A 72,089-nucleotide genomic window follows, 5' to 3' on the forward strand; every position below is an offset into this window, starting at 1 on the left:
GGTCACTGAGCCAGTGTTCAGTGGTCTACATTTCTAACTTCAGTCAATTTTCGGATATTTCACGATTACCATTCAATGATATTTGTGGATTACTGTCTCATATTCAACATGATTAAACTATACTAGTCATAACTTCTTACTATAACTCCTGAAATCGTAACTCAGGAAATTTCTCCCTATTAATTGTGTGATTATTCATTAGTTGAATTCACGAGTCAATCAAAGCTAAACCACCATTGAAAACCTGAAAGCACTGGACGGTCGTTTCGTCCTAGTGTGAGACTTCAGCAATGTGCATCGACGATCCCGTCTCATAAGATTCGAACCCAGAACCTACCGGTCTCAAGCGTGAGCGCTTAACCTTTAGATCACCGAAACAGTATCCATGGTAATATCACTTCAATCGAATCATGAATTCAACTATTAAAAATTACTATAATATCCACAGAAACCCCTCTTTCATTATGCGGTTATCATTATTACTAAAGAGTAGGGATTAAAATGTAACTCCGCCTGGAGCCCCTCTGAGACTATTGGTGGTCCCAAGACCAGGTAACAGTTCCCTACGCAATATACTTCGGATCCGTTGACCAGACACTATCAATAATAACTTACTGTGCGAGAGAGGACAAACCAGATTCTAGCGGAGGAAGAAGCGCTGGAAGTGGATAGGACACACATTGAGGAAAGCACACAAGACAACCCCTCACTTGAAACCCTCAAGGCCAAATGAGAAGAGGAAAACCAAAGGACATATTACACCGAGAAACGGTGACAGACCTGAAAAGAATGAACAACAATTAAATAGAACTAGAAAGGAAGGCTTAGGACAGAATAGGTTGGAGAATGCTGATCGGCGGCCTATGCTCCATTGGGGGTAACAAGCGTAAGTAAATGATTAAAATGTCCTTATACATAAAATACATCTTGTACAATACCATTATACAGCAAAGATAATCATTACTCAAAACGTAATTTATTAACAAAAATAGATATATAGTTATCAGTATATAAGTAATATAGTAAACAATTTTGAAAAGAAAGAAGAAAATAAAAGGAGAAGAAAAGTTACACAATAAAAAACCGCTTTTTTAACTTTATTTCACTGACTACTAATTTAAATGTTTATCAGTAGTATTTTAATAAATTTGTATATTCATTAATTCATTAGAAATTTGTAAAAGATTATAAATTCGTTGAGTTAAACGATATGTCAATATCCAATGGTTTGTTGCTATGGTAACTTGTTTATTATGATGTAATTGTTGTTTTAATTTATGAATTATATGTTTGATTAACATCATATGTATTGTATATTTTAATAATTCAAATGATTTAGTATAAGAATCATTTAAGAGACCTGAAAGTTATGAGAGAAAAGAAAGTGAGATGAATGATTTATGTAATATATACAACATGAAACAAGAAGTACTAGTTTAAGTATTAGACTTTGCATCGACAATCTGTTAGGTTTGTTAAAGCTTGAATGCTACTACTGATTCGGCTTATTCGGAACGTAACGAAGGATCAGGATTCACAGACTCGATAGGCTACTCTGGTCCGTAGTCCCCGACTCAGCTAACTCGATCAAGAAGTCTTGATAAGACGTAGAAGTGTATTCTACAGGCAACCAGCAGATACCAGGTCAGGCACACAAGTCAAGCGTATTTATACAAATATTTATAATCGATATTGTCATGGTAAAATGTTTTTAAACATTATTCAATAAGTTGATCAATCGACAGTCATTCAAATATTTAATCGATAAGTTCGTCAGTTGACTGCCATTCAAATATTCAAACATTTAATCGATAAGATAAAATTACAAAATATGAGTTTTGGGGATCTATTATCCCCAACACAATCCTACAATGCATCGAAACTATGGTGTTAGGATCTTACAGTAAACGTATCTGATCTTTAAATCATTTAATCGTTATCTAATATTTGATAATTCTGGTTTCAGTCAACTCATGAATATTGTGAAGCTGTCGTTCAGTACTGTTGATAGGCAACTTCTTTACATCTGATATTGTTGAATTCTAATGATCATAACTGGGTGTAGAACCTAATGGTCTTAGGTTCGAATTCCTGTAGGCTTTTATTTTATCTAAACACAAATATTGGTACAAAGGGGCACCAAATACATATGCGCCACACAGATCTCATTTGATTTGTGTGAGGGTTGTGATACTGACCGGTTGCCCTAACCGAAGCAGGTGGTTTTCTTAGGGGGCCACACGCCGAGCCTTCGACCTACAGGTCTGATCCACAAGGCAGTGGAGCATCGTAAGGAGATGCAGTCCTATGGTAGCCGGTGACCAACGATTGATCCCTACGCCATTTATTCCTTCAGGATACTGGAGTCCATGTGCACCATTTGTTTGGAATGAGGGTTTTTCAACTCCTCTAGGTGGACTCTCTATATCCACCAACCCAGTTAGAGCGCCGGACATGCGCTTTTCGTCCTCTCAATTTCGTAAAAAACACCTCCGCCACGAGAAGGCAGTGAGTAGGACTTCCCTGGCAGAGGCTACATACGCGTGGTCATGTGAGAGTATTTCGAGAGGGTGAGCGGACTCTCCCCACTCTCGGCCATACAAGGTTATTTGCGGGCTTGTGAATGATCATTTCTGAATAACCTCAAAGTAGGATAAGATAGCTATATAGTAATTTATGTCTTTCAATCGTCTTCTAAGATTGTTTCGTGATGTAAACCATAAAATCGATAATAGTGTAATCAGGATTTGTATTTTTCTGAATTCTGATGAGTTATTGTTATTAAAAGTATATCTTGGATGAATGCCTCAATATTAAATATAATATTACAAGTCTTCGGATATTTTTACATCGTGGCAAGCCAAAGAATTCAAGATACGAACGTTTTCCGAGTTGAAACTTTACTGGGATATACATACCCCCTCCCCTGATCTCGATGTTCATACTTAGATTCTAGTCCAGTGTTCAGCTCTATAAACTCCAAAATGGAATCCACTAAACCATTGAGTTATTATAGATTATAATTTGTGTAACATTTATGATATTATATGCAAAAATGGATAGTGGCTAGTAGTGGAATCCAGGACGTGCGTTTCGTCCTATTTGGGACTCGTCAGCTGGATGTACCTACATCTCGGATTTGTGTTCACTCTGAGACTAGAATTCAGTACCGTTCGCTTCAAACGCTATCGCACTATCCACTTAGCAACTGAGTCCTAATAGCCACTTGCTTGTGTAATGTAGTGAAGTTTAGATTCACTTGGTAAAGAGACTGATCAATTGTAGTCCTAAACATTAGTGGGAAGGTTGAAATAAACAATACCAATTGAATGTATGATGTTAGTTTGTAAATACTGATTATAACGTGAACCAGAATGCAATGTGAGTGGATCAGACTGACGAAGATTTGATGTGATGAAACATGTGTTCTAACATAATTCAAAAGATACTTATGGTAATATTGATTCAAACAATCAAATGAAATGGTCTTATCAACTTGTAATTAGCTATGATATATATTATTTCCATGTTTAGCAATCATTCATGGATACCGTGCTTATTGAGGAATAAAATTATCCAAATGTATACACTATTTTGTTTAGTAACTAATCAATATTATACACTATCTCAAGGTAATGATTACTGTATCCAGATATTTCAAAACTTTTTTCAAATATAACATCCCCATTAAATTATGTATACAATTTGTGTAGTTAATAGTATTATCAAGTGTTATCTGTAGGCATATGTCGTCGTATTCGATCAAGTAAGATCAATGTTCACTTTCAACTTTGATCCATATATATAGTTGGATTCATGAGTCAAACGAAGTTAGACCACCATGGAAAACCTGAAAACATTGGACAGCCGTTTCGTCCTAGTATGAGGCTCTTCAGCAGTGCGCATCCATATATATAGAAAAAGTGAATAAACTTGAAGGTTCTCAGAAAGAATGTAATCAACATTAATTGGTAGTTTTCTATGAGATTTGATTTGGAAAGGACATTTGCTATATCCAGACGAAGAATAAGTGAATGGTAACTTTGTGATTGAGATCACGAACTGATTGATGTTAGACCACCATTGAAAACCTGGAAGCACTGGAGAGCCGTTTCGTTCTATTGTGGGACTCCACAGCACTGCTGATCTCAATCAAAAACTTAACAATCTCCACAACCCCTAAACTGAATGGTAACTGTTAGGATCTATTTATGGACTATTGTTACATACATTTCTATTGGCTAACTTTTAAGTAACTAGATTTTCTGTATATTCATATTCCTTTTATTATAAACTTCCGTTTGACCTATTAGCTACTGCATTATGATTTACTGTTCTTGAGTTATTCCCAATTTATTAGTTATAGTCTTTCAAAATGCTGATCGACGGCCTATGCTCCATTGGGTGTAACAGGTGCCAGTAAGTGAGTAAGTAAGTCTCACAATCACAGCCACTTTTTTGCTTGATCTTGTATAATTGTTATTTCCTATTTTATGGTATGATGCAGTCTGATTTGGTTTATATATAAACCAAGTATGTATGAAATATGTGATTCTTAAAGCGGAGGCTGATATTAGTGTTCTACTCTAAACTGGCTGGGTTAGACAGGGAGCTATTATCTCGGAGGACCAATAAGAACTCAAAGTTGATTCTAGGCTGTTCGTACTGGTTTATGAATCATTGGCCTGGTCAATAAGTCGGTGTTCTAATTGGAGGTTCAGTTACATGATATATTCTCAAGCTTTAAGGACATAACAACGATATTCCAGTAAAGTATTTTGTTAGCTTATTTCAACTCGCTTCTTTAACATCCCTTTTCTCATTCTTAAGACCTTCTATTCAGTGTTTCTGAATTATATTGTCTACTTAGTGTTTATCTCATGAAATGACTTTAGTTAGAGAAGAATTCTTCAATTTAAAAGATGAAAGTGGGATTATTAAAGGGTAACTAAATCTGATATTAGATTGTTTTCACCAGTGATAATTAGTTAGAATGCTTATAAGTGGCCTATGCTTTTCCATGAGGGGTAACAGGCGTAATCAGTCAATCAGTCAGCTATAACGTAGGACCAGGCACATATATGCATCGATTCAAGTTGTCACAACTCATTAACACAGCAAGATGAACAACGAATTCATAGAAGTAGTAACTTTAATGGTAGTAATATATAAAAGAAGGGTTGTGTATAAGGATATAATACAGGAAGAAAGAATTAGTTGATAGAAATAAAGATATAAAGCAGTTTTAATCTCATAGTTTAAGGGGAAACAGAGAGTATATACACCTATGCCATTATGATCGATTCTGAACCAGGTCATCCAAAGTTCCCAACCATTGGTTACGATAGTAACGTGGACCCCAACCAAGTAGTCTATATCTACCACATAGCTAAGAATAAAAGTTGATGGCTTCAAGCACTGATTATTGATCACAATTGATTGATCACTGGGTGGTGATCAATGTCATGTGTGTCAAGTCCTTATTTAGTGCAGATTATTATTATTATTATTATTAATGGCTTTATTCAATATTATATTTTGGTACAATATAGAATTCTCAGCACAGGGTATTTCAACAAGTTACTTACTGAACAACGAACAAAAAGGCAGTAGCAAATACAAAAAGAAATAAAAAAAACCAAAACTGCTATCGACCATGTTGCAATGTGGCCACCAGTCTAGATGACTCGACACTGCGTGCACTACATATTGAGATTAGATGGTGGTCGGAGGTAGTCGACAGGAAACCCTGGACCCATCTCAGTCCTACAGTAGGTTGGTCGCGGCCTGGATAGCTCAGTGGTAACGTCTCTGACTGTGAAGATGGTTGACATGGGATCGAATCCGCCAGAGATCACCAGTTCCCTCAAGATTACAGATACACTTTGCTGACGAGTGCCAAGCAGCACGAAACCCGGGTTCAGGGTTTCCTGTTGACTATCTCCAACCACCATCTAACTGATTATTGATCCACAATGTATAATTGATTACATAATTATCATCATCCTATCCTCTTGAAATCAATCTCCAGTTTCATAGTTGTCATGAGTATCTTTAAATATTGATTTATTCACAAAAATATTAAAACAAAATTATAAACAAACACTTATATAGTTAACTTACTTGAATTTAACAGAATGAAACATCGCATACATCCCCATTCAAATGAATCGATATTATGTCTTTTTATACTACTAATTAGTAGTAACAAATTACTATGATTATTATTTTTATTATGGATTATGTAATTATTATTATTCCAGTTTGAACTACCACTATGATTACTAATACTACTACTACTACTCCATAATTCATTTGTCTCAGTTGACTTCTGTTCTAAACCAGTTCCAACTTGGCTTATATCGAAATTTGTAATGGATCGGTTACTACTTAACTGACTTGATGTGATAGGTGATGGTTTGTAATATTTGGAAGTATCATGTTGTTGTTGTCGTCGTTGCCGTTGTTCTTGTTGTTGTTGAAGATGATGATGATGAGGAGGAGGTGGATGATGGTGATGATGATGAGAGGGAGGAGAAGGATGACGATGAATGGAGTAAATTAAAGATTTAATCTGTTGAATTATAATCTCTTCAGTTTGATAATTATGAATTGACTAGAATATAGAAGTAATTAGGAAAACAAAACAATTACAGATTAATTTGTATGAAGCAGTAATTATCAAAGTATTTATAGGTGAATCTGATATTCAGTTGTAAATAACATGAAGGACTTAAAATGTATGTGCATTAGTCCAAGTACCTACACCACATCAACAAATTAAACTACGAAATCATCAAGACAATATATCATAGTATTACTGGAAGTACTAACAGTATCAGCGGTATTGGTACTTGTAGAATAGCACGAGATAATTTTGAAACTCAAAATCTAATGTTAATTAATAACAATCGAATGAGGTGAGACTATCATTTATGGATGAACTGATCAGGTATAAGATAAAAAGGCGCGAAATCCATTCATCCATTTAGATAAATAAAGTTTTGGCATTATAGCTGAGAAAACAAACCCAATCTCAGAGGAGGAAGAAATCAGGAAGAAGCGCTGGAAGTGGATAGGACACACATTGAGGAAAGCACTTAAGGCAATCCCTCACTTGGAATCCTCAAGGCCAAAAGTGAAGAGGAAGACAAATGAATACGTTACGCTGAGAAATGAAGACAGACATGAGAAGAATGAACAACAATTGGATAGAACAAGAAAAGAAGGCTCAGGACAGAATAGGTTGGAGAATGCTGATCGGTGGCCTATACTCTATTGCAGGTGACAGGCTCAAGTAAATAAGTAAGTAAGTATTCGGCTAGATCTTGTACACTGGAAATTTCGGGCGGAGGATTGAAACAAGAAATGTATCAACCATTTTGATCTCATTACTCAATGAGATAGACAATTTTTCTATTCATATTCACTACAAAACTATAATCAACCTCAAACCCTTATAAAAGAGAAGTGTTGAGCTGCAAGATTAATAACCTTACTCATATATATATATATATATATATATATATATATAAAACTCCACCTGGATCTCCTCTGAGGCTACTGACAGTCTCAACCTCGGATAAAGGAGGAGGGTTGGAAATGGGATTATTGACTCCATCCCGTGGAAAACTAACCCATCAGAAAACGCTAACCAGATATATAAATTTTTTTTTAAAAAAAGAACGGTTTCATGGATAATTTATTGATTTATATCCCAAATCATAATAATAATAATCGATTGAATACATAGTTACTAAAAAAAATGAACCATAAATAAACAATACTTGAAAATCAATTAAATAAATCTTCATTTAATTTAATTAAACAATGAAACACATTTTTGTGTATCATAAAAATAAATTCATCCATAGTAAATAGATGATTTCAAAGTCAATGAATGAATCTAATACCAGATGGTTCCTTTTGGTTTATATATTAACCAATGATGTCATGGAAGTGAATATACATTGGTAACCACACACTGACACACTCACCCCCTACACACCCCACACACATACACGCACATATATATAGAAAGACAGAGATAAATACATTAAAAGATACATACATGTTTACATATTGAATATTCACGTGTATGACACATAATTTGTTTACTAATCAAAACTATAATTCCTAAGATGTTTTCCTAAGATATTTCTTTCCACCACCAACACCAACACCACCACCTACATCACCACCCCCTGTAATCATTATCACTTAATAACTACAATGTGTAGATATGATTCTTTATTTTTTCTTCTCTGTTTTACTACCAAAAAAAAATTTTATCATTAAAAAAAATGCGAAATCTGTGGAAATGTTTACTGTTAACAACAACAACAACAAACAGTGATTTGTTGCTAAGCCTTGTTGATAGGTAAAATGTTTTGTTGAATCTTTTAAATTGAAATTTTCTTTTAAATATCCTTGATCCTGTCATAGTGTTTCAGATTTATGATGATGATGATTATAATAAAGATGAACTGATAAAGATTTTAATATCAGAAGGGGTTTTGTGGAGATTTTTAGAAATTTCACTGATTGAAATCATGAATCAATTGAAGCTAGACCACTATGGAAAACCTGGAAGAACTGGACGGCTGTTTCGTCCTAGTATGGGACTCCTCAGCAGTGTATGGTGGCTCAAATTTGTGGATTGGTTGAAATTAGACATTAACACCGTTGGCTGCCGGCTCAGTGGTCTAGTTGGTTAAGCGCCTGGCGCTAGACTGCTAGATCGTGGGTTCGAGTCTCGCGGGGGGTGGGATCGTGAGTTCGCACTGCCGAGGAGTCCCACAATAGGACGAAACGGTCGTCCAGTGCTTCCAGGTTTTCAATGGTGGTCTAGCATCAATTGACTCATGATTTCAATCAGTGAAATATTTTAGTAGTCAAATTCATAAATTAATGTAAGTTAGGTTACCATTAAAAACCTAGAAGCACTGGATGACTGCTTTGTCCTAGTATAAGACTCGAATCCAGGACCTTCAGTTAGAGTACTGTGTGCGGGTTCGTGGATACGCAATGTTAAGGTGTTCCATATTAGGATGAAATGGTCGTCAAGTACTTCCAGGTTTTTAATGGTGGTCTAGTTTAGATCAATTCATGAATTCAATTATTAAAATTACGACAATCTCAACAAACCCCCATTTCAATGGTTAAGTAGTGTGTCCTTGATGTACATACCATTATGAAAGCATTTCATAACGTGTATAGGAAAATAGTATGGAGGCTTCTTCGACACCACGGCGTGCCTCAGAAGATAGTCAATATCATACAGAATTCGTATGGTAGATTAAACTGCAAAATCGTACATGGAGGACAGCTGACAGACAACACAATGTTGCTTACTCTCACCCTTTCTCTTCCCCCTGGTGATCGACTGGATCGTAAAGACGTCAACATCTGGGGGGAGCACGAGGTGCAGTGGACAGTTAAGTTGCAGCTGGATGATCTAGACTTCACAGATGATCTGGCTTTTCTATCGCACATGCAACAACAAATACAGGAGCAGACGACCAGTGAAGCAGCAGCCTCAGCAGCAGTAGGTCTCAACATACACAAAGGGAAAAGTAACATTCTCCGATACAACACAGCATGCACCAATCCAGTCACAATTGACGAAGAAGATGTAAAAACCTTTACATATCTGGACAGCACCATTGATGAATACGGTGACTCTGATGCAGATGTGAAGGCGCGAATCGACAAAGCAAAAGCAGCATATAAAACTGAAGAACGTTTGGATCTCAAAGCAACTGTTAACCAACATTAAAGTCAGAATTTTCAATACAAATATCAAGACAGTTCTACTGTATGGGGCAGAAACCTGGAGAACTACGAAAGCCATCATCCAGAAGATACAAGTGTTTATTAACAGCTGTCTATGTAAAATACTTCGGATCCGTTAACCAGACACTATTAACTACAACCTACTATGGGAGACAACAAACCAGATCCCAGTGGAGGAAGAAATCAGGAAGAAGTGTTGAAAGCGGATAGGTCACACATTGATGGAAGCACCCAACTGCATCACAAAGCAAGCCCTCACTCGGGATCCTCAAGGCCAAAGGAGAAGAAGAAGTCCAAAGAATACATTACGCTGAGAAATGGAAACAGACATGAGAAGAATGAACAACAATTGGATAAAACTAGAAAGGAAGGCCCATGACAGAAGGGTTTTGTAAAATGCTGGTCGGCAGCCTATTCTCCATTGGGAGTGATAGGCGTAAGTAAGTATGTAATGAATCTTTAAATGATTGGAGGTAACTAATAAAAGAAAATTGAGTTTAATTGATATTTAGTAAAATTAGATAATGGTAAGAAATGAAATCTAAGACAAGTGTTTCATTCTATTATAGGACTCTTTAGATGGACTGCCTTTCATTTCAGTGTGTAAATATTAGCACTGGGATTCAGGTACATCCAGCTGATGGGTTTTAAATAGGATGAAACGTGTGAAGGTTAAAACGATCGAAGGAAAGAGGATGAAAACAGAGAATGATTGGTTCAGAAACAAAAGAACAATGAAGTCTAAGGCGATTGATTGACATAGTGCAAATGAAGTATTTACTATATGGTTCTCAGATTTTACTAAGGTGTTCTGTAATTTTGCATTCAAATATATTCGATTGTCCCCACTCGTGTGTTGACGTCCACTACACTATTAGCCTCATAGATTGATTTAAACTCTACGGTTTTCACATAGTACTCAACTAATTTATGAACATACCTTATACTAAATACATCTTCATATTAAGTACTGAATAAGAGAAGAAAAACATAGAAATGATTCTCGCCATTAATAATTGTAAAACCTCTTGATAACTAGAGAATATCTAGTAACCAACTTATATTTTATTCGAGATTCCCTTAGTAATGACCGCTTACAACCTTAGATGGTATATGTATATCATGATAAGTATGGTATATATTTCAGGTTACTTAACTGTTCAGTCGTTTTCCTCCCCTGTGAATGGTCTAATGTTTTTTATCCTTAAAAAAACGGTTCATTTTTCTACATTTTTTATGATTTGAAAACTACAAAATCTCCTAATTTTTAACACCTCGTTTACTACATACCAAAAAGAGAACTCATTTATTGCCTGGCAGTAACTAACTGCTCCTAGTGAAAAGCCCAATGAATGATGAAGTTCTACCATCTAGGATGTGCGATCAATATTATGTGTTCATAAATGATGGTTGTTCAATAATATGAAATTAGAAATGTTAACCATTGAATGAACTAGTTAGCAATCTATAGGTCAAGCTTTTACGGTGGGATCTTAATGTTCTACATTGAAGACCAGATTAAGTATTGTTAGCTCACTACTTAGGAGTCTCAGTCTAAGACAAAGTAATGATTTCTGACTTAGAACAGTCTTCCAGTTAATAATAATAATTCATTATAAGTGTTTTTTTCACAGGTAAAATAACGAGTCGATCTAAGCTAGATCATCACTGAAAACCTGAAAGAACTAAACGCGACTCCTCAGTCCCGTACAAGACTCGAACCCAGAACCTCCGGCGTCAAATGTAAGCGCTTAACCTATAGACTACTTAACTAGATCACCATTAAAAACCCGAGTTGTCTTTTCATCTCGGCATGGGGCTCTTCAGTGGCACCTATCCATAATCCCCCATAGGGGGGTTCGAACCCAGAACCTTCGTTCTCGCATTTAAACGCTTAACCCATAGACAACCACCTAATTATCATTCAATGATGTTAATATCTAAGCTCATTTACACTTTACTTACTTGACAAATATGCATTAAACTAAGTGTTGCCAATGATTGATTCAATAATAATTCACATTCTTTATCTATTAATTCACATATAATAATTTGAGTTGTATCAGGTATTGGTGTAATACTTTTTAATTGAATTGATGTTTTCACTTCATATTCTTGTAATTCATAGAATTCTATTTGTGAAATTAATTCATTTATCCATAAATAGTCTTCGTCGTCGTCGTCGACGCTGTCATCATCGTCGTCTTCTTCTTCATGTTCATTATGAAATGGATTGGAATTTCCCGCCATATTCTTGAAACATTGAATCCATACTTGTTTAAATGAATGTAATTTATTTAAAATGATTGAGATTTGTTTTAATAATTTATTTGACCATAATCTCATTAATTCTATATGATAATTATAATTTGAATAAGTAGTAGTAGTATTAGTAGTATTAGTAGTAGTATCTATTGGATAGGTTATATCTTTTATAAGTATCCATTCTTCTAATGTTTTTTTTATATCTATGATAAATGAATGAATAGTTTGACGATGTATAGTTGATGTGAATGATGCTAATCTTGTTGATGATGATGATGAATCTGGTTGTCTAAATGAATTGGATTCTTGATTTAAATCACATCTTATACGATTACTATTATTATTATTAGTAGTAGTATTAGTACTGGTAGTAGTAGTAGTAGTAGTAGTCATAGTAATAGTAGTGGTAGTAGTAGTAGTAGTGGTACTATTAGTAGTATTGTTAGTAGTATGATATTGATGAATACAATTCATATTTATATGATTAAAATTTGTCATAATTGGTGTAGTCATTGTAATTGAAGTTGAACATGATGATATTGAATGATGATCATGATCATGATCATGATGATAATAACCATACGATGATTTTTGTGGTAGATTTAAACGTGTTGCATAATGATCATGATGATGATGTAATATGGATGATTGGTCATCGTAGGTTAACATGGATGACGTATTATTACTACTCGTATTACTATGAAATGGTAAATAAGATGTAACGATATTCTCTATTGGTTTATTCATTGAATGAGTTGATATAGATCTTCTTGTATAAATAGGCTGATTATATAGTTTTGAATAGTGTATACTCGATGTATTCAATGTATTCTCGTATGGTTCATAATATGGTTGAGGTAAAGGATTCATATTATCATTTAAAGTGGTCATATATTGACTAGTTGTTGGGATATATACATTTGATAATTTGATTGGATCTGATCTATTGTAATGATCAGTGAATGTAGAATTTAATATAAAATTATTAGTAGTATCATTAGTAGTATTATTAATAGGAGTAGTAGGAGTAAGGGTAGGAGGAGTATGATTAGTTACTGTTCCATGAAGATAAGCGGTAGCAGCGGCAGCAACTGCTGCAGCTGCAATAACTGGATAAGATGAATATGGTGTTGTTGAACATAAATAAGTTTGTGTATTAGCTCGTGCACGTTGAACAGCTAAATAATAAATAAATTGAAAACAATACGGTTAATAAATAAAATTTTCAATATTGTACTATAGATACGTTTTCTAAACTAATAATAATCAACAGGAAACCAGATTTGATAATCATTAATGGTTACCGCTTTGCCCCCAAATGCCCTAGTCGAAATGCTCTCACATGGCCACGCGCATATAACCACTGCTAGGGAAGTCCTACTCACTGCACTCTCGTGGTGGGGGTATTGTCTACGAAATGGAGAGAACGAGAAGCAAATGTTCGACACATTAATCGGGCTAGTAGATATGGAGGATCCACATAGGGGAGTTGGGAAACCCCGATTCCAAACCAATATTGCACCTGGGCTACAGGATCCTGAAGGAACAAACGGAGTATGAACCAATTATGGTCACCGGCTACCATGGGACTGTACCTCTTTACGTTCCTCCACTACCTTATAGAATAGAACTTCAGGTTAAAGGCTTCAGGTGTGGACCCGTGATTCGGTTTGGACACCCGAGCAGTATCTCAGCCCTCACATAAATTGAATGATTTACCCACGAAATTGAGCGACACATCCACCATTTTCTTCAGTGAGTTACTACCTCACAACTGACCCGGATGAACTCCACTAATCACGGCTTTTCACTAGAACTCCTGGAAATACCTCTTGAAGCCAGTCACTAGTAAGCATATGTTGATTAATATCAGAAGGGTTTTGTGGATATTACGGTTATTTCAGTAGTTGAGATCATAAGTCAATTGAAGCTAAACCAACATGGAAAACCTGGAAACACTGGACGGTCGTTTCGTTCTAGTGTGGGACTCCTGAGCAGTGCGCGTCCACGACCTCGACCCCTGCGAGATTCGAACCCAGGACCTATCGATCTCACGCGCGAACGCTTAAAGTCTATACCACTGAGCCGGTCGGCATCCAGTTGTGTTAATGTCTACCTTCAACTAATCCACGAAATTGAGCGACACATCCACCATCATCTTCAGTAATAATAATCAATAGGAAACCAGATTTTGTAATCATTAATGGTTATCAGTTTTAGGGATTTATGAAGATTGTATCCTTTTCATAGTTAAATTCATGAGTCAATTTAATCTAGAGCATCATTAAACATCCTGGAAGCACTAGAAGTAACTGTTTGTTTGAATTTGGTATTCATCTTATTGTGCTAATGAAGTATGACAACTTGGACCGATAGATCTCTCGCATTTTAGATATAACTTAGTCATTTCACTACTGAATCTGAATTCGACAATTACCAAATATTTCTACTGGAATTAAGCACTTATGATGTTACCCAGAAGGAAAATTCTGCAGTTTAAAGAGGGTACTATACAAAAAAGATCATGTTTGTCTAAGTCTTCATAACTGATCGAATTCTATCGATTAAGTAATGTAACTCAATGATAACGTCTCAGATTGTGAAGTTGGATGACACAAATTTGAACTATACAACCATCATCGATTTCTTTAAAATTATCCATAAACTTTCCTATTGACTACCTCAGATCACTAACCAATTTAAATTCGACAATCGTTGAAAACCTCGAAGCATTAGATAACCGTTTTGTCTTAATACAGGACTGAGATGGTTGGGTCACGTGTTGCGTATGCCTGAACACCGATTACCACAACGCGCAATACTCACTAGTGTTGGGAATGGTTGGAAGAAAGTTAGGGGCAGCCAAACCAAAACGTGGCATCAGTGCTTGAAGTCACTAACTTCTAGTCTGAGCCATGTTGGAAGATGCAGACTACTTGGTTGTGGTCCGCGTGACTATCGTAACCGTTGGTTGGAGACTCTTGGTGACATGACTCGGAATCGATCACAGTGACGTTGGTGTATACACTCTGTCTTCCCTTAAACTATGAGATTAAAATCGCTTTATATCTTTCTTTCTGTGAACTAAATCTTTCTTCCTGTACTATGTTCTCATACACAATCTTTCTTTTATATATTACCACCATTGAAGTGACTACTTCTATGAATTTGGTGATCATCTTGCTGTGTTAATGCGGTATGGCAACTTGGACCGATATATGTGCGTGGTCCTACGTTGTATCTGACTGACTGACTGACTGAGTCCCATTCACTAATTTTCAACCAGGAATTAAATCCATTTTAAGGTTACTGCTCATTAAATGAAGATTATAAATCAACTGTTAATCAATAAAGATAATAATAATAATCATGAATTTATTATCATAACGGTTTCATAAATCTTCTCAATTAAACTCTACATTAAATGGAGAGTAAGATTATTCGATTAAATAATCTCTAGATATACATAAATAATCAATAGTTTACTTACCCTATGCAAACAAACAACAAATATTACATATGTACACATAACCATATGCATTTATGCACATACAAATGTTTATACACATACACATACATACACATACACACACACCACGTAATCTAACAAAAGTGACATAAACTCATGTTAGCAAGAAGCCGAAAGGAAATATCTACTTCCCTTCATATCACTTATCCACCTACCCCCCCCCGCTGAAAACACACATTTTATTTACATGCTCATTCTCATTCTAGATTGGTTACTATGACAATTGGATGGATGAGAAAAAATATGCCACACGAATAGTAATAATTTTTTTCTGTTTTGTTTTTTTAGTGATCAGGGCTTAATTCACACCGCTTAAAACAGTTAGGTAACTATCTCTCTGTCTATTTACTCATACACATGTGGAGTATATTTAAAAAAAATTTTTTTGTCCATGAAAAGTCCTACTTTTCTAAGTAAACTTTGATAGTAGATGGTGGTTGGAGGTAGTCGACAGAAAACCCTGGATCCGGGTTTCGTGCTACTTGGCACTCGTCAGCAAGGTGTGCCTGTAATCTTGAGGGAACTGGTGCTCCCTGGCGGATTTGATCTCGTGTCACCCAGCTCTACAGACAGAGACGGTACCACTGAGCTATCCGAACCGCAACCGACCTACTGTAGGACTGAGATGTAATCACAATTGATTGATCACCGAGTGGCGATCAATGTCATGCGTGTCTAGTCCTTATTAGTGCAGATCGAATGCTATCGACCATGTTGCAATGTGGCCACCAGTCTAGATGACTCGACACTGCGTGCACTACATATTGAGATTAGATGGTGGTTGGAGGTAGTCGACAGGAAACCCTGGACCCGAGTTATAAGCAGAGATGGATGTTGGCTAGTAGTGGAATCCAGGACACGTGTTTTGTTCTTATTTGGAACTTGTATCCTAAAATTGTTGATGTTCACTCCGGGACTCGAACCTAGTACTATTGGCTTCAAACGCTTATAATGCTAGTGACTTCAAGTAATATTGAAATAGTCCGCACAGGATGTATATATATATCAAAAGAGACTGATCAATTGTAGTTTTAAACATCAATGGGAAGATTCAAATAAACGATATAAAAATGAATTGAAGTTTGATAGTGATTAGTAGTCAAATATACGACTTGCGTTTCATCGTATCTGAGACTCGTCATATGGATGTACCGGACGATTACACAGGAACTCGACCCCAACACTTTGACTTTGGAACATCCAACTGGTTATCCACTCAGATAACCATCAGGTTGAACTCTTGGTGTCAATATCTTGTTACTTAGTAGTTATATGTTGAGAATATATAAACCAATAATCCGTAAATTGGTTCAAAGAGTTACCATTTCTTCAATCTTGTCTTATGTATCACAATATATCAAGGTATCTATTAAATTATGGTTATATCCTGACTATAACAAATGACATCTGCTGGTAATTACATAATATTGAGGGATTTATGGAAATTGTAGAACTTTTAACAAGTCAAATCACGAAGTAATTTTAGTAAGATTACCATTGAAAACCCGGAAACACTAGAAGACTATTTCGTCCTTACATGGGATTTCTCAACACAACACCACCACATAGATTTAAACCAAAAATATTCAGTTATGAACAGGAACACTTGATCTGTAGACCACTAAGCCAACCTCCAATGGTGTTAATATCTAACTTCAATCAATTCATGATTTTGTGGGACTACCTCCCATTGGCTGCCGTTTGATAACTGTTTGACTATCCTTGTGGTGGTGTAGTGGGCGGGCAGTGTCTCTGAGAAATCGCAAACTAAAATGAAATAGCTATTCAGTGCACTTTGCGTTTCTATGGTGTTCTAAATAAGATCAACTAGTGACATAATCTGTGAAACTTCTACTCATTACACTCCCCTTACTTCAACGCTTGTTCCTATGTTAAAAAAGCACGTCATACTCTATGTTTGTTAATGGGAGACTATAGTTTACAAAAAGAATATAAGATATCTAACCTGAATTTACAGTCGGACACTAAACTAGTTGTATCCTGTCAATGTTCACTAAATTCTAAATTCACATTCCCATGTATAAACTATTCATGAATTTAGTAACCAGGTCAAACCAATATACTAAACATTCATTATATGTTTATTAGTGACTAACTTTGAAAGTGAATCCCCTGTAATTCAATTATGTAGTTCTGATTAGAGAAGTTCAACTACGTCAAAGATGAGACAATTATCATCATTCTTATTAAATAATGATCGCATAATACCTTGAAGTGATTGATTTAAACATGTGAACAACTAGATATCAACTCAGTGGTCTGTAGGCTAAACACTATTGTCATGAGACTTGAATATTGCTAATTCAGTTTATTGAGAAGTAGTGTATATACACCAACAAGGAGTTTCACCAGTAGAATGAAACAAAAACTATTCAACGTCGTCTAACTAAAGTCAATTAGTGATGTAAAATATAATTTCATGATTAAACTAACTTCATATTCTTATGTACAAATATCGATCCTTTTTTAATAGTTGAGATCATGAGTCAATTGAAGCTAGATCACGATTATATTCATCAACATATGCTCACTAATGACGGTCTCCAAGAGGTATTTCCTGGAATTCTGGTGAAAAGTAGTGACCAGTGGAGTTCAACTGGGTCTTTACTGAGACAGAAACTCACTGAAGACAATGGTGAATGTGTCGCTCATGGATTAGTTGAAGTTAGACATTAACACAACTAGATGCCGACCGGCTTAGTGGTCTAGAAGTTAAGCGTTCGCTCGCGAGACTGATAGGTCATGGGTTCAAATCTTGCGACGCGGGTTCGTGGCTGCTCACTGCTGAGGGGTCCCGTAATGGGACGAAACGGCCGCCTAGTGCTTCCACATTGTCCATAGTGATCTAGCTTTAGTTGACTCATGAGTTCACCTATTAAAACATTACTATACTATCTACAAAATCCCTTTAAATATGGATTCATTATCCGATTCACTATGCCTCAGGTCATATACATTAACTTAAAAATGGTTTTGTTTTGCCTTATTGCATAGATTACTAAATATGATTAAGTATATTCGATCATTTATTTTACTCTTTATAATAAATAATCGTTTACCACTTCTATTCAAGTAGATCACTTTTCCTAATCTTCAGTGTGATTGTATCCCTCCCTCTCCCCCCCTCCTAGATGGCTACTTTCTTTTCTCTTTTCATAGTTTATTTGCTTTTCTTTTAAACATTTTTTCTCTTAAAAAACATTCTCTTTCTTTCACTGTTTTTTTTATGTGTCATTTCATTCAATCGTCCTCTAATCCCTAAGTACCATTATTTGTTTCAATGAATGAATGAATGAATGAATGAATGAAGTCTTGTTGACTTCTTTTTACACCCGCATTACGTTTCATGCTTTTTCTTCATCGGTATAGTTCTCTTTTTTTTATTATTTAACGCCACCAACCTCTTTGAACTCAACTGAAAGACCCATTATTTATCTATTTGTCTATCTATCAAGTGGTTGCTTCTATTTTATTAGTTAAAACTATACTAACTACACTATTGTACTAAGAATACTTTGAGTTATATCACCATGTTCATATTGGCTTGATTCATTGTTTTTGCCTTCCTCATTATGATCTGTACATTATTCGAATTTCGTTGGATAAGGGGAGGGGTGTGTGAAGAGCGGTTTCTCTTTTTCACCCCAGAACAAACAAATGGGATTCTATTCGCGTGTGAAAATTTTTTTTTGTTTTAAATTAGCGTTTAGTTAACAACCATTTTGTTTAAATGATAAATTGACTATGTAATAATGATATAATAAAACATAAAATGGGAAATTCATTTCATATTTTTTTCTCTCTATCATCCATGTAGAGTATAATTAACTTGTCACATTAATAATACTACTAGTAATAATAATAATAGTAGTATTAGTAGTAGTAGTGAGGTAGCAACATGGAAAAAACAACTGTTGATAGATTATTTTACTTATCATTATGTATCTGAATGCATGAGAGTTAGAAAAAAGTGATAGGGAGTATGTATAATACCGGGAGAAAGATATAAAGATTGATAAATAGATAAACAACTAGATGATATAATCAGTTTCAATATCTGAAGGGGTGTTTGTGGATATTATAGTAATTTCATTCGTTAAGATCATGAATCAATTGAAGCTAGACTACTATGAAAACCCTAGAAGCAATGGACGATCGTTACGTTGTATTGTAGGACTCCTTAGTAGTGCGCATCCACGATCCCAACTCGAGAGATTTGAACCTAGGGTCTTTGGTCTCACGCGCGAACACATAATTTTTAGACCAGGGAGCACTCATCCGACGGTGTTAATGTCTAACTTTAACTAATCCACGAAATTGGGCGACACATCCACCATTGTCTTCAGTCAGTTACTATCTCACAGAACAAACCGGTCGAACTTCACTAGTCACTACTTCTCACTAGAACACTTCTTAAATTCAATCAGAAGAAGTTTTCGTAGATATTATAGTAAGTTAATATGAATGCGTACTGCTGAGGATTCCCACAACAGGACGAAAAGATTGTCCAGTGCTTCCAGGGTTTTTGATGGTTGTTTAGCTTCAATTTGACTCATGATTTCAACTATTGAAATAAATATCTGTTTAGATTCAAGTAATTTATGACAAAAAAAGAACAGATGATTTCGATCTTTTCAATGATATTAGTCAAACAACTATTTTAGCCAATTTTGATTAAAATAAACAGCAGTAAAATCTTCTTTATCTCTAATTGTGAATAGGTAGTGAATTGAAGTCATGTTTGAGTTGTGGATCTCCAATGCTGAAGAACACCATATTAGGACGAAACATCTATTCAATGATTCTTGGAATTCAATTAGCTATTTTTTCTAAGACCAAATTTTTTATGTACACTGTGAAAGAGTAATTACATTTCAAGTATATTTTCAATAGTGTACATTGTCGTAATGACTAGGAATAAAGTAATAACACTTTTAAATCTTATTGTGAAAATGTTCCCTTCAGATCATTGGATTGAAATTCAGTCGTTCATAGTTTCAACTTCAATTGCACGTAGCAACAGTTTTCAACTTTTCAAGTTATAATTAATGTAATTACATTCATTTTACTAGCAGTTTGTTGGTTTTATTGAGTATAATAAAAGTTGGCTAATGGCTAATCATGAAGCTTAACATGTACGTTTTTGGTCCTTCTTGAGACTCGTCATCTGAATCAACTACTCTCATTTGTATATTTATGTTATTTTAATGAGGTAATTTGTTGAGAAATTTGAAACTACAATGAATTGACTACATAGTTATTACTAATCTAATTGATGGGTTACTCTGAAACTTACATTGGTTAACATAAATTCTCACTTATTATAGTGGTTAAAGCAACATGTAATCATGCGTATTTATATAACTATCCCATAAACTAATTACTATGACCCTCGTAGAAGTACTCTCAGTGTGGTACATATCTTTGATTGCTTCAACATTTCCTTTTCTTCCTATTCACTGGAAATTAAGAGAAGTGATCGTATGTTAAGACTGATTGTAAATAATCACAAATGAATATGATTGTCAGTTAATCATTGTTTCATAATTTCATAATTCATTCCTATAATCAAATATTTGGCATAAAATAAAGTGAGGATTCATTTAACATTTAATGATTTGGATCATTGTGTTGCTGATAGGTTGATTGAATTTTGATCAATCTTAATTGACATATATGGATTCTATGTAGATTATCTTGATAGATATGAACTTGGTAACTAGATAAACGATACATAGGTATCTGAAGCAAAAATTATTGTGTTTTAATCCCGAAGTCAGTATCAAATCGCCTGAGATATATAGACACATCCAACTGACGAGTTCAAAGTAGGACGAAACACGTACACACATATATACACACACTTGGATTCCATTTATTCTGTATAAACTAAGTATTATAGTCATGATTAATTTTCAATAATTCTCCATTGAGAAAATCAGTATAAAAATTGAATAAACCTCTGCAAATTACTCATCAGTGACCAATTAGATTTTTAGACAGATTTCTAAATCATAAACAAAGATAGATGGTGGCTAGTAGTGAAATCTAGGATGCACAGGTGCATCTAGTCAATTAGTCCCGAATAAGATGAAACACACGTCCTGGATTCTACTGCCAGCCACCATCATCTCCGCTTATACTATTTGTGACTTAAGGCAATATCGAGGCAATCAGCATAGGGTGTACATATACCATTAAGAGACTGATCAATTCCAGTCGTAAAGATCAATGAGAAGATACGAACAAACAATAAAAAATGAATTTAGATTTTTAAATTCCTACTAAAAAGTTATAACTACCAGTCTTAAACCTTTCAGATTGACATGACAGAATGTAAAGCGCAATAAGACTAAATCATTGTAAAAATTGGTTCTTATAACACTGCAAATATGTGTCTTCATAGTAAGTATGATGTGTGCTTCTGATGTCGACAGATATAACTAGTATGTAACATCCACCAAAAGTCAAATACCTGACAGCAGAAGGTTAATAAGATCAAAGAAAAGAGACGACCGAGAACAGTGAATGATTGATGTAGAAACGAAAAAAAATGATGCAGTCTGTGACGATTGATTGACATTTTACAAATGAAATATTTACTGTATGGTTCTTAGATGATACCGTAATTTGAGTGTTCAAATACATTTACTTGTCCCCGCTTGTGTTCTTGTTCACTACATAAGTTATTGATTACGTAAAGCTACATTAATCGTATAAAAAAGTGATGTATCCATAGATCATTTTGATTTATTGCCGAAGTTGAATAAGTACATATCAACAGTATTTATGTTTTTAATACATGTCGTCAGATACAACGTTTTCACCTATTATACACAAGTTAATTGTGTATTGAATAAACATAACAGAGACTGAATGACTCAAATAGTTCCTACCTACCTATCAACCGATTAATAGAATTTAATGATCAAAATTACAAACGTAAACTGTTGAACTCGAACTCATAACGTTAATAAGAAACTTGTCTCTATGTAAGATATGAATATTCATAGATTGGAATTTTAGAATTTTGAACAATTATGTATCATGAAATTGTACTTTACTACTGAGAAGTCCCACAATAGGACGAAACGGCCGTCCAATGCTTCGAATATTCCTTTTTTTTTCTCTAGTGACTAACTTTCAAAAGTGATTCCTGGAATTCTGATAAGAAGCTGTGACTGGTGAAATGTCACTTTATTTCGTTTTGTGTGCTTGTACAAATAAATTTTCAGAAAAAGCTTTACAATTGTAATTTTATGTGTGACATATAAACATTCATCTAACTCAAAAGGGAAGAGAAATAGTTACAAGCACCATGTGGGGTGTGGAGAACGTACTCACTGAAAACAATCAAAAATGATCACGCACTGCCATGGATTGACTGAAATTCAGCATTAACACCATTAGATCCCGGTTCAGTGGTCTAGATGTTAAGTGTTCGTGTGAGCGACTGGTGGATTTGGGGACCTATAATATTAATGGTTCCCATGTTAGCACGAAACGGCAAACCAGTACTTTCAAGTTTCTGATGGTTGCGTTACTAAGATCAGTTGACGATTTAAAAACTATGAAAATTACGTAATGTTCACAAACCTGTATACTGATAGTTACAACATCGAGGTATATTTTAATGGGGAAGTGGATTCTGAAGATCAACATGAGACTCATAGTGAAGGTTAATCACACGAAAGTGTTATTTCCCGAATTCAGTGTGTGAACAAATTAGTACTATTTAACAGTATGAAATGAAATAAATAAACACGTTACTACTAACTAATAAATAAGCAGTAGTATATATTGTTCTCAAATTATTGTAAACTATTCATTAAAATTAATAACTTACCAGATTTTTTCATACCAGCTAATAAACAACGTGATAAACGACATGCTTGACATTGGTTACGTCTTTGTGCATCGACTGGGCATTGTCCACCAGATCTACATACATAATTGGCTGATTTACGTACAGAACGTTTAAAAAAGCTTTTACACCCTTCACATGTATACTGACCATAATGTTTACCGCTGCTTCGATCACCGCATACCTTGAAAATCAATAAAACATTCGTTGATCAAATTTATTATAGACAACAGTAGAATAATAATTTTTACTGAAAGGTACAGATAGTTTCGCAGTACTGTGAATTGATTAACGTTGGATAAATAATTCATCGGATGCCATCTCAGTGGCGGCACACAAGCTCTGGCTGTGTATATATTATCAGAAGGAAGTTTTGTAAAGATTTTAGTAAGTTAATGGTTGAATTCAGGAGTTAATTAATCTTAGACCACCATGAGAACCTGGAAGCACCGGACGGCCATTCCGTCCCAATGTGGGACTCCTCAGCAGTACACATCTACGATTCTGCACTTGGCGTTCGAACCTAGAATCTTCTGTCTCGTACGCACAATGCTGTTGGCATTATTTGATTGTTCTTCATTTGAATCTGATGTAAAGTATGTACATTAGTTGTAAATACCTCGTATTATTGTTTCTAGGTTGTAAGTAACAGCTGATGAGGATCCATAACACTGAAATTAATTCATCTCATTCTGCTAATCTCTATTTTTACTTTCATAAAATTTATCAGTGAGAAAAATTATAGTATTACTAGTAGTTGTTGTAGTATGGTATGTGTTACTGATGTCGACAGATATAAGTAGTATATAGCATTCGATCTGCACTAATAAGGACTAGACAAGCATGACATTGATCACCACCCAGTGATCAATCACTTGTGATGGAATGCCTGTCGACAGAAGGTTGAGTAAATCGAATAGAAGAGAATGAGAACAGAGAGTGATTAGTATGAAAATGAGGGGACAATAAAATCTGAAACAAATGATGAACATTTTGCAAATGAAGTATTTCCTGTATAGTTTTCAGATTTTATAAAGAGATTTTGTAATTTTGTGTTGAAATGTATTTGGTTGTCCCTGCCTGCATAGTAGTGGTACGATTGGTAATAGTTACACCGAAACTTTTGTATTCAAAAAGATAAAATTAGAATTCATTCATTACACATTGGTAACTTCTACTTCTCATCACTCAGTTTTCTTTCACAAACTTCCTTGTTCGTACCTTCTTGTTGCTATACGAACTTCTTTGTTTCCCCTTCTCTTCTTCGAACCTTCTCTTCTGTCAGTAAGAATCCTACTCTCGATTTTTGGTACATAATACTTATATCTGTCTGTATAAGTAACATATATACCACAGTAGTAGTGGTAGTAGTAGTAGTAGTAGTAGTAGTAGTAATATATTTGATACGAACATTTAATACCTTTCAATAGTTGAAATCATTAGTCAATTGAAGCTAGACCACCATGGAAAACATGGAAGCACCGGGCGGACGTTTCGTCCTAGTATGGGGCTCCTCAGAACTGAGCATCCAAGATCCCACCCCAAGAGATTTGAACCTATGACCTATCAGTCTCACGCGCGAGTACTTAACCACTAGACCACTGAGCCAGCATCCAACAGTGTTTATGTCTAACTTCAAGCAATCCACGAAATTGTGCCACCGCACACCATTGTGTTCAGTGAGTTGATATCTCACAACAGACCTGGTTGAACTTAACTGGTAACAGCTCCTCACTAGAACTCCAGGGAAATGCCTCTTGAAGTCAGTCACTAATGAGCAGATGATTATTATCAGAAGGGATTTTGTGGAGATTTTTAGAAATTTCAACTATTGTTGTGTAATGAAACAAATTTTCAACTTGAAACGAGAAATTTTTTCATTATCTTAGATTATATCATAAATCAAGGCTAGAAATAACATTAACTTACTTGACATAAATGCTGAATATCATCAGTACAATTGCTGGAGGAGACATCTTCACTCTCTTCAACTGTATCATTGATATCATCCTCTTCCTCCTCCTCCTCCTCATCATCATCATTATTCTCATTGCCGTCAACATCATCATCATCTCCTTCTTCAACACTAGAATTACAATTAATAGTATCATTCAATTCAGTATTTTTATAAATTTTATTACGTTTCATTAAAGTTTGTTTATTATGAATTAATAAAGCTGGATTCTTAGAATTTACCGTTTCTATTAATCCATAGGTTATTGAACTTGATCCATCAGTGTGTTTCGAAAATTTATTATCATTATTATTATTAACACAAGTATTGTTACGATGATGATACATTGATGTAGGCTTTAAATCATACATTGGGGATTTCATTTGTGAATTAAAATGTTGTATATAATTCAAATGATTGGAATATTTCACTTCATTTACAATTGGTGTCTGTATTGATGGTGATGACGCTGTCGTCGCTAACGATGCTAACGATGTTGCCAATGTAAATGATGATAATGATGATGATGATGATAATGACGATGGTATGAATTGATTTTCTATGGAAGGGTATACAGATTGAATCATTGATGGTTCACATTTAAAATGTTGATTAGAATTAGTATTATCACTCATTGTCATTAGATAAGTAAAGTTATTATCATTATTATTATTATTATGTAATAATGGTAAATTCGTTGGAATACATTCTCTTGAATGAAATATCTCTTTATAATATGGATTTGTTAATGAATTTTCATTATGATAATGTTTTTTTTGCATATTCATAGGAGATTTAAATTCCATTCTATGCTTATGAAGATTAGTAATTAGTTATGATTAAATAGTTCTATGATTGAATTATTATTACCATCATTATCAATCAATTGGACCAATCAAAAAACAGGAATTTACGCATAGCAATCTGATTGGTCAATTCCTGAATAACCCCTTTCTTGATATTCTTATTATAAGTAAACAGTTATAATGTGATCACAAATAGTAGAGTATGAATAGATTACATGAGAAATTACTGTTTATACTGAGTTATATATATTACTAATTACAGAAGTAATTAAGTAGTATATTGTTATTAAATGTATTATCTACTTGGCTAAGCGCCTGGCACGAGACTGATAGGTCCTGGGTTCGAATCCCACGAGGCGGGGTCGTGAATGTGCACCGCTAAGGAGTCCCACAATAGGACGAAACGGCCGTCCAGTGTTTCCAGGTTTTCCATGGTGGTCTAGCTTCAATTGACTCATGATCTCAACTGTTGAAATTACTACAATCGTCACAAAACCCCTTCTAATACAAATGTATTATCATTATAATGATAAACGGATCATTGTTCCGTCAAATATGATTTTCTTTATAGACTGACATCAGTTAGGCATTTTTTCCTAGTGAGAAACTTATCAATAGTGATCACATATGCTCTTATTGACGGACTCAAAGTTCTTGGAATTAATTTTTTCACAGGTTCGTGGTTATGCACTAAATATGTTGTCTCTTATTAGGATGAAACAACTCTCCAGTGATTACTCTGTTGACGGTAGTTATCCATGTTTAAAACTATAATTATTATGAGTTAGTCTCTATGGTAGTAATAGAAATAAGAATACGAGTTTTGATTCACCTAGCACTTATCAACTAAATATACCTACGTCATGCTATTAATATTCACCTAGAAACTTAATAGTTTAAACGTTAATCGATTTTAGACTAATATAATGAGTCCAGTTAACCACTTACCTGTTCAACCGGTATGAGGTTTTGATCGTAAATGTTTATGATTTTAGATTGTTGTTATTATTATAAAACACTGTAATTGACTAGTCAATTCAACCTTATTAAAATACAGTTATCAACATGCAAAAAGTAGAAAGAAATATATATATAGCCAGACACAATCAGCAACAACCTACTGTGGGAGAGAAAAAACCAGACAAACATTGAGAAAAGCACGCAACTGCGTCACAAAGCAAGCCCTCATTTGGAATCCTCAGGGCCAACGGAGAATAGGAGGACCAAAGAACACATTACGCCGAAAAATGGAGACAGATATTAGAAGAATGAGCAACAATTGTATAGAACTAGAAAGTAAGAGCCGGGACAGAGTGAGTTGGAAATTGCTAGTCGGCAACCTATGCTCCATTGGGAGTAACAGGCACAAGTAAGTAATGAATTACAGACATCGAATTATCAAGTATAATCAGGACAGTAGAACATTTGAAACCGAATTATATTATCATCATTATCAACACGAGTCAAAATATTAGGGACCTTTTTTAACGTCTAAAACAGACTCGAAAAAATGACAGATACAGTAGGCTCACAAGTCGGTTTAGTAGGAGTAACAACAAGGAAGTGTAGCGGAAAATATGATTCGTGGAGTGAAATTATATAACACATTACGAAGTTATCCAGAAAGAACAAACCAATATACACATAATATATAGCAGATTGCATGAAGCTGAAAACTGACACCAATGGAAGCTGAAATAGAAGTTAAGATATTAAAAGCTCGAGAGCGAAATCAACGTTGAACTTCGACAAATTGTATTAGGGGTCAGGATGTATATTACCAATAAGCAGTGTCAAACTACAACGAATCACATCTTCAATGCTCACACGTTCTCAACGCTGATTCACATTCATTGATATGTATTATCAATGAAAATACATAGTCACATCACCCAAATAATCCAACTCAATCAAACTACATAGATTCACAAACAGTGTAATTACAAACATACACTGACTGAGTAGATCAACAAACACAAATACATAGTAGCTGATGAGTCCCACTATAACATACAGAAAGAAGTAGAGGTGTGCAAATTGGGAAAGATTAACTAACTTACAACGTATCATTTGACACGTTACAATTGAGAACTAGTGAAATTCATTCTAATTTACAATGAGTAAGTAGATCGTTGCAAATCATCACCATTCTCAATCACTTCCAAATAACATTTTGTTCATACATATTCAAATAAATAACACAATCAAATAATATCAAAACACACATATTTCAATTATGAAATCATTACAATGAACTCGGTAATCATAAGTAGGAGGATTGTGTGGTCACCATGGTGGTAAGATTCATGCTTCATTTTATTACTACAGTAGATGTTCAGTTGGAAAGTGTGAACACATTGCTACAAATTGAAACAACAACAACAACAACATTCATAATAATTTCCAATCGATTAAATCAAGTAGAATGAATAGATGAGTAGGTGAAGTAGTAGTGATAGTAGAAGTAGCTGTAGGAGTAGCTGTTGTAGGAGTGGGAGTAATAGTGATGGGTACAATATTCATTATTATATTGTGAATTACAGTCATGTTTGAATGGAATGCACAGATTTCCATCAACAAGAAAATCGTTACATGACATAGTGACGAGTGAATGTCTCAGTCCAGTAATGTCTCTCACTATACATACAATCTGATTGCATACCCATACCCATAAACATACACATACACATATATATGAACACATGTAAATATGAAAGTGACCAGGTAAACAACCAGTCAGTCAATCAGTGATTTGTACTCAATTCTCGATCGGATTTAGATACAATTAAATAGACGAAAATTACTAATGATTGTGTTCATCATTGTAATGGCTCTCATCACACACACACACATGCACACACACACACAAGCAAACTTAGCAATGTTCCAAAAATATACATGTACATAAATACTGAGATTCGAACACGCCTCAATGATCACACAGATCTCAACTAGTATTTCAATAACCATCTATCTATCCGTCAGTCAGTCTGTCTGTCTATTTAGCTGTATTTCGAATCATCACATTCACAACACTTCCATTCAAATATTCTCCATCACTCATGTCCATGTTGTCACCATGTCGAGGATCTGTGTGCTGATAAACTCTCACAACTCTTGGTTAATATATATAAGCGGTAGTGGGATTTGCAGTGTACATCAGACAATGTCGACCACTCTCTATGTTCACAATCATTAGAACAGTAACTCGTCACTCATTCGATGAACTAATGTGTAATTTCAATAATTGAAATCATCAGTCGATTGAAGCTAGACCACCATGGAAAACCTGGAAGCACTTAACGACCGTTTCGTCCTAGCATGGCACTCCACTTCTGATAAGATAATGTGGAATTACCACAAAACAGAACCAATTCACATTGAATGACATAACTGGAATCCTCTCCTCTACTCTACATCATTCTGAATGACAAAAATCGATTACCAGAGTGGAATACCTCACACAATCAGAAATTCTCAACTTATCGGTAACATTTTCCACCATCAATCAGATTCAGCAATCATTCCATTGTTCCATTCACATGACGTCATTCAATAAACAGATGCTAATAATAATAATAATAATAATAATAATAATAATAATAATAATAATAATAATAATAATAATAATAATAATAATAATCAGTTTAGGGGTTGTGGAGATTGTTAAGCTTTCGATTGATAATTACCATGTGCTCACTAGTGACTAGCTTCGTGAGAGAATTCTCGGAGTTCTGGTGAGAAGCCGTGAACAGTGGAGCTAATCCATGTCGGGTAGAAACAGGTGTCCACCTCAGTACAATGGAAGATGGTCGTGCAACTTCGTGGATTGGTTGAGGTTAGACATTAACACCATTGGATGCTGGCTCAGTGGTCCAGTAGGTTAAGCGTTCCCGCGCGAGACTGAAGGCCCCGGGTTCGAATCCCGCGAGCGCGTTTGTGTATGTGCACTGCTGAGGAGTCCAGTGCTTTCAGGTTTTCAATGGTGGTCTAACATTAGTCGGTTCATGATCTCAGTCAAAAAACTAATAATGATAACAATAATAAGGGTGGTCAGTGTAATTATTTCGAATCAGTTCAACACAGTAATAGCACATTATCTTCGTTCACCTCTCACAACATCACTGACACTAATACACAACAATCGTTTAACAAGGACGAACTCAATCCACTCATCAATCACCAATATTACCACACATCACTCATCAAAATATCGATGTGAGGAGTATTATGAAATGATCGAAATACAATTATTCCACATTACAATGCATTGAAAATATTTCAATCAATCATTGAAGGAATCAAAATCGACACACGCGAATGCGCTCACATTCACATTACTTATTCAACCGTTAACTACTGTGGATTTCTGGCAAGTCAACTTCATGATACACAGTGAACTTGTGTGTGAATGTGCATGAACGTGTGTGTATGTGTGTGTGCATTGGTGGAGATGATTCCCACTAACTAACTGACCAAACCGATATATATGTAAATGAGAGTTCCTTGATGAGATCTATTGTGTTGAGAACACAGTGATTCAGTCACAATCACTAATACACATACAGAGAATAAACAATCATATTGATGATTGTGGATAACATCTACTCCATTTGTCTAGTAACTCAAATCACATCTCACATATCATTTACAAGATGATTTGAAGAAGAGAGATACAGAGAGTGTGTGTTTGTGAAAGCGTAGTGATGGTTGTGATGAGAATAATTTATCATCAGAATATGATTTGTCATTAGAAATGTTCCACAAATCAATTCACTTGTTATTCACTATTCACAATTGTCTTATCAACTCACTAACAGTAATATCCATTTAATCATAATAATGTTACATTAGTATTGATGATTAGTAAATGAGAGATAGTTTTACCGGAAGTTAAGATAACAGGCATAAATGTTTATTTGTAATTATGTTCATGATGAACAACTCATTCATTGACTCATTGACTAAATTGATTTAAGTCTCTTTACAAGTATTTCTTCCTTAATTGTTCTTATTATTCAGTATGGATCTGCTGATATTCATATTGAATAGATTAAGTGATTAACAATGGATTTCAGCATGTTTGTATTATCTTATTAGGAACTCTTCTGTTAAACATACTTTGATCTTCATTTAGTTGTTCATAAACATTATCACTGATGGCAACCATAGAAGGACTACAGGCTGAATTATGTAACTATGAGTTGCAAATAAGTAACAAGTTTTATTTCTATTGTTCATTTAATTACTTAATATTAATTTCAATGGTTGAGATCATGAGTCATTTGAAGTAAAACCACCATGGAAAACATGGAAGCACTTGATGGCTGTTTTATCCTATTGTGATACACCTCAGCAACGCGCATCCACGATCCCACCTAGAGAGATTCGAACCTAGCACCTACCAGTCTCGCGAGCGAACGTTTAATCTCTAGACCACTGAGTCAGATTTCGACAGTGTTAATGTCTAACTTCAACCAATCCAGTAAATTGAGCTACACATCCACCTTTTTCTTCGGTGAGTTACTACCTCACAAAAGACCCGGTTGAACTCCACTGGCCACTGCTTCTCACTAGAACTCCAGGATATATGTCTTGAATCCAGTCATCTGATTAGTATCAGATGGGGATTTGTGGATATTATAGTAATTTCAGTGGTTGAGACCACCATGGAAAACCTGGTAGCACTGGATGACTGTTTCATCCCATCGTGGGACTCCTCAGCAGTGCGCATCCACGATCCCGCTTCGCGGGATTCAAACCCAGGACCTATATTGATTGTAGTAGAATAGCATGAATTTATCTAATTTTGTTTGGTTCTCATCAGCTGCTTACAATCTGTGATATTTAAGAACCTAATTATGAAATGGGTTTAAATTACTTACATGAAAGTGTGTAGTTGGAAGTTACATTAAAGACATATTACTGTAGTATAGCAAGGCTGTAAATAAATTTATTAAACTGAATATTGTAAATATATACATACCTTATGTGGAAGAACATTCTACAACATTGATTGTGACAACAGTTCAAACGGCCAGAATACAGGTGATTACATAATGAGTAAACAGTGATGGGAATAAAATGAGTAAAGCTCAGTGAATAAAATAAGATTACTAATGTGGAAGAGTAAAAACGATGTTTAAGATGCACCAAAGGAATATTTGTCACCAAAGGCAAGGCAAGATTAATAACCATTTCCTTTTGAACACACTAATCAGGATTTTGACGCCTGATAGCAACGGCTTCAAAAGACTGGAGTTTGGCTGCCTACTAATCACCCTGAAATATTGCAAGTTATCTATCTGGTATCCTGTATCCAGGAGATTTAATGGTTGAATTCATGAGTCGATTTAATCTAAACTACCACTGAATGCCTGAATACACTAAAAGGCCATTTCGTCCTACGATGGGACTGCTCCGAAGTGTGCACTCATGATCCCATATGTGGGACTCTAACCTCTAGGCCATTGATCCGACATCCAACGGTGTTAATGTCTAACTTTAACTAATTCACGATATTTCGCAACCGTCCATTATTGTCTCCCATGAATAACTGCCTCACAACAGACATGGTTTGTCTTCACTAGTTACGTAATTGGTAACTGCACTGTCCATAGTCGTTCTTTCTCTTGTTCTGAGACTTTTTGAAACATGTTCAAAAAATCTAATATATACCTTCCTTTCTATTAGGCCAATGTAGCTTCTTTGACAAGTACATGTATATTTATAAATACATCATGAAAGGGGTGTTTGTTGACCTTCGATTAAGTTACTGAACATATTATTTTAGAATAATAATAGTTTGGCTGGTTCTGGCTAATGCACTGCCATTCTGCTAGAATCTTTGTTGTTGCTCCGTGTTTTTTTTTTTTTTGTTACCAAGAGATTCTCAATCTAGGTGATAATTTCGAATGAAAAATATAAATGAATTTGTGCTTGTTTTAAACAGTTTGAATATAAGAATATAAGAATCGGTTATGTGTCAAGTTGAAATCTGAATGTAAACATAGTTATAAGTTTCTGAATAGTTTACATTCATCAATAACTTGTAGTGACCTACTTTTATCAAGAGAATGCCATTGGTTTCAGGGGAACAATTATTATTATAACCAATTGTATCAGGGATTGTTTTACTGTATTTGTTTGTTTAACTGTACTAAAGACATCCATTATTCATTCATTCTTCCTTCCGTTGATTGTGACCTTGTATGCTCTTATGTTCGCCCACTGATTCCACTTGTATTTCTTCGACACGATCTAGGTATTCTTTTGATACCACAAGATCGCCAACAAATATATCTCGTTACAGCCTGCAACCGCCTTCTGATTTCTGGTACGCAACCTATTTGTAGTGGTGTTCATAGTCAAACGCGACTCGACGCCACACTACAAACTAATACTGAAGATCTTAAGGGATTTAATAATCCTGATGAAATGATGGAGAGGATTTATAGATCAGATAGATCATTTGTGTTTTCTGACCTGAATAGTTTGATCATAGAGGTTTGTAAATGAAGTGTACTTTAGAATGGATATTGTTTCATTAAATGATATTCAAATAAGTAATTTAATAGAAAGTTCTAATTGGAAAATATTGATTATATAATCGATTAATTGAAGTTCATCGTGGAATTCAACATATGTGTTTCGTCTCATTTTGAAACTTATCAGATAGGTGTACTTACACATTCCTGTGTTAATTCATATTCATAGTTGTCTTGGATCTTTTCTAATTAACTTGTAACTAAGTGATTATATTATGAAAAGAATATACAAGAAAGTTCTAGACACCTCAATAAATGATGATCAAAATTCTATAATAATAACCTTCATTAAGAATGTTATTATGTGTAAAGGTCAAGTAATTTAACAATAAGGTATTAGTAACCTATGTTATTATCATTAATGAACTGTTGGATTAGTTATTCTATATAGAGGTTGTGATGGTCGGTATTCCATATAATCCTTAAAATTCGTATACAGTTCGTCTTGATAACGGTCACTAGATAACACCTCAACGGTATATTAATCAGAAGGCGAATACGAAGTGTTGATTATGTTTATTATGAAACCACACACAGATATCCAAAATTACAGGTGTGTTAAACAAGCATGAAAGAGTTGTGCCGAAAGGCAAGCAGGCAAACGAACGAGCGAGTGAGTGAGTCAGTGAATATGAATACGAGTAAGCGAGTACAATTAAGCAAGAGAGAGTAATGAACATGAATAACATGGACATATATATATACCATGTGAAATGAATGAATCATTGAATCAATTAAGCAGTTAGTAGTAAGGCCAGCAGCGTGAATAAATGCGTAGGTAGTAAGCAATGCTCAAGCATATATGTTCATACATTCACAGCAATAATAAAGATACAATGATTTAGATACGTTTTTGTTGTACGGTTGACTCAGTTCGTTAATAAGTTAACAAAATGACCAACTCAATTGCGCGTGAGTGGCTATAACGTCTCTCATATATCCATTGTTGATAAAAGTTATATTGAACAGAAGTGATACTTTAGTGCATCATGATTTCTAATAAGTTTCAGATAGAACATCAATTTGAACATAAAAGTTATCTTGATAAATTACTTATTCATCTATTTATCATTAATTCAAATATATTTACTTTTTTTTCTGGTTAGCGTTTTCTTAGCAAGTTAGTTTTCTAAGGGATGAGGTCGCTAACCCCATACCCAACTCTCCTCCTTTATCCGGGCTTGGGACCGACAGTAGCCCCAGGGCTACTCGAGGCGGAGTTATATATAAACCTGTATGTATGTGTAATGCACAAAATATTGATTAAATTATATTAGGTGAAAAGGTTTCTTCAATACAATTAAAGATGGAAAATGATCAGAATAGATCTAAATAATTAATAAGATTCATAACTGTTTGTAATCAGTAGATCATTCTTTTTTTGGTCAATTGAAATGTCATTGAACAATTGATTCATTTCAAAATGTGATTAGCGAAATTTCCAGACTTTCAATGATTCTCCAACTTACATTATGATCAGAATGGGATTTGTGGAGATTGTAGTCATTTTTTAATAGTTAACTTCATAAGTCGATGTGAGGTAGATCATCATTGAAAATCTGAAAGCACTGCACGGTATTTTCGTACTAGTATTGAACTCCTCAGCAGTGCATGTCCACAATCTTGCATGCGGGACTCGAACCCAGGACCTTCGGTTACGCATGCGAACTCTTAAACTTTAGACTACTGAGCTGGTATCCAATGGTGTCGATATCTAACTTTCGTCGATCCATCAATGGCTGTTCAGTCATTCATCCATTATCTAAGGTAGATACCTATCTCTACCCGACACGGATTGAAATCCACTGGTCATGGCTTCTAACTAAAACTCCTATTGAGACCAGTCACTAGTGAGCACATGATTAGCTAGTAATCTCGGAAATATTCAACAACCTATATAACCCATATGTTAAAAACATGCCTAGCAACAAAACAATAAATTATGTTTACAATTTAAAGCACCTTCATTCAATTACTTCTGTGTGTATCAAAAATTGCAATAAGTTTTAATAGTTATGTTGTTTACAAAGATCATAAAGGGAACATTTAACATAATGATTATGTCTTTATTTACCGATTATTTGTCAAACATTTATGCCTGTTATCTTAACTTCCGGTAAAACTATCTCTCATTTACTAATCATCAATACTAATGTAACATTATTATGATTAAATGGATATTACTGTTAGTGAGTTGATAAGACAATTGTGAATAGTGAATAACAAGTGAATTGATTTGTGGAACATTTCTAATGACAAATCATATTCTGATGATAAATTATTCTCATCACAACCATCACTACGCTTTCACAAACACACACTCTCTGTATCTCTCTTCTTCAAATCATCTTGTAAATGATATGTGAGATGTGATTTGAGTTACTAGACAAGTGGAGTAGATGTTATCCACAATCATCAATATGATTGTTTATTCTCTGTATGTGTATTAGTGATTGTGACTGAATCACTGTGTTCTCAACACAATAGATCTCATCAAGGAACTCTCATTTACATATATATCGGTTTGGTCAGTTAGTTAGTGGGAATCATCTCCACCAATGCACACACACATACACACACGTTCATGCACATTCACACACAAGTTCACTGTGTATCATGAAGTTGACTTGCCAGAAATCCACAGTAGTTAACGGTTGAATAAGTAATGTGAATGTGAGCGCATTCGCGTGTGTCGATTTTGATTCCTTCAATGATTGATTGAAATATTTTCAATGCATTGTAATGTGGAATAATTGTATTTCGATCATTTCATAATACTCCTCACATCGATATTTTGATGAGTGATGTGTGGTAATATTGGTGATTGATGAGTGGATTGAGTTCGTCCTTGTTAAACGATTGTTGTGTATTAGTGTCAGTGATGTTGTGAGAGGTGAACGAAGATAATGTGCTATTACTGTGTTGAACTGATTCGAAATAATTACACTGACCACCCTTATTATTGTTATCATTATTAGTTTTTTGACTGAGATCATGAACCGACTAATGTTAGACCACCATTGAAAACCTGAAAGCACTGGACTCCTCAGCAGTGCACATACACAAACGCGCTCGCGGGATTCGAACCCGGGGCCTTCAGTCTCGCGCGGGAACGCTTAACCTACTGGACCACTGAGCCAGCATCCAATGGTGTTAATGTCTAACCTCAACCAATCCACGAAGTTGCACGACCATCTTCCATTGTACTGAGGTGGACACCTGTTTCTACCCGACATGGATTAGCTCCACTGTTCACGGCTTCTCACCAGAACTCCGAGAATTCTCTCACGAAGCTAGTCACTAGTGAGCACATGGTAATTATCAATCGAAAGCTTAACAATCTCCACAACCCCTAAACTGATTATTATTATTATTATTATTATTATTATTATTATTAGCATCTGTTTATTGAATGACGTCATGTGAATGGAACAATGGAATGATTGCTGAATCTGATTGATGGTGGAAAATGTTACCGATAAGTTGAGAATTTCTGATTGTGTGAGGTATTCCACTCTGGTAATCGATTTTTGTCATTCAGAATGATGTAGAGTAGAGGAGAGGATTCCAGTTATGTCATTCAATGTGAATTGGTTCTGTTTTGTGGTAATTCCACATTATCTTATCAGAAGTGGAGTGCCATGCTAGGACGAAACGGTCGTTAAGTGCTTCCAGGTTTTCCATGGTGGTCTAGCTTCAATCGACTGATGATTTCAATTATTGAAATTACACATTAGTTCATCGAATGAGTGACGAGTTACTGTTCTAATGATTGTGAACATAGAGAGTGGTCGACATTGTCTGATGTACACTGCAAATCCCACTACCGCTTATATATATTAACCAAGAGTTGTGAGAGTTTATCAGCACACAGATCCTCGACATGGTGACAACATGGACATGAGTGATGGAGAATATTTGAATGGAAGTGTTGTGAATGTGATGATTCGAAATACAGCTAAATAGACAGACAGACTGACTGACTGACGGATAGATAGATGGTTATTGAAATACTAGTTGAGATCTGTGTGATCATTGAGGCGTGTTCGAATCTCAGTATTTATGTACATGTATATTTTTGGAACATTGCTAAGTTTGCTTGTGTGTGTGTGTGATGAGAGGCATTACAATGATGAACACAATCATTAGTAATTTTCGTCTATTTAATTGTATCTAAATCCGATCGACAATTGAGTACAAATCACTGATTGACTGACTGGTTGTTTACCTGGTCACTTTCATATTTACATGTGTTCATATATATGTGTATGTGTATGTTTATGGGTATGGGTATGCAATCAGATTGTATGTATAGTGAGAGACATTACTGGACTGAGACATTCACTCGTCACTATGTCATGTAACGATTTTCTTGTTGATGGAAATCTGTGCATTCCATTCAAACATGACTGTAATTCACAATATAATAATGAATATTGTACCCATCACTATTACTCCCACTCCTACAACAGCTACTCCTACAGCTACTTCTACTATCACTACTACTTCACCTACTCATCTATTCATTCTACTTGATTTAATCGATTGGAAATTATTATGAATGTTGTTGTTGTTGTTGTTGTTTCAATTTGTAGCAATGTGTTCACACTTTCCAACTGAACATCTACTGTAGTAATAAAATGAAGCATGAATCTTACCACCATGGTGACCACACAATCCTCCTACTTATGATTACCGAGTTCATTGTAATGATTTCATAATTGAAATATGTGTGTTTTGATATTATTTGATTGTGTTATTTATTTGAATATGTATGAACAAAATGTTATTTGGAAGTGATTGAGAATGGTGATGATTTGCAACGATCTACTTACTCATTGTAAATTAGAATGAATTTCACTAGTTCTCAATTGTAACGTGTCAAATGATACGTTGTAAGTTAGTTAATCTTTCCCAATTTGCACACCTCTACTTCTTTCTGTATGTTATAGTGGGACTCATCAGCTACTATGTATTTGTGTTTGTTGATCTACTCAGTCAGTGTATGTTTGTAATTACACTGTTTGTGAATCTATGTAGTTTGATTGAGTTGGATTATTTGGGTGATGTGACTATGTATTTTCATTGATAATACATATCAATGAATGTGAATCAGCGTTGAGAACGTGTGAGCATTGAAGATGTGATTCGTTGTAGTTTGACACTGCTTATTGGTAATATGCATCCTGTTCCCTATTGCAGTTAATGGAACTCAGGACCTCTTACTTTGTCTTCAAACACTTAACTTATCGGCGACTGAACCGGTATCTCAACGTGTATGTGTTCAACTTCAATCAATTCACTATATTACTGTTTTTTATTATTCTCTGACTGTTGCAATAATCTGTATGATTGAGTTGTCATGGCAACATTCAGTTACTTATCAAATCTTTTAAATTTCTGTTAAGGAATGGCATGAAATATTGACAATATACATTCATCCGTATCACTTTAGTAAAGATTTACTAAAAAATATTTTAAACGCCATCACTTTATCCACTTAGTTACTGAGTCCTGATAGCCACTTGCTTGTGCAATGTGGTGATGTTAAATTCACTGGAATTTGTTTACTTAAATCTTCTTATTGATGTTTAGGACATCAATTCTGAGATGTTCATATATATCCAGCTGACAATTCCCGAATAGGACGAAACGCGCATCAAAACAGGATTCCACTGCTAGTCACTATCCACATTTGTTTAGAATGCTTGTGAATTAAGGCAATATTGAGACAATACACATAGTATTCAAATATGACAGTAAGAGACTAATCAATTGTAGTCCTAAATAACGATCGGAAGATACAAGTAAGCAATATCAAGTGAATTTATGTAGTTACTATTTCAGTCAGTCAGTCAGTTACAACGTAGAATTTCGTACGTACGTACATCAGTCCGAGTTGCCATACCACATTAGCACAGAGATGCAGTTGTCGATTCAAATCCCATAGTGGTAGACGCGGTAAGAGTTTGAAGATGTTATTCAAGGAGTATAATACAGTGAAATACTGATGAAGTTTCACTATTTCATCAGTTGATTTGCCATCCTAACCTAGCACCCGTTTCCTAACAACTGCGTTACTTACTCGATGGTTGTCTCAGGATATACGAGCAATGTTTCGAAGACACGTATGATCAAATACTAGTAACCTACGAATATCCTCTACTCTTACCGGCCATGTTTCACTGCCATAAAGTAAGACGGAACGAACTGCTGCACAGTAAACCTGTCCTTTGGTTGATAGACGGATATCTCACCTACGCCTTAAATGACGCAAGTTGGCAAAAGCTAGTCGAGCCTTCTGTATCCGTGCTGAGATTTCGTTACACACCAGACCACAAGGGCTGATGAGACTTCCCAGAAAAAAACAGATCAATGTATTTTTAAATGGACTTTGTTTTGTTTTACTTGTATCTTCCCATTGTTGTTTAGGACTGCAATTGACCAATCTCTTGTTGGCATATATGTATCCTGCGCGGATTAAATCACAAGCTGTACGGGCGAAGATAGTGGTTAGCAGTGGAATCCAGGATACGTGTTTCGCTCTATGTATTTTTACCAATTCTTAAAAGTTTAGACTAATGATATGAGCTGTATCGAAATCTATAGTATAAGTAAACTTACTTTAAACTGAACTAATCCTATTAGCTCTTCTAGAGTTACTGCCGGTCCCAAGCCCGGATAAAGGAGGAGGATTGGGCATGGGGTTAGCGACCCCGCTAAAAAAACGCTAACCAGAACTAATCCTATACTATAAATAAAACTTGATCCAACTATCAAACCATTTTCCTTGAGAATTAGCCATTGTCAATGTCATAAGTTTCATGCTGTACAAGCTGTTTACATGTGTCAAAATGACTTTTGATGAAACGTATTTCTTTGGTTGATTCTAGTCGAATTTTTTTTAAACAATGGATTTCCCAAAAACTTTAGCTGTCAATGGTGTAAAATGTAAACTAATAGGATTTATATCAGATGAGCTTTGTGAATATTATACTAATTTCAATGGTTAAGATCATGAGTCGGTTGAAGCAAGACCACCATGGAAAATCTGAAAGCACTCGACGGCCGTTTCGTCCTATTGTGGAACTCCTCAGCAGTGCGCGAAACCAGTAGGTTCTGGGTTCGAATCTCGCAGGGGGCGAGGTCGTGGATGTGCACTGCTGAGGAGTCCCATAATAGGATTTAGTTCAGCTTTAAATGATAATGTGCTCGCTATGGGATTAGAAAATCTTGCCTTTAGTGATATGTGTATTTATGAATCATGGATTGTTGAGGAATCAAACAGTAGGACGAAACACCTACCCTTTAACTTTACTTTCAGTTGAAACTGCTCATATTAAATATTAACTTAAGAGCTGAAAGTAATTTTCAAATCTACACATATCGTTGATATTAATAGTTTATAAAATTATCTAGGAGAGATGGAATTTTGCTGGCGATGTATTCCAGGACGTGAGTCAATTCCTCCTACTTAGGACTTGTCAGATAGATGAACTTACATCCCAGAGTGAGTTTATATCCACTTCAGGACTCGAATTCAGTACGTTTTGCTTCAAATGCCATTTATTTATTTATTTGAACACAAAAATATTGGTACAAAGGGGCACCGAATACGTATGCGCTACACAAGTCACTTGATTTGTGTATGGGCTGTGATACTACCCGGGTGCCCAAACCGAAGCAGGTGGTTCTCTTAGGGGGCCACACCCGGAGCCTTCGACCTAAAAGTCTGATCCACAAGACAGTGGAACAACGTTAAGAGATCCAGCCCCATGATAGTCGGTGACTAACAGTTGGTTCATACCGCATTTATTCCCTCAGGACCCTGGAACCCATGTATGCCATTAGTTTGGAACCAGGGTTTTCCAACTCCCCTAGGTGGACTCTTTATGTCTACCAACCCGGTTAAAGCCCAGGACATTCGCTTTTCATCCTCTCAATTTCGTAAACAGTAATGCCGCGATAAAGCAGTGAGTAGGACTTCCCTGGCAGTGACTGTATGCACGTGAGAGCATTTGGAGAGGGAGAGCTAACTCTTCCCAACCTCGGTCATACCAGGGCATCTGAAGGCTTCAAACGACATCGCATTACTCTCTGAGTGCAGATATTTACTGAATTGTGTAACAGTTGTGATATTCAATATTTTTGAATTATCCCATTGTTTACATTTCGACTGAAATTTGATTAATCTTAGCTGAAATACATCCGGATTAAACGACGAGTATCTTGAATCGTAATGTTAACCTTATTCCATCTATTCAATATAAACTTATGATATAATGGTTTCATATCAAGGAAATCTTCACATCATACAACATATACCAAATAAGATTGATGTAAATTTAGTTAAAATCCAAACGATTACCAATTCAATTACAATGTTCTATTCAAAAAAATGATTTATTATAACCCGCATAATTTGTATCTACTATCAGTTAAATCATTTACGCTTCATCAGCGAAGTTAACCACTATTTGTGATAGTTTGTATCTTCCCATTGTTGATACTAAAAATTTTAATTGATCAGTCTCTTTTTAGGATACATATATATACGACCTGAGCGAATTGCCTAGATACTTCCAGTTAGTTAATGGTCAATTGTAATCCTTAACATTAACAAATGAGAAGATATGAAATTTTCACAAACAAATCTCTTACGAACTATTACAACCTATCAGTATAGTGGTTGTGGAGATTGTTAAGTTTTTGATTGAGATCATGAACCGATTGATGTTAGATTACCATTAAATCCTGTCGTGGGACTCCTCAGCAGTGTTCATCCACGACCACGCTTGCGGGAATCGAACCTAGGGCCTTCAGTCTCGCGCGGGAACGCTTAACCTACTGGACCACTGAGCCGGCATCCAATGGTATTAATGTCTAACCTCAACCAATCCACGAAATTGCGCGACCATCTTCCATTGTACTGAGGTAGACACCTGTTTCTACCCAACACGGATTAGCTACACTGTTCACGGCTTCTCACCAGAACTCCGAGAATTCTCTCACGAAGCTAGTCATTAGTGAGCACATGGTAATCATCAGTATAGTGGTTGTGGAGATTGTTAAGTTTTTGATTGAGATCATGAACCGATTGATGTTAGACCACTATTGAAAACCTGGAATCTAATTGATTATCATAACTTAGTAGATAAAAAGTTGAAGTTAGAAACGAAAGATATCAGGTTCGAGTTTGTTTTGTAAACATCAACAATGGAATGTACATATATCCACGATAAATAGATGATCATTTTAATGAATTCGTGAATACCATTGAATTTTGTAGCTAATGTTATAGGCTGACAAGATTGAAAATTAAGTATATCTGTTTTGTCCTAGTATAAGACTTATTAGAAGTGTCGTTTATTACCGTATCAGAGGTCGAACCTAGGATCTTCAGCTACCGGTCTGAGGCGGGTACTAGAATGCACACTGTTGACAAATTTCATACTAGAATGAGAGAGCTGTCCAATGCTTCTTGATTGTCAGTCAATTGTGTAAACCATGCAATTCACCAATCTTCACAAACCACTTGCACTAATAATATTCAGTCTAAAGTCAATCTTTTAAAATCAAAGTTCTTTATCTATTACAATGAATTACAGACTAAATTAGATCTAAGATGTGAACAAACTGTTAGGTTTGAGGGTAATCGGTTTAAAAAGTCCTTTATATTAAGGTGTGAACATTGTACTCTATACGAGATTGGACTCACAGCATTCAACTCTTGCATCATATACATTAAAATGTAACCAATGAGTGAACGTAAACTAAATGGTATCACTTTGTGATATCGTGTGAGCAATATTTATTGTCTGGTTTAGAAATTTAGTCGGTTGGAGATACCTATGACATCGTATGATGGATGTTTTACATTGTTGGTAAAACATTTAATTCTGGCTGTCCATTGCATAAAAGTATTGTGATGTATTTGGGATCTAAAGATAATATTGGTTCTAAGTGTACAATGACTGAAAACTTTAAAACAAAGATAGATACATACAGTTATATCGTTGTCAGTACTGGATGACATGGCTGAGAATCGATCACAATGGCGTCGGTGTATACACTCTCTGTCTTCCCTTAAACTAAGAGATTAAAATCACTTCATATCTTTCTTTCTATGAACTAATTCTTTCTTCCTGTACTGTTTCCTTATATACAAATCTTCTTTTATATATCACCATCATTGAATTAACTACTTCTATGAATCCGGTGTTCATTTTGTTGTACTAATGAGTGAAGTATGGCAACTTGTACCGACGCATATATGTGCCTGGTTATACGTTGTAGCTGACTGACAACATTGGAAAATACACAAATCAAACATCCTGATCAAGCCAGTATTATCTATGACGAAATCAACTTTTCACAAACTCGCACACTGGTTGACAGGGTGTTTAAGACCAATCTGTAAGAAACTAGCTCCCTACAGTTCAAAGTATAGTTTTGAATTTGTACAGAAACTTGAAGACTTAAAGATTTATGGTATCTTTAGACGTTTCACTACTCTTCACAAAGATCCTTATGGAAGAAATGGACGAAATTATGTGTCAATATCCTGAACTCCTTCCTCTACCAATTAGTGAATTCAAAGAGCTTCTGTAAATGTGTAACAAAAATATACAATTTCAGTTCAGAAATGTGTTTTATCGCCAAATTGACAGAGCTTGCATGAGTAACCTTCTGGGTCCAATTGTAGCTGATATATTTAGGAGGAACTGGGAACAAACAAACCTTAAACACGGAATTGAACGTACTACACCCTCATTGTAGATATGCTGATAACAAACTTCTTGTCTTTGAAAATCGGAAGTATTTTATCTACTTACTCAATCTGTTTAACAAAGTACACAATGATATAGATTTTACTAAGGAACATGAAGTAGAAGTTAAATTCCAGTTCATAGAAGTTGGAATCAAATGAAATTCAGACGGCACACTATAAAGACATATTCACCGTAAAAATACCCGGAGCGGAGTATACCTTAATTACAACAATTTCTATTCAATAAGTTGCAAAAAGGGATTGCACAAACCCTTTTGTTACCGAGTTCGTAAACTTTGGTCAAAGGAAAGTTTGGAAGAAGAACTTGTCATCATTAAAACTTGTCTACGCGAAAATATATACCTACAGTAATTCATCGAGAAGTATGCCAAAACTAAAGTATATGTTAAATACGATATGGCGGAAAAGAAAACCTGATTCTTATACCTGTGCTTAAAAGGAAATGAGATTACTGGAATAATTAACCATAGGATAAATGCTGAGATGAAGGTTGCTTATCCAGGAGGAGGACTGACCACGTTATAAGAAATGAACTGCTCACTAAAACAAATAAAAGTCGACAGATTCTCTTTTCTTAGTACTTTCAATTGCATTTACCAATCTATATGTAAGTGCAGAAGCACATACATAGGAAGAAGACAATGAACAGTACATATTCACATTTCCGAGGAAGTTTTAAAGAATGGAAAAAACTTGGTATTTGCTAGATGGTAATAATGATATCAATAATAACTCAATTGTTCGGAAGGGGAAATGAAGAGAAAAAGGAAATTATGGAACTGAGGAATTTACATATTATTATTATACATCATCCCAACTGCGTCACAATGCAAGCCCTCACTTGGAATCTTCGAGGCCAAAAGAAAATAGGAAGACCAAAGAACATATTATGTCGAGAAATGGAGATAGACATGAGAAGAGTGAACAACAATTGGATAGAATTAGAAAGGAAGACACAGGACAGAGTAGGTTGGAGGATGCTGGTCGGCGGCCTATACTCCATTGGGGGTAACAGGCGTAAGAAAATAAGTAATAAACATTTCATTCTGCATATTTACTAAACAGTTAGTTCAATGAATATTCCTTGATATCACTTGTTCATGCATCATGGTTTGAACACTTGGTATGATATAGGTCTAAAAGATACAGGTTACCTATAACCAATCGACTAGCTTTATTAACACTAAGATAGGTAGATCCCATGGACATGTCCTAAACAGGATGAAATCCGAGTCCTTGATTTCATTAAAAACCATAATTTAAATGTACCAAAAATAGTTTTGTTATACTTCAATTGTTTCACTCTTGTTATTTTCGTCTTCTGAATTTTATGAAATGTAATAGTATCTAACGCTACTTTCAAAATCTTATTAACATAATACTTACGATCCCATTATACACAATTTTTGAGTAGTATTAATTAAATTACTCTAATAGTTGAATCCATGAGTCAATTAAAGATGGACCACCATGGAAAACCTGGAAGTACTGGGTGGCCGTTTCGTTCTAGTAAGGGACTCCTCAGCAGTGTGCACTCATGATCCCGCCCCGTGAGATTCGAACCTAGGACTTATCAGCCTCGCGTGCGAACGCTTAACTTCTAGACCACTGAGTCGGTATCCAATAGTGTTAGTGTCTAAGTTCAACAAACTATTGAATTACAAAAATCTCCACAATACCCTCTTGTGATAAAATTACCTTAACTCCTGTACATTTTATTGAGTTACCTTAAGTGCTCCCTACCTGAATAATAATAATTGTCAGCACTTTGTCTTGAAAAGCCTGATAAACATGTAGGTAAACAGATAATCATTCTGATACCTTAGAGTCAATATGACGTAGTTCTGTTATCTATACAAACTCAGTTAACAGCCGTACACTTTAGTATGACATTCCAATTAACATGTTTAAACACTATGTATATTTTAGAGTCTTTAAGCTTCATATATAACGTTTCTTTCGCTTTCCACATTGTAAAACTCTTCAAGTGTCAGTTGTTATTTACTTACACATAAAATCATATTTTATCATATCACATAACTACGTATATCATTTCAGTGTATATAAGTGTATGAATACACTTACGAAATTGGTTTGTTCGAATCTTCCCGTTGATGTTTAGGACTACGATTGATCAGTCTTTTTTTAACATATATGTATCCTCTGTGGATTGTCGCGATATTGCTTTAGTCCACAAGCATGATAAGCAAAGATGGATAGCGGTTAGTAGTGGAATCCAGGACGCGCGTCTCGTTTCATTTAGGACTCGTCAGGTGGATGTACTTGCACCTCAGATTTGATGTTCACTCTGGGACTTGAACCCAGTATCGTTCGCTTCAAACGCCATCGCGTTATCGACTTAGCTACTGAGTCCTAATAGCCACTTGCTTGTGAAATTGAGTGAAGTTTAAATTCACTTGGTAATGTTTGCCCAATTCAAGTCAGTGTAAATTTACACTACTTATTTATAACCAGTAGTTTGTCATGCCTACGTCAACAATATGAGCTTGTATTTTATCTGTTATGGTACCCAAAATAGTATCACATAATCTTGATAATCTTCATCTTCTTATTACACAATCCAAATTTGTCAAAGGGATTAATCGCTTCAAGTTTTATGTCTCCTTCAACTTATTTAGCCTAACCATATTTTGGAATTAAAAAAACCTTCACTATTTCTCCATAAAAAGAGATTAATTTCAACAGTTGAGATCATGAGTCAATTGAAGCTAGACCACCATGGAAAACCTGGAAACACTGGACGGCCGTTTCGTCCTAGTATGGGACTCCTCATCGGTGAGCATCCATGACCCTTCTGATACTAATCAACATATGCTCACTAATGACTGAATTCAAGATATATATCCTGGAGTTTTAGTGAGAAGCAGTGACCAGTGGAGTTCAACCGGGTCAGTTGTGAGGTAGTAACTCATGGATGTGTCGCTCAATTCCGTGAATTAGTTGAAGTTAGACATTAACACCGTTGGTTGCAGGTCAGCTCAGTGGTCTAGTTGGTTAAGCGCCTGGCGAGAGACCGATAAGTCCTCGGTTCGAATCCCGCGAGGCGGGGTCGTGGATGCGCACTGCTGAGGAGTCCCACAATAGGACGGAACGGCCGTTCAGTGCTTCCAGGTGTTCCACGATGGTCTAGCTTCAATTGACTCATGATCTCAACTGTTGAAAAAGAGATTAATCTAACTTTGTTTATCGCTGATATTTTCATTCGACACAATCATATATTGTTTTCTGATTTAAAGTATAAGCTTTAGTTTTAACTGAACTAAGAAATTACAATCGTGAAATTTTTACTTCATAAAAGTATCATGCTTCAAGACAAATTGTATTATCAGTTTAGGGGTTGTGGAGATTGTTAAAGTTTTTGATTGAGATCATGAACCGATTGATGTTAGACCATCATTGGAAACCTGGAAGCACTGGATGGCCGTTTCGTCCTATTGTTTAGTTCTCAGGGTTATTTTCTTATATGTAACTCGATTGTTTACTCAGACGCTCATCTTGTATGAATATTTAACATTTTTATTTTGAATTCAATAGTTTCTAGCCGTATTGTAGTGAAGGAGAACACAGGTGAGGACAACCGAATTATATTTAGCACAACATTACAGAGTTACTTGGTAAAATAGAAAGACCATACACTATAATACTTAATTTGCAAAATGTTCAATAATTGTCTCGAACTTCATTGTTTTTGTATTTCCATACTAATTGCTTTCTATTCCCGCTCTTCCTTTCTTGATCTTCCCCATCTTCTGTTGCTAGACATTACATTCCTGACTCGCGTTATATACTACTTATGTCAATATAAGTAGCACATACCACAGTATCACTTACAAGGTTTACTTAGTAAAAAAATCGTCTAATAATTAGAATTTTTGCAACAGGTTCAAATACTTACTTCTTTGAAGTAGTTGTTAACAAAAATGATCCTAGTTGAATTCTAAAGACGAACTTATACCTATGAATATTATTTCTTTTCGTTTGCACTAGAATACAATTGGATGACATTAAAATAGCCCTGAAATTCCAGGCTACTTATCAACTAATGTGAATACAAGTGTCTTTTGCTAAATGTAATGAAATTTTATGTGTATAGATGTTTATTAAGTTGACTTAATAATCAATGAATCAAACATTTGAACCAATTCTCATTTGAATACTTCCTCATAATAAGAAGTGGTTTACATTAAGTGACGAAACGTCAGAAATACAATTTTTCTACTCTTTGAGATATTATATATATATATATATATATATATATATATATATATATATGTACTATTCATCATAATAGTTTATCACTTATGGTAATGATATACTTGCTGATTCACTCTTAACACATGAAAGAATAAAAACTTAGCATGTATTTGGCATTTAAACAGTTGTTTCCATTCTACGATTCCATAATAGACTAGTACCAAATTTCTGAGCTTTAATCATTCCAAAAAGGAAATCTCAACATAATCACTTATTCAGTAGATGAGGATTAGCAATACTTTTTGAATTTAGCACAACTCATGAAAACAAATCATCTCCACGATCCCCAACTAGTTTTACGATGTAGTAGTTTTACTGTAGACTTACACAACTTATAAAGTCTTAGAAACAGAACTGAGGGATTAGCAAAACTGATTACATGAAGACAAAGTAATTGGTCAATAAATTTGGACAAAACACCATCAAGTAAATTTGCCAAATATTGAAAAGTATCGCGAACTTGGTTATATATGCCTAAGAAAGATCGGGTTGCGAAAATTGTTGAACGAATAAAAAAAACTGACAAGACATGTATGTATGTTGAAAATTTGAGGTGGAAACTTCTGAAATAGCTTATAGATTCCCAGCATCTTCGAGACTTTAACCTCGAAAGTAGCAGAAAGGTGGAAATTATGAATGACGTTTTACGCTTGGAATTATTTCGATGAAAGAATATTTATAGCGCCAACAATGGCCCTGAATTTCTAGAAACTTATGCAAAAGGTACTAATGTTATTCATGTCTTAAACATAGAATCTATCCATGACATTTTTGCTTTAATTCAATGGTAAATATCATAACTGTTTTTACAGCTGCTCGGATATCATACCAAGCTACCTTGAGACGGATATTACTTTAATGGTTGGCTAACTTCTCTAGCTGTTTCTGAAATATCATCATGAATTCGTCATTAGGCTGAACTTCAAAAGGTTCTATTGTTGTGGCTTTTTTTACATCCGATGAGACGCTGACAAATACATGCCCACACTAGAGAGATTATCTGAGTCTAAACATGTGTTCCAGAATTAGTGGCAACCTTTTATTGAGCCGCTTCAAGTTTGGTTGAAGAAAAAACGATGGTACTTGACGAACACAATAATCCTATTATAATTCCCCCCTAAAACAGTCTATTGTACAAACATAGAACAACCAGCCTTTTTTTCATAAAAAGAACTTTAAATTATTCAAGTAAGATCAAAAGTCAATTTACAGAATGCAAAAAGAAAGAAATCAGTCGGATTTAGACTTTGAAGGTGATGATGGCTAAAATAATAAGAAAAAAAAACGAATTTGCAATTGAAATAATGCACTAACCTGATAAGTATCGGTTACATCGTCTTTTGTAATATCATCCAATTGTTCCTTTAGCGTGATAGGTAGAGATATAAGAAGAGGAGAGTTGTGAATTAAAACAACAGTAACATAAACGATTTTAAAAATTCAATTTTTCTAATGAATATGCGAGCTGAAAACATAAGAACATTGCTAGGCAAGAGCAATCTTGTTCTCTTTTAAAACATAAATCTGATTTTCGTGAACCAGCTTGATCTATCCCCGCTCTAATTGTTTAAAACATTGCTGAAAGCTTTCAGACTGTATCGCTTACTGATTCAAGCTGGGGACACTGATTGTTTGCTTCCGACACAATGTTCTAATAGTTCCGTTATAATACCAAGACTTAAACGCTAAGGGGTCGAATTGTAGATGTGCGTTTTTGGTCAGTTCCATACTAGGATGAAACAGCTGGTCAATTCTTTTTAATTTTCACTGATTTTTAACTGGTTCGGGAGCTCATGGTAAAACGATTCTCTGAGAAAAATCACTTAGTCAAGATGAAATTTGGATAAGTGTGGAATTCTTGAAGAAACTCAGCATGGATCATAACCTAACATGAGAACACATTTGTGCTTAAACAGTGATTTTTTTCTGAATACAAATGAGAGTGAGAACAGAATAGAAGTGAGTAGGAAGAATCTTTGACGAGACTATAATTTATAGACGAACCAATTAGATATAAGATAACGACTCACGAATTTTGGCGGGAAATTCATCCACACATTTGGATAAATAGAGTTTTGGCATTACAGCTGATATCAGTTCGTGATGGAAACAATAAATCTAATTTTTAACCCTAACCATCAACTGTAAATGAGAATTCCAACTGCATTATAACCCTCATTTAGTCCTAATCAGTAGGTGTTCCCACTCAAAGTCATTTCAGTGTCGCTCAAAAGTCGTCCACAAATTACAGTCTCACCTACCGATTCCTCAACTCTGCCTGTAGCTCTAATAGGGTTACTGCCGGTCCCAAGCCCGGGTGAAGGAGGAGGGTTGGGCATGGGGTTAGCGTCCCCATCCCGTAGAAAACTAACTCGCTAAAAAAACGCTTACCAGAAAAACGCTACCGATTCCTCACAATTATAACCCTGTTTTGAACCTAGTAAATCGGTGAGTTTTTATCAAGATCACTAGCGTCCAACACAGACAGTTCATAAATTACAGTTTCACCAAGTTTCTAATTTCAAAATACACTAAAGTTCTTGTGACGTTATCTCAGTATTCTGGTATATACATAGGGGCCAATTTTTATAATTATGATGCAAAATATATCATGAAAATAGTTCTTACCGATTCATCAACTGTCGGCTCTGGAATGGGCTTTAATTTTGGAAAAAAGTAGTACATGACAGGATATAAAAGCCGATGTAGTATCCATAACATTACTGGTATTACGATACACGGAATACAAACCATATCTTCAACTATATTGTTCAATGCTACTAATAAACCTAAAAATCAATGTATAATAGATATTGCATATATAGGAAGCTTTTATTTTATCCATCAGTACTAGAAGATGAAGGGCTAAGAAACCAAGTCACTCAATGACCCATGAAATTAGATTTGCTTGACATACAATAAGCAATTTATCGGAATTAAAAGTAATATCAAGGGACTAATTTTAAATAGCATACAGTAGAATTGTCGTCCATAGACAACAATAATACACGAGCGCGTTTCAAAAAGGGCAGTGATTTTGTACTTGATGTGATTATTCTTGCTTTTGTGTAATTGTTGTATCAAAAGCATTCTTGGTCTATTTTATATTAAAAGTACTTTAGTTAAGGTTTGAAATCTTGCTAAAGTTTGTCTTGTGGTACCCTTTTACTCATTGACTGACACTTGTGTTCATATTTTGTTTGAAACCTTGATCTGACTAAAATGGTTGGTACTACTCACAAACGTGGACAACCAAACTGTGTGTTCCTTGTGGAAGAGGGAATGCAGTGTGACGAATGCAATAAGTGGTTCCATAAGATGTGCACTCGTTTAAGTCCCACCGCATACAAAAGATGTTCGAAGCCTAACTCATATTGACTTTGCATGTTTTGCTGTGCAAATAAGGCATTACTAATACAGGAGGCTATGAGCCTATTGGCTTTAGGCTGTAAGAAGAACGATGGCATATGCGCTGACAACACGGGCACTGACAGTGACGAATGTGTCAGTGTAGTACCTGCTGTTACGCGACGCCTCAAACAACAGACTCTGACCGACGTAAAAGTGAAATCTCCGTTAACATTAACAATGGAAGTAGTACCACCTGGTACTGACATTGGTAACAATGCACCTTTAGTGGGAACCGACGAACTGGATAAAACCGTCACCGTTCCAAATAGTCCCAGTGTCCTGAGGGATGAAAAATGGACTACGGTACGTCGGAAACGAAACGAAAAACCGTAGGCAGTACACAGGTAGTTAGTAACTCACTGGTGGACTTCCATTGTGAGTCACAAACTGCACTACCAAAATCTGATGGTAAGAGTGAAACCCATCCTGGTGTGACTGAGAAGAAAAATCAAATAACATCTAATATTATTGTGAACAAATTGCAGGAGTCAAACGACCCTGATCCTAAAATTAGACACGCGCATGATTTAGAAAAGCTAGGAGAATATATTCGTAGTATTTTACTAGATAACTCTAAAGGAGTTCAGGTCAAAAAATTGGTTAGAATAGGCAAGAGGACTGAGGACAGTGTTGAACCCCGACCATGCAGACTCCTTAAGGTAATTCTAGGATCAGATAAGCAACGGGATCTCCTGTTAAGTAGCGCTCATAGTCACGACGATTCCAACATCCGAGTTAGACCTGATATGTCTCTCGAAGATAGAATAAAAAGGAAGAAAGCACTAGTTGAACTTGAAACCCATCGGCAAAACGGTGAGGAAAATCTCCGGCTAGTGGGTTTTCGGATAGTCAGACCACAGACCACAACCTGTTTCTGGCTAGCACTAACTTACAGCACAGTCATCGCCGATGTGCCACCTGGCGTCCTCCGTCTGCATCTGTAGCCTGGACTCAGATTGATCACATCACGATCAGCTACCGCTGGCGTGGTTGTGTACAAGACTGCCGCTCATTCTGGAGTACCTATCTGGACTCTGATCATGCTTTGGTCTGCGCCAATCTTACCTTACTTTTCAGTGATCAGCGAAGTGACCGCCACCAAAGGATTGGTGTTAGCAAGCTGATTGCAATTTCTGTTGCAAGTAAGTATCGAACCGAGCTAGCTTCTAGGCTAGCTACCATTCCACCGAAAAGTATAGATGAGGATTGGTTGCAATTGCATGACGCCATGAAAATGGCGGGTACAGTCAGTTGTGGGTTCGCGAAACGTCCCGCTTATAAGCACTGGGTTTCTTCTGGTTCCTTACAACTCTTCGTAGCCCGTCGGTCTACTCCGGATGACCGTGAGTTTGACCACAAACGAAGGATGTTACATAATGAAATTGGGCAAAGCTTGCGTAAGGACCGAGGAGCCTGGTGGTCGGAGCGTGCTAATGAGCTGGAAGCAGCAGCTGCATCTGGTAATTACCGGAAGCTCTTCCAACTCATTCGAGCCACTGGCAGCAAGAAGTCTGGTGTGAGCGAAACAATCTGCGAGGATGATGGGATGTTAATCACCAACATCCATCGACGTCTTGGACGATGGGCGGAATTTTTCGAAGGGCAGTTCAACTGGCCTGCTGCTCCGGCAACATCGGTCAGATTGTCCTGCCCTCCATGGCCGGTGACGACTGATCCACCAAATGAGGCGGAAGTCCGCAAGGAACTCCAACTCTTGAAGCGCTACAAATCACCTGGCCCAGATGACTTACCTCCGGCTCTTTTTAAAGATGGTGGTGACTTTCTGACTGAGGAACTGACGACGTTGTTTACAAAGGTCTGGGAGCTAGAGAGTGTACTAACATCATGAAATGAGTCGATAGTTGTCCCTATCTTTAAAAAGAGTTTACGTCGTTCCTGTAACAACTATCGGGGGATAAGTCTACTTCCGATTGCGTCCAAGCTAATGGCTTCCGTTGGTGTTGGTCCTTCACGACTCCCTGACTGCGGTTCGAGAGATGGTGCAACACTGGCTAGAGACGTTATCAGATATGGCTCAGAATAGAAGCTAGTGGCGATCCTGCTGTAACCTTCCCTTACTTTCTTCGTAAAAAGTGGTTGTATCTTCCTTAACTGAAAGATTTCTTCTGGTTGTACCTTTCCGTTCCCTCATTATTACTATTAATATTATTACACTACCTTACACCAATCTTTTCGTTATTGTTCTCTTTTTTTTACGCTCCTTACCTTTTTTCCTTCTCTTTAAATTCTCATTGTTTTCTGTGTGGCGCATATATATTTGGTGCCGTCTTGTACCAATATTTTAGTGTTCAAATAAATAAAATAATATGGACAGAAATATGTCAAACAGTGTCGCTAAAAGTTCAGCAATTATATCTGATATGGCTTTCATAAACCTAGGATGAATATCATCAGGACCGCTGGACTTATCTGGTTTCAGATGCTGAAGTAGCCTTAAGACGGTACCTTTCTCAATAACTGCGGGATCCATCAACGAGCCGCTACAATTACAATGAATCGTTTGTCGTTCTCCATTACCGATAGAAAACACTTTACTGAAATATTCCGATAAAGCTTCAGGTTTTTCAGTATCATCTCTTGCCAAGATTAATGGGTCTTCTTGTATTAAAAGTGATGGAATTCTATCGCTTCTCTGAGTACGAGAATAACCGTTTCGGACTATATCTACAATCCCTAACCAATTGTTTTTCATATGATCGTCTAGTCTTATTAACGTTTTACATGCATTCCTAATCTTACAATTCCTGGATCTGTATTGTTCTAAGCTAGTAGAGATGAACATATTCCAGTGCTTTTTCCTGCTTCTAAGAAGTTTCTTGACTGGTTTACTTATCCATGGTGGACTGTTATTCGGTCTACGCGGTACCAGGTATGTTATGAACGAGGACGTAACTAAACTAAACTTGCCTTTAAATACAGATCATGCTTCTTCAACTGATAAGCTAGTCTCTACAAACCAATCTGTCTTAGTAGCGCATTCCTGAATGGCTGGTATGTTAGCTTTCCATACATTTGGGCGGGGCGTAACCTGATCGTAATACATGTCCCTAGTTCTAAACGTGAATGACAAAACAGCGTGATCGCTGTTCATTAACGGTGGAAGAATATTTAGGTCGACAATATCCTTAGTCTCATGAGTGATTACCAAGTCCAACAGAGAACCTTGGTTAGTACCAAAACGTGTGGGTTTGGATACATGCTGCACTAGTGCATGTTCCATTATTGTTATCAGGAACCTACTATCAAAGAAGTTTATAGATCCATCCGTGGTCATCTCAGTCCAACTAATATCAGGTGCATTAAAGTCTCCTATTATCAAGCATCTGTAATTTGCACTCCATAATTGGATGTGCTCTAAAACAAAGTTATTAGCTAAGCAGATTGGGCTGCGATAGATGACACCGAGCATAAATGTACCATATCCGATAGCCAATTCACAGCTAATGACCTAACAAGTACCGCTATCATGGGATTCGCTAGCAGAGGAGAGGATATTTATATTATTGGCTATATATAAAAGGACGCTACCTCCTTTTCTAAATCTATGTCTATGACTCCGTAGATAGTGGTATCCGGATAATTCTGAAGTAATGTCTAAGTCATGGACTAATCAAGTTTTTGTCACTGCTACAATGAGTGGCCTTAATTTGTCCACTAATGCTTCTAGTTCATAAAACTTCTTTCTTAGAGCGTTAGCATATAAAATTCCTAGGTAGAACGGCCTATCCACACAGGCCTTGGTAGCATTCACTTCCAAGACCTGACTATCCGAAAACCCACTAGCCGGAGATTTTCCTCACCGTTTTGCCGATGGGTTTCAAGTTCAACTAGTGCTTTCTTCCTTTTTATTCTATCTTCGAGAGACATATCAGGTCTAACTCGGATGTTGGAATCGTCGTGACTATGAGCGCTACTTAACAGGAGATCCCGTTGCTTATCTGATCCTAGAATTACCTTAAGGAGTCTGCATGGTCGGGGTTCAACACTGTCCTCAGTCCTCTTGCCTATTCTAACCAATTTTTTGACCTGAACTCCTTTAGAGTTATCTAGTAAAATACTACGAATATATTCTCCTAGCTTTTCTAAATCATGCGCGTGTCTAATTTTAGGATCAGGGTCGTTTGACTCCTGCAATTTGTTCACAATAATATTAGATGTTATTTGATTTTTCTTCTCAGTCACACCAGGATGGGTTTCACTCTTACCATCAGATTTTGGTAGTGCAGTTTGTGACTCACAATGGAAGTCCACCAGTGAGTTACTAACTACCTGTGTACTGCCTACGGTTTTTTTCGTTTCGTTTCCGACGTACCGTAGTCCATTTTTCATCCCTCAGGACACTGGGACTATTTGGAACGGTGACGGTTTTATCCAGTTCGTCGGTTCCCACTAAAGGTGCATTGTTACCAATGTCAGTACCAGGTGGTACTACTTCCATTGTTAATGTTAACGGAGATTTCACTTTTACGTCGGTCAGAGTCTGTTGTTTGAGGCGTCGCGTAACAGCAGGTACTACACTGACACATTCGTCACTGTCAGTGCCCGTGTTGTCAGCGCATATGCCATCGTTCTTCTTACAGCCTAAAGCCAATAGGCTCATAGCCTCCTGTATTAGTAATGCCTTATTTGCACAGCAAAACATGCAAAGTCAATATGAGTTAGGCTTCGAACATCTTTTGTATGCGGTGGGACTTAAACGAGTGCACATCTTATGGAACCACTTATTGCATTCGTCACACTGCATTCCCTCTTCCACAAGGAACACACAGTTTGGTTGTCCACGTTTGTGAGTAGTACCAACCATTTTAGTCAGATCAAGGTTTCAAACAAAATATGAACACAAGTGTCAGTCAATGAGTAAAAGGGTACCACAAGACAAACTTTAGCAAGATTTCAAACCTTAACTAAAGTACTTTTAATATAAAATAGACCAAGAATGCTTTTGATACAACAATTACACAAAAGCAAGAATAATCACATCAAGTACAAAATCACTGCCCTTTTTGAAACGCGCTCGTGTATTATTGTTGTCTATGGACGACAATTCTACTGTATGCTATTTAAAATTAGTCCCTTGATATTACTGACCATTCAGATAGAATTTTCTGTAAATATCGTCATTTCATGGCGACGGACTTACCGTGAACACTTCAATTGTTATTTTATTTATTTTAGCACATAGATATTGGTACAATGAGGCACCGAATACATATCCACCACACTCTTCTCATTCGATATTTGTGAAGGCTGTGATATTGCCCGGGTGCCCAAACCGAAGCAGGTGGTTTTCTCAGGGGGCCACTGCCCGATCCTTCGACCTGAAGGTCTGATCCACAAGGCAGTTGAGCATCGTAAAGAGATGCAGTTCCATGGAAGCCGGTTACCAACAATTGGTTCATACGCCATTTGTTTATCGAGGATAATGGAGCCCATATGCACCAATGGCTTGGAATCCGGTTAAAGCGCCGGACATTCGCTTTTCATCCCTTCATTTTCGTAAGCAACACTCTCGCCACGAGAAGGCAGTGAGTTGGACTTCCCTGGCAGAAGCTGTATACGCGTGGCCATGTGAGAGCATTTCGAAAGGAGGGCGGGCCCAACACTCTCAGCCATACCAGGGCATTTGAGGGCTGACATGCCTATGAGGCAGTCCAGACTGCCCAGAGGCCGAAAAGACGCGATAATAAGTCCGGTGTATAAGGATGGGAGTAGGGATTTAGTTAGCAACTATGGACCCGTTAGTTTAACTAGTGTGGTTGTAAAACTGATTGAAAAAATCATTCAGATGTCCGTTATAAACCATGGTGAAGAGTATAATCTTTTCTCCAGGGAACAACACGGTTTTCAGAGAGGCCTATCACGCTTGACAAATCTCAATGCAAGAGAAGATTGGGCTGTGGCAAAGGATCGGAATGCTCCTGTGGATGTGGTTTTCATAGATCTAAATAAGGCCTTAGATAAGGTCTCCCATTCTGGTCTTAAATCCAAACTGGAACGTTTTAGAATCCATTAAACTGTCGTAGATTGGATAAGTAACTCCCTCCATGACAGAAGACAAAGGGTAAGGGTTAATGGAGCTCTTTCCCCGTGGGTAACCGTAAAAAGCGGAGTTCCCCAAGGTACAACCCTTGGTTCTCTTCTCTTTTTACTTTATGTAAAGGAATTGCCAACTGTAGCAAAATCATCCGTTCTACTCTTCGCTGATGATTTAAAAATTTGGATACCCACACACAGTATGTCGGACAGAATAGTATTACAGGATGATCTTAGCTCATTGGTGGCATGGTTGGACAGGTGGTCACTAGAAGTAAATCCTAACAAGAGTGCGGTGATGCAATTAAATAACTATGATGATTCGTATCACTAAACAATATGTGGATTCGTGCTACCCAAAGTAAGAAACTACAAAGATTTAAGAGTCATATTAAGCAGTGATCTCAAAACTACCAGTCACTGTAAGGCTGCTGCTGCGAAAGACTATGGGGTGTTACGGTCTATTCGTAGGTCTTTCCAGTATTTAGATGACGAATTGTTTAAGTTATTATATCCGATTTACGTGCGATCACATTTGGAATATGGGATTCAAGCAGCGAGTCCTTGTATCAAGTATGAAGCAGATATGCTGGAAAGAGTCCAACGACGAGGTGAAAAGATGGCAAAAGGTCTATTTTGCCTATCTTATGGAGATAGACTGAGACACCTTAACTTATTTCTTTTATTTTACCGTAGAATACGGGTTGATCTAATATTGGCTTATAGTATACTGAACGATGATCTTGGTATTAACATGTCTTATTTTTTACTTCTGTCTGGGGCTGGTCATTTGAGAGGACATTTGAAGAAAGTTCAAAAACCCGAGATCAAATCTTTTACGTCTGGAGTTACGTTCCTCGCACCGAGTAGTAAATTACAGGAACTCTCTACCGGAACACGTAATATCAACACCTATTGATATATTCAAGACGAGATTGGACCTCCACAGTATTACAAACTACAGGATTAATACAGGTCGATAGACCTCTTATCCTTATTACTGAAGACTGAATAACGTTGATGATGTCACAGACTCAATATTATATTTTCTAGTATTGGAACTTCAAGTTAAATGGCTCAGGTGGTAAAACGATATGTATGCCAAATATACAAATAAAAAACTGATATGCAAGAGACTAGGATACTTGCCAGAAAAATCTAAAGTAGAAACTAGTACACTCAGTTAATCACGACGAAGTAGCGCACAAGTCAAGAGAGCCAACTCTTCGTTGAATGCTTTCAAGGTCCAAACAGTTGGGCTTTGATCCCCCCAATGTATTCTGTATCTTTGTGACGAACAAGCTTATTTCTAAGACCTTCAACCTTATTTTTAAGAAAGGACATCGGTTTTTTTTCGGGCGTTAGTGAAGATTGTTTAATTAGAAGACCGACACAGGTTAATCGTATGAAGTAGGGTTAAGTCGAGAGACATGAGGAAGTTAAGTTTGATTATTACGCCAGCGTCATGAAATACCCACGCAACTTCTAAATCACCGTTCAGGATGATAGTGAGCAATCCACGGTTCGCTTTTTACATAAAACTAATTTACTGATAGTCTGAATAGGATTGTGCTAAATCGATACAATCAATTTAATTTCATTACCTAACAGCCGTCAACCTGAATATTGCTGTGGAGATAAATAGGATGATGTTACTATTTAAGGTAATTAGCATTACTGGAAAGACATGTTATCCTGTGACTTCTTACTCTAGGTCACCTTGACATGATGGTCAAACACTTACAGGTCCTTCTCTTCACTTAAAGCAAGCGTCCACCAGAATTTTATCTAGGATACTCCCCTTCCTTTATTACATATCGATAAAAAATTATTCGAACTGACCATATAGGTAATACTTTATAGCTTTGCAGTACTTATTTGTTTGGAATTCTTACTATCCATACAGCATTAAAGAACGTCGAAAATATCACCACATGAAGCGGTAGATTTCCTGACAGTAACAGAGAGACAAAGCGTTCTTTCCAGAAGACTGTAGGTCCAGCGAAATGTCACTAAGCCCTAGCCAAATCATCCGGCAGTTTGGTCATTGAATATCGGGTAAATCATCGATCCTCCTCAAGGTCAGGGACAACCAACGCGCATCGGTTAATCGTATGCCATGGACTGGCCCATGCGGCAGCGATCTCACTTTCGCTCGTATCTACTTTAATATATTTCTGTAATAACGTCCTCTGTATTGTACAGTCTTCAAAGCATCTATGGTACCTTGATACGTCAATGGGGTAGTCCACGTAAGGTGCTGACCACGAGGTGTGACTTCGATGTTAGCTAGTTTGTCACACCATTCACGTTCAATCATTTCGACATAGATCATATAAGTTGGTGATCTACAAGACTGTAAGGATTTCGCCCGGTCGCAGTAAATATACCATGACGTGGTGGTCAAATTTTCTTATCGTGATGATTTAACTGAGCCATTTTGGCTAGAACACATGTTCCATAGTGTCCAACCACTGCGGAGAACTACAAGGCTGACTCATTAAATTAAGGTCCAAGGGCGAAGTTGTACTACGTACTGTAGGAATGTAACAGAAAGTTGCTTCCCTTGAACAATCGGCATTTTTGGTGATGCTGCCTCCTTACAACGGAAAGGAGAAGTTAGAAAAGGTTGCCCATAGAAATGTCACGCCTCACGTGGCCTCGCAGATTCCCTTTTTTCTGGTAGTAGGGCCTTTCGAAGTGCAGAGCTAACACATCAAGAGCCTTACATAATAAACCATTCACGACCCACTTCAAGCAATTGTTCCTTGGACTTTAAGAATTATGGGCTAGTTCGCTATTAATACTGCTATATTGATAGATCTGTAGTGGCATTGGACAATAGCCACACAATCCACAAAGCTGTGAACACGAGACTACTCAGAAAATAGATATTCAATATTTAACGCGGAGAAATACCTAACAATGGAGAAGGCGCGAACAATGAATTGAATGGACTGGAGTTGGTCGAGTGGCATGGCTCGGCCATGCAGGCGTGGTCTCTGCTGAATGTTACCTTATATCTTCTATTCATATTAAATATATTGTTCCTTCTCTAGCCTAATCTTGTTCTACATCATGTATTGGTAATTGATGCGATGCAGTGAGTTGGTGTAGTCGATGGTGTGACTTCCACGTAAGATCTTATAGATTAGGCAGTTATATCATGACAAATCTACAAATTTAGGATTAGGTCTATTATTAGAGCAATACTAATATCATACTAGACCATTATTCTACATTGGTGAGCCCAACTAAAGAAACGCAACCTATTATTGTTAATCCTTATTTCCACCTTAACCTTCTCAATCGGATTTTATTTTCGTAAACCCACTATTCTAATAGTCCTTTGATTAATGGTCACATATATTATCGTAATGTTATATCTATTAGTTCAAATAACTTTCTAGCTCAGTCGATAATAAAAGTTGATCATCTATATCAACTAATTAGCTTTGATGGTTCGTTAACAAGCTTTAATAGCATTTACATGCTTCGGCAACATAAACTTGTTTAAACATCAAGCTCTAGAAAATATGACCTGCAAATAGCGTAAGTATACATTGACTAATAATGCAATCAAGGACTAAATAGTTATCGGGATCTAATTATCAGTGTTCCTTCACCTAACACCTCATCCTGTTTTAAACTATGCACTATCCTGTAATATCTTTTCTTCTGACCACTGCCTGCCTAATTTCATATTTTCGAGTTCCATTGCCAAACAACAAGGATGACAATTCTCCAAAAACATACGGTGAGTTTCATCTATAGGTTTTCTGCAATCATAAGGTCATTTTAGATGGCTCGTTCAATAACAACCACACAATTAACTGAATTTATTCGATTGTTCTAATCCGAGCGAGTGGCAAAGACGTCAACACCATCAAGCACCCTGGAATTAATTTCCATACTGCATGTTTTATTCTGGATACTTTTGGATCATTACTACTCCTTACGAATGGCTTTATATATGTCGTCCACTGAATAATCTAATTTTTAGAAATAATCCAGGCGAGTTCAACTATCTTACTTAATGATTTTTTGTACTGAACATATATATGTTTTCCAGTTGCTTTTGCCATATATTTGTAAGTGTCCCTAGGCTGAATGCAGTAACTTCTTATGGAATGTTTATAACGCGTCATATTCCTGCCTGAAGTTTCATAAGCAGCCTGGTCGTGTTCATTATTTTTTAATTGTCATATACGTCAACAACCTGCTTGTTAACTGGGCCCGTACATACGTTACAGTAAATCTTCATGTCTTCTAAATTCAGAAATCATCTGAATCGCCTTTAACGTGTATAAATAAACCCATCATAGTCGTTGTTGCTAATCGTATTTGGGTTTATGGATTGGTTTATCATAGTAGCAGCCTAAAATGCAGACATAGTTTAGATAATAAGATTAAAAATTTAGGTACTATCAACTGCACTAGTAAAATAACTAAATCCCCAGGTAGCTGTTGGCTAAACAAACGTTTAAAATCAAAACTCAGTAGCCTACTAGAATTAACACTAAACGAATATTTCTGAATTGAAATTCATCATTAAATTAGGCTACTCGAATCCTTTAACGTTGTAAATTTCTGATGATTTCGAATCACTTAAAGCAACAATACCTATTTTTCCACTGACTAATCTTCAATCAACACTATAACTAGTTAAATTTAATAGTTTCAGGATATCGTCATAAAGCATTGTCATAACTTGACAATCACGTAATATGACTGATAAAATTAATGAAACTATTAACGAAATCGGTCAACAAATTGACTTATAATTACCATTAAATGGTGTTGTTTTCTTGGTATCTTCATCCATCACAGATGATTACAGTATGTTTCTCTCTCAGTTGCTCATTCAGTAAATATCTCAAAACCTTGTCAGTCTAATTGATGGTTTAGCGACACAATCATACATGCAAATAATCAGTATAAGCAGTCGAGCAAATCTCCTGCAAACTGAAAACATCAATGTCGAATTTACCCCAACACTGACTAAGGTTCAAGCCATTATCATAGACATGAGTTGGGAGTGTACTCCCCTTGGTTACAACTTGTGTTCTCTCTGATAGTCACATGAGCATCACTCACTATTAATCATCTTGTAAAATTTTATTTAGCTAAATACATCTTGCAGCACCACATCACCTCGTAATATGACACAGGCCTAACTGATTTTAATAACTTATAACCACTATATCTCAATTAAATCGTATTCCGCCTTATGATAAACTGTATACTTGCAACTAACTTGTATGCCCAATCAGCCGGCAAGTATAAATATAGATAAATAGTCTGCCGCAGATCAGAACATTGTGTCCAGAGCACGTCTCTTACGAATACACTCATGTTTAACGATTTGTTCCTAGCTATCTGTCCAAAATTCATATAATTATCACTCATGTATTTAAATTTTATTTTGATAAACATTCATGTGTATTAGTAGTATTACTAAATTCTATCACGGTCAAGTAAAAATGAGGTTGAGAAAATCTCCCGTAACTAAATAAACCGTATCAAACTAACTGGAACACTAGTTGGAATTCTTCTCCACGGTATACTTTTGTTCCTTCAGTTAGCCTACTAATAGAGATGCAATTGGAATTCAACTCATATGGACAACTTACCGGCATAATCGTTATTTGATTTCATAATTTAAACCAAAACTAATACCAATATTAACATTTCTACAATATTCATCACTTTAATATTTGTAAACACAAAATACTTACTACCTATACGTTAAGTTATTAACCAACGGCTATTAACACGCATCGTTTTATTATTATTATTGTAACCCCATTTTTTATAGCTCAAATAATCTTCACCCAAATTTTCATTTTAAGCGTGTTAAGCATGAAGGCAGATATTTTAAAATTATTACATGTATTTCCCGACCAGATGCTGCCGCTTTCTTTTTGACTTATCTTTCAGCCTACCAATACCCGGAGGATTCTTATTATCCTTGGTAACCTCCGGCGCGCGACGATCCCATCCAATTTGGTATCGAACCAACATCACGTTGATTCTGGTGGGAGAGTAGTGTAGTGGCATTGGACAATAGCCACACAATCCACAAAGCTGTGAACACGAGACTACTCAGAAAATAGATATTCAATATTTAACGCGGAGAAATACCTAACAATGGAGAAGGCGCGAACAATGAATTGAATGGACTGGAGTTGGTCGAGTGGCATGGCTCGGCCATGCAGGCGTGGTCTCTGCTGAATGTTACCTTATATCTTCTATTCATATTAAATATATTGTTCCTTCTCTAGCCTAATCTTGTTCTACATCATGTATTGGTAATTGATGCGATGCAGTGAGTTGGTGTAGTCGATGGTGTGACTTCCACGTAAGATCTTATAGATTAGGCAGTTATATCATGACAAATCTACAAATTTAGGATTAGGTCTATTATTAGAGCAATACTAATATCATACTAGACTATAATTCTACAGATCTAATCCTAAAACTATACAGTTGTCATAATGTGACTACCTTATCTATAAGACCTTACGTGGAAGTCCCATCACTGTCTACAAATTCAGGTTGAAGATAAAATAATATAATTGATGTGAATAAAATCAAGCATTACAGAACGACCACGTCTGGACGGCTTAGCCATGCCATCAGGTTGCATGGATGTTTGCGCATCTACCATTCTTGACCTTCTCTTAATGTTGCATATTGCAAATGAATCTTCTCAGTTATTATATGTTCAGCTTCAAAGATCGTGTGGTTAATAACCAGGGTAAACAATAATGAGACCGGCAAAATCTCCATGCAACTAAATAAACCGTATTGAACTTAACAAACGAACTGGGACACTAGTTGGAATTCTTCCTCTGCGCATTTATACTTTTGTTCCTCCAGTTAGCCTACTAATGTAGATGTTATTGGAAATCAACTCATACGGACAACATACTGACATAAACGATAACTGACTTTATAACTTAAACGTAAAATAACACCAGTATCAACAACGATACAGTGCTGAATATTTTTCTATTTCTCAGTACAAAATACTTGTACTGTCATAAGTTTAGCTACTAAACAAAGGTTATTAGTGTGCACCTTAATTTGATTTGTTAGAAGTTCCCTACTAAACCATTATTCATCATTATAATCCCACTTGATGTTTAAATAATGTTTGCATGGACTATCATTTTAAACGTTTTAGGCGTTTAACCAGATATTTTGGAATTATTACATGTGTTTCCCGACTAGCTGCTCCCGCCTTCTTTCTGATGTGTCGTTCAGCTTTTCAGCAGTCAGAGGATTGTTATTATTCTTTTAGTAACATCCGGCACGCGACAATCCCACTCGATTTGATGTTGAACCAACTTCTTGATTCTGATGGGAGAGTGGAGTGACGGAGACGTACCCAGGTCACTAAGACCACCGCTAATTGAGCTTCATCCTCAGGTTCCTCAGAAAGAAATATTCCTCCACAGTGTGAGCAAGCGGGAAGTGACAACCATCCTCATACCTCTATCATCACACTAGATCATCTTGTTGGTGTTCAAATCCGTCCCTCACCTCTCACTGATTATTTCATCTACGCGGCTAACGCTTCTCACATATCTTTATCACCGCGCACCACCAATACTATCGATTTGAGTTCACGAAACTTTATTCCTGGTCTTCTGTAATGAAGCTCACCCGGGAGGTTTTGGAACTTAGACGTTCAACTATAGTTGCATTCCTTGACCTTACGGTGGCGTTCATCTCCATCGACTGTGAGGTACATTGGCACTTTCTATCATTGAAAGGCGTGCTAAAAAGTACATTAACCGTGCACAGGCTGTCTACTCGAACACTACCGGCCAAGTCAGAGATCATGGAAAACTGTCTTTGAAATCATTTCTTCAAGTTGAGTTCATCAATGTTGTCCATTTTCCCGTTTTTATTTCACTTATTGACCTCGACTACACAGACATAATGGTTCTGTCTGGTGAAGACACCGACATTATACAGTCTTCTGACCACTTTAATAAACAACGCTAACATGCTTGTATGCGGTACCCCGTCACAAACTGAAAAATGTTATTTTAGAATTGACTTGCGTCATTGATTGAATTAGTGATAGGAAGTCAAATAGTTGTGCGATGTATGCTACTTATTTAATATGTAGCACCAAAAGGAGGTAGCAATCCTGACGGCAGAAGGCTAAGATCAAGTTGAAGAAAAAACAAAAACGGAAATACAAAAGAAGTTGTGAATTGAAAGAATAATACATAATGCGAGGGACAAAATGACTTAATTTTGCAAAAGAAGTATTCAATGTCTAGCTCTCGTGTTCTACAAGGAGCTTCTGTAATTTTGTACTGAAATGTATTGGTCTTCCCCACCCGTCTTAATGTTCACAAAAGTTGAGCGTACTGACCGCTTCAATTATATTGGGAGTCTTATTCAACCTGACGGCCCGGTATCTGGCAAAATCTCGGCACAGATTCAGAAAACTCGACTGGATTTTGCCAACTTGCATCACTTGTGGCGTGGGCGAAATATCCCTGTGACAATTAAAGTATGAGTTTACTTTGCAGTACTTTGATCCTTTCTACTTTAACGATGTGAAAAACAGTCATTAAAACTATTAGGAGGTTACTAATATTCGGTCGAAGGTGTTTTAGTTGGGGACGATAAATCCCCAAAACTCACTTTTGTAATTTCATCTGATCGGTTAACTTATCGATTAAATGTTTAAATATTTAAGTAGCGGTTAATTGACGAACTTATTGATTAATGTTTAAAAAGATTTCCATGTCAGTTTCAGTTTCAGTTTGGGAAGGACAGGAGGCTCGATGGCCTGTGTTAGTCCTGGCAATGGTGGTCTCTCAGTTGATCCAACTTTCTTTTGAAAGAGTCGACGGATGGAGCCTCAACCACGTGCTGAGGTGGTGAATTCCACTCGTTGATGATTCGATGGGAAAGTCGATAGTCAGCTGACAAGTAATTTGTTCTCGGCTTGTGAACTTTTTTGGAGTGTCCTCGTAAATTCTCTGTTTTGGAAGACAAGAAAAACGAGGGCATGTTAGGTGCAAATTTATCACTAAGCAATTTGTAGACTGTAATCAAGTCGCCTCTAGTTCTGCGATATGACAACGGGAAAAGGTTCAGCTTGGCCAGTCGAGATTCATACGGAAGCTTCGCTATTCCGGGAACCAGCTTAGTGGCCGTTCTCTGAACCTTTTCCAGAAGCTCACTGTCTTTTTTTAAGCAGGGGCTAGCCGCTTGTATGCAGTACTCAAGTTTAGGACGTACGAACACTGTATATAAGGTCAAAAACGTCTTAGCGTCGACATGACTAAAAGCCCTACGTATTGACCATAACGTTCTAAAACTTTTGGCGGCTATTGCACGGCAGTGTGCAGTAGTCTTTAAGTCTTGACTAACGATAACTCCTAAGTCATTATATGTCTGGACGACAGGTAGCTCAGTGTTATTCATCGTGTATGCATCTGTACCTTGATGACCGATATGCATCACAACACACTTGGAAGTATTTATCGGCAACTGCCAGGCTTCAGACCATTCAGATAATCTCTTCAGGTCATTTTGAAGTTCTAAGCTATCACTCTTACATCGTATCGTTTTCCATATCTTGACATCGTCAGCATATAGCAAGACTGATGATGATAGGAGACAAGGAAGGTCATTTACATACAAGAGGAATAGCACTGGCCCCAAAACTGTACCCTGGGGCACTCCACTAAGCACAGTTTCCCAGCTAGATAACTTTGAGTTCACCCTTACTCTTTGTTGCCGCCCAACTAAGAAGTCTTTTATCCACATCAATAAATTGCCTCCAATCCCGACTTTTCTTAACTTATATAACAGCCGGTTGTGCGGAACTTTGTCAAAAGCTTTGCTGAAATCAATGAAGGCTACGTCTACAGGTTACTTTTGGTCCTTAAGAGCGCACCAGCTTTCACGAGCCACTAATAAGTTAGTGAGACAAGAATAACCTATTCTGAAACCGTGCTGCTTCTCCGAGAGGATCCGGTTTTTATCGAGATACTTAAACAGCTCCTTCCGAATAATCTTTTCTAAGATTTTAACAACCACACTAGTTAGGCTAACGGGGCGGTAGTTCTCAGGTTTGTGTTTCGTGCCTGTTTTGAAGACAGGACTTACTATGGCGTTTTTCCAATCTTTCGGTAAGCGACCCTGCGTAACGGATAGGTTAAAGCATGTACTTAAAGGGCTTGCAACGAAGTTAGATAATTCTTTCAGTAGCCTAGGATGTAATTCATCGAGCCCCGTGGATTTACCTATGTCAAGCTTATTTAGCAGACCAAAGACATCGAGTTCTTTAATGGTCACGCTATCCAGTGTATGTATGGGGGGATCTGTATACGCTGACGAGAAGGGCGCTTCTATGGTATACACGTTGCTAAAGTAGTTTGAGAACGCTTGAGCCTTACCAAAGTCGTCCTCCACTAATGATGAAGCAGTACTGTCTCCCCATAGAGCAGGAATATTTCCTTTTCTCCTTGTCCTTTGGTTTATATAGGAATACAAGCGTTTAGGACATTCTACGGATTCCTTAACAAGTTTTTCTTCGTACAATTTTCTAGACTTACGGAGGGTCGAGGCACAAGTGTTCCGAGCCTTTCGATACTGAGATTTTGACTCATCAGTCCCCAGTAACCTAAATCTATCCCACATTTTCCTTTTCTTACGGAGAAGGATACGGACCTCCCTACTGAACCATGGTGGCGAGTTTTTCGGCCCCTTTGGTATAGTCCAAGGGATGTGAGGTGTGGTAACTTTTAAGTATGAATTTCGAAATGCATCCCAGGCCGTTTCAATGGAGGACTCTGGGTCTATTGTCCAATCTATTAACGATGCTGAGTGTGTAACAGCTCAGGTTGGTTGGTTAAGAGTTGACCCCAAACAACCAAGCTTATGCCAAAACAGTATTGTTCAAGTATTCATTTACTTCCTTATTTTTTATAAGCGTTATATTCCCTATTATCTTGAATGTTGAGAGCCTTTGTTTGTCTGAACAGATAATCCCACGCTCCACTGTGACTGCGCGAAGATCGAAATAAAGACATATTCACTACTTCTCTGGTTTCTTCTATCAATAGCACGGGGGTTACCTTAAGGCACGAAATTGGTGAGCCCTTTTTGAACACAAATTTAACCTCATTTCTGTTATTAACATTTTTTTACTTAATCGTAAAAGTAGACCTGATTATCCGTAAACTAATTTGAGTATATAACTAGTTTATTCCGTATTTTCTTAAGTTATTCGTGTTATAGTAACCACTTTTTGTGCTAATTTTATTGCTATATTTGTCACATACCTCATGTCAGACTCAATAGAAACCCATAATCTGGAGGATTTGTCACCAGTGGAGATAGACACTGTTATGACTACGAAATCCCGACTTCCAGAATTTGATCGTAGTGATCCTGAGTTGTGGCTTGCTCAACTAGAGCATTATTTCACGAGACACTATATCAAATCTGAAGGGATTCGCTATAAAGACTTGTGTTCTATCCTTCCTGCTTCAGTTGCCAAAGAAGTCCGTGACTTGATCTTAGATCCACCATCACCACAACCATACACCATCTTAAGACGAGAGATAATGAACCGTTTATCATTATCAGATAGTCAAAGAATCCAAAGACTTTTTCAAGGTGAAACACTAGGTGATCGGTCGCCGTCACAGTTTTTACGTCACCTCCAAGTCTTAGTGGGTGATAACACAGTAGGTGAAGCAGTCCTAAAACAAGGAGGGATACAAGCTCTCCCATGCTACGTCCAACACTGTTTGGATGCACAGGATCCTGAAACCTCATTATCTCATTTAGCGCGTATAGCCGACAGAATAATGGAAAGAGGTCCTCCAACTGGATCAGGCACAATAAATCACACACAAAAAGTAGAATCAGCAAAAGACCCCGTCATAGAAAGACTCATTGCGAGTGTTAAGAGTCTCACTGAGGCTGTCACCAGAATGCAAATGGGTCATAGAAACAGGAGCAGGTCACCACAACGACCACGATCCAAGTCACAAAACAGGTCACAAATGTCCAGACAATCTGGGCAGTTTTGTTGGTACCACTGGAAGTTTGGTGTCAACTCAACCAAGTGCATGCAACCATGCGCCTGGCCTAAGCATAATTCTAAGACAGCGGGAAACGAGTAACCCCTCCCCAGGTCGCGACGACTGAGGAGGGGCGCCTAAACAGTCGCTTGTTTTATGTTAGAGACAGAAACTCGGGCTTGAATTTCTTGGTGGATACTGGCGCTGCTCTTAGCATCATCCCTCAAAATAAAACTGAGATTAGTCGAGAAACATCATCAATTACACTTCAAGCTGCAAATAAAACTAAAATCGCGACATTTGGGCAGAAAACATTAACCCTAGATTTGGGGTTCAGGAGGCAATTCCCTTGGGTTTTCACGGTAGCCGACTTAGATCTGGCAATACTGGGGATGGACTTTCTAGAGAGATACGAATTTCTAGTTGACACCAAGAAACGGCGACTAACACTAAAAGAAACTTCGTATTACACAAAAGGCAAAGGAAGTCACATCAGCTCTCTTAACTTGATTCAAACTCCCCCAGTAACAACAGCGAAATTCCAAGATATACTCGCGGAATTTCCAAACTTAACTAAACCAAACCCACAGCCTTCTAAAGACAAACTAAAAGTGAGTCACACTATCAAAACCGAAAGTGCACCGGTGTTTGCAAAACCCAGGAGACTAGCACCAGATAAGCTCAAAATCGCTAGGGCCGAGTTTGATTATATGCTACAATTGGGTATTATCCGTCCCTCTGATAGTCAATGGGCATCCCCTTTGCATATGGTCCCAAAGAAGAATGAAGGTGACTGGCGACCGTGCGGGGATTACAGAGCCCTAAACCATCAAACCGTACCAGATAGGTACCCAATACCTCATATCCAAGATTTCACCAACGGTTTACAGGGTATGAACATATTCACTAAAATTGACTTAGTCAGGGCATATCACAATATCCCGGTGGCTGATGAAGATATTCCCAAGACAGCTATTACTACACCCTTTGGCTTATTCGAGTTTGTACGCATGCCATTCGGCCTGAGAAATGCGGCACAGACATTTCAAAGATTCATAGATAACCTACTTCGAGATATGCCATTTGCGCAGGGGTATATAGACGACTTGTTAATTGCCAGCCCCGATTTGCAATCACACGAACAGCATGTACAAGCAGTGTTGAAAAGACTGGATGAACATGGAATAAACATACATCAAAGTAAGTGTGTTTTCGGTGTTCAAACTCTAGAATTTCTCGGTCACACAATAAGCCCAGAAGGGATTAAACCTATAAAAAAAGAAGTGGATACTATCAAACAATACCCCGTACCTAGTTCTCTAACACAACTGAGAAGTTTTCTAGGCCTAATTAACTTTTATCGCAGATTCATACCAGGTTGTGCACAATTAATGCAACCTTTGACAGATTCACTTAAAGGAAAACCAAAAGAATTCAAACTGTCTTCTGACGCCATCGAAGCTATTAAACAGCTTAAAGATAAACTGGCTCAAGCAACTACGTTGATATATCCGAATTCTCTTTCCCCACTTGCTTTGATGGTGGATGCTTCAGATAAAGCAGTAGGCGGTACCCTTAACCAACTGGTTAAAAACGCCTGGAAACCAATTGCTTTCTTCTCGAAAAGACTCGCTCCAGCCGAAACAAGGTATTCTACCTTCGGGCGAGAACTTCTTGCAATCTACCTGACCATTAAACACTTCCG

At 36.5% G+C, this 72,089-nt stretch overlaps 2 protein-coding genes across 2 annotated transcripts; both read right to left on the reverse strand.

Annotated features, from left to right (window-relative positions):
* Nucleotides 1-1,139: 1,139 nt before the first annotated feature.
* On the reverse strand, nt 1,140-26,234 carry MS3_00011198 (uncharacterized protein; the record flags this gene model as incomplete). The annotated part of the gene is made up of 5 exons (XM_012945270.2): nt 1,140-1,360; nt 6,400-6,616; nt 11,761-13,238; nt 23,457-23,658; nt 25,404-26,234. 5 exons carry the CDS (start codon nt 26,232-26,234, stop codon nt 1,140-1,142), a joined length of 2,949 nt encoding a protein of 982 aa, XP_012800724.2.
* Nucleotides 26,235-48,899: 22,665 nt separating this feature from the next.
* Nucleotides 48,900-59,627, reverse strand: MS3_00000794 (uncharacterized protein). The gene is made up of 2 exons (XM_051208423.1): nt 50,163-59,627; nt 48,900-50,111 (listed from the first exon to the last, which is right to left on the reverse strand). Exon 1 carries the CDS (start codon nt 55,060-55,062, stop codon nt 54,562-54,564), a length of 501 nt encoding a protein of 166 aa, XP_051064562.1. The 5' UTR covers nt 55,063-59,627; the 3' UTR covers nt 48,900-50,111; nt 50,163-54,561.
* Between the last annotated feature and the right edge of the window lie 12,462 nt (nt 59,628-72,089).

This window comes from Schistosoma haematobium, chromosome 7 (genome assembly GCF_000699445.3).
Source record: "Schistosoma haematobium chromosome 7, whole genome shotgun sequence".
Lineage (NCBI taxonomy): Eukaryota > Metazoa > Platyhelminthes > Trematoda > Strigeidida > Schistosomatidae > Schistosoma > Schistosoma haematobium.

Excerpts from the sequence above, each read along its gene's own strand:
- MS3_00000794 (XM_051208423.1), bottom strand. The coding sequence starts at position 55,062 with ATGTTCATCTCTACTAGCTTAGAACAATACAGATCCAGGAATTGTAAG.